Source organism: Tinamus guttatus, unplaced genomic scaffold, assembly GCF_059628265.1.
Source record: "Tinamus guttatus ecotype Peru unplaced genomic scaffold, ASM5962826v1 Tinamus_guttatus_pri_ptg000915l, whole genome shotgun sequence".
Classification (NCBI taxonomy): Eukaryota; Metazoa; Chordata; class Aves; order Tinamiformes; family Tinamidae; genus Tinamus; species Tinamus guttatus.
The window spans coordinates 496,094-557,041 of NW_028289449.1; the positions used below are offsets into that span (position 1 = coordinate 496,094).

At 43.8% G+C, this 60,948-nt stretch overlaps 1 protein-coding gene across 1 annotated transcript; it reads right to left on the reverse strand.

The window, feature by feature from the left end:
- Nucleotides 1–33,570: 33,570 nt before the first annotated feature.
- On the reverse strand, nucleotides 33,571–56,930 carry XAF1 (XIAP associated factor 1). The gene is made up of 6 exons (XM_088538012.1): nucleotides 56,864–56,930; nucleotides 55,204–55,339; nucleotides 54,529–54,585; nucleotides 53,195–53,716; nucleotides 52,655–52,724; nucleotides 33,571–33,818 (listed from the first exon to the last, which is right to left on the reverse strand). Exons 1-6 carry the CDS (start codon nucleotides 56,893–56,895, stop codon nucleotides 33,571–33,573), a joined length of 1,065 nt encoding a protein of 354 aa, XP_088394138.1. The 5' UTR covers nucleotides 56,896–56,930.
- Between the last annotated feature and the right edge of the window lie 4,018 nt (nucleotides 56,931–60,948).

The following is a 60,948-nucleotide window of genomic DNA, read 5'->3' on the forward strand; positions in this document are numbered from 1 at the left end:
CTGAGAAAAACTGTGTTAATTTCCCAGATCAGATCCTCAATCACAATAAACTTCCTTAAGCTACTGGAAGCTGAAGTACAAGTTGCTTTGCTGTGTTACTAACTATCTATTTCACTAACTACCAAAAAAGCTTCACACGACAGGCTAAATTCTGAAATTCTCAAATTCTCAAATAGGATCACATGTCTATTTGTCTTCATACAGCCATCCTACAGTGTCCTCTGTCATACTACCCACAGATGGATAAGCTAAACTGGGGATTGCTCATACTGAACATTACACAAGATACTTTATTTACCTTGCTTGCTTACCTTTAACAATGAAAGAGTTTTAGATGTTTCTGATGCACACTGCAGAGCAGAAATAGTGCGCTTGGTCCATGTGCTGAGCATACATAACTGCAGTGGAAACCTCAGCGATATCCCAGCGATATTCCATCCAAGTCTCCATCTGTTGCAGGTTCACTCTGAGATTTTTCTGGGCCAAAAACCCTTCTTGCAACACTCCTTTTCAAGACATAACTACAATAATGAAATAACTGCCCTGGTGCTCAAAGACGCTTTATCAAAAGCGCAAAACACGCTGAGACATCTTACAGAGTCATTGCTGAGCGTTTGACTCATCAGATCCGTGTACACACGCCCTTCTACAGGTGTCGGAAGGGAACCACAGCTCGGAGGTCAGGAAGCCGCAGGCAGCCGAGTGTCGGCTGCGTCGCGCAGAGGGCACATCCTGCCCCGAGCCCCGCGCTCCAGCTCCGGGCGGCCGGACGACCCCGCCTGCCCTAGCAGCGGCCAGGCAAGGCACAAGCGACACCTCCCCGCGGCGGCCAGGAGGCCACGATCCAGCACCGTGGTTCCTCTCGTCTCCTGCACAGAGCCAGCCGCTGCTCACTGGCCATGGAAGAGATTAGGTTTGTTTGCCCTGATTTGCTCCTCACAAATTGTCATCGGCTGTTACTTGGCACAGCTATTTTCTAGGTCTGTACACTGACTTGTTTGATGTCTTGTCCTCGTATTTCTCCAGGAACTGAGTTACAGGCATCTATTTCACAGGCACGGAGCATGCCCCGGACAGATCTCACTTAGATCTGAGAGCTTTCTGCTCCATCCTAATTTACTGGCAAAAAGACTCCCATCAATATCATTGTTACTGGCAGGATAAACTGATAGTATGTCAGAGTTGAGACAACATGACATTTCTGTTGAATGTGTCCCGAGCGCACAAGGACTTGCTGAAGCTATTACTGCTGAAATAGGTAAAAGAGGAGATGCACTGCTGTTGCAATTACAGAAGGCTTTGACAATGCCCCAAGTCAAGATTAATGTGAAATGAGGCTATAAGGCAGCATCACCAAATAAGCACAGCATCTGTCTACTGAGCAAATACAGGGAGGGAAGCGCTGGATCACATATACACACCACAGCCACCCATTAGTTGCTATTTTCACATGTCTAGATTACGATTTGCAGTGAAGCAATAACTGACATCCACAGCTGCTATAAATCAGAGTCAAGAGTGCTCCAGTGATCCACAGCACCCCAGACAGTCACTGCACAGCACCCAGCCCCTCACACACCGAGGGTGTCTGAACACTCCTCAGCCATTTCAGCACCACAAAACACAATCAGCCGCTAAGGCAGAAAAACAGCCATGCAAATTATGAAAACTCCTAGGTAATAACCCCAAGGGAAGAATTCAGATTTGTGATCATACTGTGCCTAGGATCTGCAGTATGCAGAAGGCTAAGGAATATGCAGGTAGTTTTAACTAGTTACAGACACGAGAAGTCACTGGCAATTACCCGTTCTGTTGCTTTAGGTCTAGATATTTTTCTCTCCAGCAAGGGGTCCCGCAGGACGGAGCTGCTCCTGCAAGGTGCTAAGCAACCAGCTCTGTCGGGAGACATTTTTACCATCAAGGTCCTATACCCAGCATTGCTTAGTAGCTTGCACCCATTGGAATGAGTCTCTGGAGCCTCGGGTTTTCTTGCCAATTGACCAAGAACTTTCAAGGGAACAGGTGCTGCAGAGAAAACCTCCATATTACCTATGTGAGCAGGAAGCACGATCACGGTCCCGTATGCAGCCTGCAGACGGGCCGCCCGCCCGAGCTCTGTTTCGGTGAGGGGCTTCCACCCGTACCCACAGCCCTGGAGGGCAGCCCCAACTGCACACGAGCCCCAGAGGGGTCACAGCCTTCCCACCAGAGCCATGGGCCCCACGCAGCCAGGACTGCCTCCTCCGCTGCCGAAACCATCGCATCTCCCTTCCCTGCAGCAGCAATCGCCTCCTCGCGCTGGGCAGTCCAGTGTCCAGCACTAGCCACAGAAGCAACTCCAAAGAGAGAAAAGACCAAGCTAGGTTGCTGCCTAAAACTGCTGGAAAACATTTTTACAGGAAAGATGCAGTTTTCTATGCGTGAGGAAGTTGACAGGTAGAAGATGTTTGCTGGCTTGCTCTCCTCATGATAGCTGCTGACAGTTCTCAAGACAAAGCACAACCCGCACACTTTTACACAATGCTAAAGTGTTTTGAGGCTGCCTGAAATACCCTACATCTGCACAGTTTAATTCCCAAGATGATCCCATGTTTATCAGATCTCCTTTAATTAGCATTTCTCCCTCCCTTCTCCTGGCTTACATGGACAATATTTTTCCATTCCTTGTTTCTGTCATTTCTATGCAAATTCATCTCTGTGCCGGCTCTGGCACAGTACAAGCACTGAAATGAGACTGCTTCCAACTGCTGCCTTGGGAGCCAGGAGGCTTCCAGGCCAGGGAAGGGGATTCTCCGCAAGCTCCGCTCTTCTGAGAAGAGGTCTCCCGGGGTCACTGAAAAATTGTTGCAGTTCCTTCGTGCTAAGCCAGCTGGGTATTCAGTATTAATTATAAGGAAAACTAAGGCTTGTGTAGGAAGAGGGCTTTAGCCCTCCCACCACAGAAGCTGTTCTCTCTCACCAGGAGCCTCCTGAAGGCATCATCTAGGCTCCTGGATGTTCCCCTCCATATGAACAAGCTTTCAGGCTGCAACGGCTCTTCCTGAAACAGAGTGATTAGAAACTACAACATCCACACACACTCAGAGCACTAGCTCCAAGACATGTGCACTAGCTTTCCCTAAATATAGACAAGAATCTCGCTACCAGTTATTCCTCCCTTTAGTAGACGCTTTAGCTCACTTCAGAGAAAAAAAGAAAAAAGTTTCATAAAGAATGAGAATGATGGTAATTTTAACAATTAGGTTAATTCCTCTCAACAGAGAATATATCTGCTTGCTTCCGAGCTTTTAAAAAGCCTTGCAAGGCTGCAAAGCGACTTTATTTCCACTATAGTAAGATAATGACTGACTGATTTCACTCATGCTGAATTTTGTTTTCTCCTTCAAGGTCTTCACAGTGAGGTAAGTAATGCAAATCAACAGCAGTAAGCTATATTACAGAATCCCAGAAGGGTTGAGGTTGGAAGGGACCTCTAGAGATCATCCAGTCCAACCCCCTGCTCCAGCAGGGACACCCAGAGCACAGGAGGCACCCGGTCACATCCAGGCAGGTTTGAAGATCTCCAGAGAAGGAGCCTCCACAGCCTCTCTGGGCAGCCTGTGCCAGGGCTCGGGCACCCTCACATAACTTCACTAAAAGGAAAACATACAATCCTGTCAAGCTTTTCCCTATTTTTTTTTTAAAAAAAAACATAAGTAAAGCTATAATTCACAAGTGGTATCATCCAGCCACCCACTTACATCTCCCAGAATGATCTTCCTTTTGCAGAAATCATTCTGCCTCTGAAGCACAACCAAAGCACAGCATCTCCATCCTCAGTATTTTTTTTTTCCCCCCTCTCTCTTCTGGGGGCATCAGGGCAGTCAGCTAAGAACACAGTAGATAATGCAACTGGTTAAGTCAGACCCAAAACAAAGTCCAAACGTTCAGCACTGCCCTGTACTGGTTTGATGTTTCAATCACCTCCGGGTGAAGTAGCCGCTAGATACCCACTATCTGCAGCATATATCCATTATCCAGCTCAGCTGAAGCCAGCCGTGCAGAAGAGAACTGAAACGGTCTGTTTCAATGCAATCCCCCCAAGCCATTCCCTGTCCCCTCAGCTCACAGTCAGAAGGCAGCACACAGAGGCACAGCTGTTTCATTCAAGCTCAGGTAGGTCAGTGGAGAGGCACAACTGGTGCAGAAGGAGGTGCCTTGAAGGGCAGACACCAGACTTTGGCGTCCGAGTCCACTCCAGCCCTCCCCGAAGCTACACCGACGACTGTGAACAAGCCACCACTTGTGTCACTCACCAGCTGCAGGACAGGGACAGCAACACCGGCCCTTATTCCATAAGCTGCACTGTTCAGCACAAGGCACTTAACAGACCACCAGAATTATCCATAATAACTGTACAGTATCCTCCATTGTACAGGCGAGGCACAGACAGGGAGCTGACTATCCTGGAGCAGGCTTTGGACACTGTAACTGAAGAAAATTTATAGTAGACTCCAAAAATAAATGCTCTATCAGCTTTCCTTTCTGTCAAAAGGAAGAGCATTTATTCAAACTTCCACATCTCAGGGCTTTTAACTTTTTAGTTAGAAAGCCTCAGTACTGCAGTAAAACACACTTAATCCATTAACAAAACAGCCTCTGGCAATGTTTTCACTCAGTTTAAACTAGTAAATAAAGCACATCAGCAAGTAGGAAACTAAGCAGCGCATCTGTATGCATGTTCTGGGTGCGCTTTACTCCAAGAAGTTGATTCCACATCTCACTTCAGAGATGCTTTCATTAGATTGTACCTTGCGAAATTTTGTTAATGTATCTCATACTGAAAACTCTTTATTAAAGATTAACAATAAATGTTTTTTCTTATGCAAATTCAGAATTTTGTTGTTGCTGTTCTTTGATTTTTCTGAAGGGATACATATTTTACTGTTACATTAAGCATCAACAGAAGAAACAACTGATATTCTTTGATTGTATTTCATGACTACAGAGAATGTTATCCAGAACGGTCATGACAAGACACCGTCAATAGCATTCTGAAGAAAACTGTACAAAATGGAAATTTGAAAAAGGCAGAAAAGGATATTGTGATAGTGTATTATTTGTAATTGAATTCCACTCTCAAATCCAGAGGGAAAGGGCGAAAGCCATCTTTCTCTCAGGCCAGGGGCTGAGTTTAACACAGTACCTTTTTGTAGCTAGGAGGCAAACATAGCAATGCCTTGATTTGTCTGCACGTGCCGGGCGCAGCCTCCAGCGCTGCAGTTCCGCGAAGCTGCACCAGCGTCCTGCAGCTGGGAATCCAGATCTCTCGGGATCACCCGCGACGCGCACACAGTGCGGAGGAGCTGCACAGAGAGCAGAGGAGCTGCAAGCTGGGGCTCGGTCCCCTGGGCCGAGCTTCGAGACGCCCTCCCTGCAGGGCGGAGCAGCGCGGGCACCGCAGCCCTCGCCCTGCCCTGCAGCCCCTTCACGCGGGGGGCACCCGCGCTCAGTGCGAGGGCTCCCACTGCGCCACAAGCATCAGCGGTGGCACGAGGCTCGCTGCGGTGCAAGCCTCGCTGGGCCCAGCCACGGGGCTCCATCTGAACCTGCTACAGGCTCCGCGGTCAGGCTGCCCCACAGCCAAGATGCACAGAAAACATTAAAATCTAGCTGCCTTTTCCCTTGACTCTTTTCAGGCGGGGGGAAATCACCTTCTAAGGCAATTAAAGCACAGTAAAGAAAGGTTATTGCAGGCCTGTGCTACTATTTTGCTATTTAATAGTCACAAGCTATTGCATAGTTTGGTCAAGTGGAAAAACAAATGACTTAATTTATAAAGAGGCAGAAGGCTCTGATGCAGCAAATAGAAGGTTTGCTCTTATTAATAATTGATATTATTGTTGCAGCTAAGTATTGTTTTCCATTTTGCTTATGCAGATAGTTTAACAGTTTGAATTAAAAACTTGACATTAAAAATTCAGCGGAACACGCATGCTGCATAACAACTGAAGACTCCTGCCCAGCCGCCCTAACACTGATACGGGGAGACACCGGCCTCCCCCTCCTGGGCCAGCAAAGCCCTCGCGTGGGACGGGGACGCCGCTCTCCTGCACCGCCCTTCCTGCGCAGGGCGGCAGCGCAGCCGGTGCAGGAGCCCTCCGGAGCCCGTGAGCACTGGGAAGCGGCTCCGGGGGCTCTGAGCTCCCTCCTGAGTCACAACACCTGCAGCCACGTGTGGTTCTAGTGAAGAACAGAAGGTGTAAGGGGAGGAATTTCCATGTAACAAACTATTTAGGACAGAAAAATAATCCGTGAAAGTAATTTGACTATTTTTAAACCATACCTAATTACAACATATGCTAATAACTGTCGTACCTTTACACAGAATTGAATTTAAGTCCTACTGTATTTGAACAATACTTCCTCTAATACACACAAAGTCAGTGTTACTTGCCCGTGTCAGAATTAGCCAAAAATGGAAATTCATTCAGCACTTCACTGATGAATCACGACACCACAGCTCTCCAAGAAAACAGAATTAATGCCCTATTGCTACACTCTTCACCACGTGCTCACACACAGCCACCGCACACTGCTGTGCAGGGTGACAGGGCAGTCCCTTTGGCAGTCAGTCCGGCAGGCCCAAAAACCATCCGACTGTTCCCTGTCCTGGGTGACTCAGCCTGGACATGACCCTGTGCAACAGGCTCAAAGTGACCCTGCTTGTGCAGGTGGTTGGACTTGATGCTTTCCAAAAGGTCCCTTCCCACCTCGGTGATTCTGTAAAAAGAAATCAGAATTTTCCATGAGGAATTGAGCAAAGCTATTTCCTCTACAGAACACTCTTTACACGTTATTTAGGATTAAATTTGTTTTAATCAAGAATTTGTAGGTCAATAACTTTGAAAACCTTTAGGCTATAATTAACTGTCTGAAATTCACATGAGAATAGCAGAAATTAAAACCAATTACCTTGCAAAATAACACTGTGCCCTTCCGCAGCATCAAAAGTCTCAAAGTACTTTGAAAGCATTAAATAATACTTTGAAAGCATTAAATAATTCTCATTATCCAAGGTCTAAAAGTAAATACGGTTCAGAAAGTATCCTGCCTTTAAAACTTGCAATGAACTATTCAAACTGAAGTATGGGCCACTACATATTCAAGCATAATGTAAACAACTTCCAAAAATTAAATAATCTAGAAGAAATTCTTATTTTCATAGATTCTATATAATGTAAAATAGAATTTTTTATGTCAATTCAGTAAGTTTACTTGGAGCAATTGCTGTTCTGCTCATAAAGCTCACCTGATAATACATAAAGACTGAAAGGAAAACATTCATGAGTTCCCCCCCAAGGAGACTGAGTTTGTATCTTGTCTATACCAATGTCAGGGATTTTACTCTTATACTGACAACTCATGTTTTTGTTTTCTAATAAATTCAAGATCACTCTAAATACATCCTACATACAACACATTTAAATCTTACTTTGAAAGACTTGTACTACATTTGTCCATGAATTTAGCAATTACAGATTTGGTAAGTTTAAGACATTTAAAATTACCTGCAGGCCAGCCACTTCTGTTGCCATAAATCTATAGCTGCGCTATAGATTTCATGACTTCCATAGAAGTCATGAAAATTGTGTTGATTGTCACCACCTTTCTTTGGAGATGGAAATCCAGCAAAGTATTCTAGCCATATGTTTAAATCCAAATACCTGGTTACTCCTACTGAATTCAATAGACTATGAAAATAGGTGCACACTTGGCAGAATTTGGGAAAACATTCATACAAGGCATCTTGTTATTCCTATTAATATTTTCTATCTGCAGATGACAAGAGAAGGTTACCTGCAGTGAATCATATTCATTTTTTATTATTTTTAAGGCAAGTTTATCAGCAAACAAAAAATATATTACCAAATTTCTAATGTACTAATGTATAACCACATAAAGTTTTTATTTTAACTTTATACATTTTACCTTGGCCCTAAACTAGAAGCAGAAGGTGAAATATTCTGCTAGTAAAAACAAATACAAGTCTGAGCACACTGGAATTCAAGGAGAAAATTGTACATATACAAAAGTTACAATAAAACCTTTCCCAAATTACAGAGATGAACTACAAGCCTTGGAGAACGCTGAAAGTCATTTTCCTGTTTCAAGTTTATGAAATGGCTTTCTCAAGTCATTTACACGTTTTGTGGCTCATGCTATCCCTTCCGAGTAGCCTGTTTCCCTGTTACAGCCCAGGTGATGCTCCTGACCCTCAGCCACAAGTCTGCAGAGGCCCTTTCCAGGCTCTGTACAAAGCTGCAGCTTATCACAAGAGGACACTTTTAAGGAGGTACAGTGAGATGTGAAACCTTTTATGCAGTGTAAGGCAAAAGACCTTTGGTCTTTTTTTATGTCAAGAGTCCTTGCATTTTATTTTCTAGAGCTTCTATCATGTACCTTTCAGTTCTCCCAAGGTACTACACAATAACTAACACCTCTTCTAATGCATCTTTTTTGTTCTTAAGAGTCTTGTATTGAGAAGCAAGGCCTGATCAAGAGGACAAATGCTTATTTTACACTGGTTGCGGCCAGCCAAATAAAGTTTTTATAGCTTTAAGATACCTTCACTTATTTTTTGACATACATTCTCTCAAAAACTCCAAACACCTGTTCAAAAGCAACTCTGCATTTCCTGCTGTCCCAGGGCAGCAGATTAACTCTGCTCTAGCTTCACGCTTTTCTTATTTCCCTTGTTATGCTCTGTCGATCACATGTTAAAGCAACAGCTACCCCTGATCTGAGCATTCTTCATTTAAACTGCTACTACTTCCTAGCAAGTCCAGTCCACAATACCTAGATTTAGCAGAACAGAAAGAAGAACCACCTTGTCAAAGGAAAAAAGAAAAAACAAAAGCATTTGTCTCTCTAACCTGGCACTTTGAGTTTTCAGATATTCTTTATTCTTCGGCTCTCCTGCTAAAAAGGTCTTGTTGTGAGAGATGTCTCAGGCATCTAAGACCTTTCCTTACACGACTTTTTGAGCAATACACAAAAAACACATGACTTAACAGAATTATTTTCTTCCTTCTTAGATCCATATTTCTCAAGGACTGTAGCCAGGTGCCTGTATTTTGACAGGTAAAATATCCTGAGCTTCATTTGAAGTTGCTTGTATTAATTGCAAATAACTCTTAGATAACTTTTTAAAAAACTCATGTAAATGTAACTACTGAACAGCTGTAGTAGATTTTAGTTTGAAAAACACCACATAAATATTAATACCTTACTCTCCATAACACTTCTATGGAGCTCAGTGTCATCACTACAAAGCACAGATGTGGATGTATACAGTTTAAAATATAGGTTCATGTAGCTGCTAGAGCTTCTGCATCTGTAAACTCCTGTGCATGGACAAACATTTTAACAAGATGGGGGTTTCTGAGTTAAAGGTAGGACTCAGAATGGGAAAAATCAAAATTGCTTTATTGATACCAAAATATCTTGGGGACAACAACAAGAAATCAGTCCTACTGATAAAATGAAACATTTCAATACTTCATTCCACGTCATGAGCTGAATTCAGACCAAGTTAACATTAGGGTTTTAAAAAAGACAAGCCTTAAAAAAATATACTGACCAGTAATCAGGCAAGGCTTTACAACTAGAGGGAAACATCACAAATCCTAAAAAAAAAAAAAATTGTGCTTTCCCCCCCCCCCACTGATAATGTAAATCAAAAAAGTGTTACCACTTAGAGTCCTGTATCATTTAATTTTGAGCTGTTTTCAGAATGAAGACCAACTCATTATAGCATTGAAGTGATGTATTTTTCAGCCAGGGAAGGCTTCACTTCTACTTAGCATGCGAATTAGTACCTTCATACATCTGCTGCGCAGAATTGAACCTTCAACATTTAGAGGAAAAGTGTCACTTAGCCACTTAAGTCCTGGGAACACTCTAGCTGGTGATACAAGCAGTTAGCCACTTGTGAGTACGCTCAAGGTGTATTTGCTGGTCCCATGTCCCCTGACAAGGCACCTGAAGCACAGCTGAAGAAGTGCCAAGTGGACAGGCAAAATACCAAGACTGAGAGCCAAGATTCACAGCATACACATGTGCACTCTTACCAGTCAGACCCCTTTAGGCACAAGCATTGGAGAACGCTCACACTCCAACAAGAGCATGGGGCCTTTATACCTACTGTTTATTTCCTTATTTCTATCATGGATAAAATCTACTGAAAGTAACATCAAACCAGGCATTGGTATACAGGTGTAATGCATCTTTTCAACGGCCAACAGATTTGGAACATAGCCAAGAGGAAAGGTTTTCTTTTCTGCAAAATATTACAGAATAGAGACATCATTTTTGGGGAGCAGGACAAGTACATTTTAAACAAGAGCTCCTCCATTTTTTCAAGCAGAAAGGAATTTTTAATACTCATGCTACCATATCAACCCATTTCATTTCAGCAGGTAGCAGTAATTTTATTTCTAACTGACAATACAGGCTTGCCTTTGTCTCCGGTCTTTAAGTCAGATAGGAAAAGCAGAGATGATGCACAGGAGAATGATGTTTTTCCAGAAAAACCCTGTTTAAAAAGGTGATAAATATTTCCTCAATCTGCTGTTTGGATTTTTCTATTATGAATCACTGCAGTTTAGGTGAATGAGGTCACCAAGTTTGAAATGCCAAGCTTCATTATCTTTCCACACTCAAGCAATTTGACTAGCTCCCATGTCAGTAATTGCTCATCTGACATTAATAACAAGACCCCTGTCTACAGAAAAAAAAAAAAAATCTATGCATACAATGCTAATGGGAGAGAAAAGGGAAATGAAGAACCATGAGAGTAAACTATGGGGTTATGCTGTTGCCCATGAAGTGCTGAAAGACCATCTGCCATGAGTTCAGAAGACAATTCAAGAAGCTGCCTCAGATATACAAAGGAATTTAAGAACTGAGCAGCTGCAATTAGTTGGTGGTTAAACAAAAATTCTGAATTCTCACACGAATATTTTAGAAAAGCTGCCTATTTCAGGATAGCAAACAAAGATTGTTTTTGAGACAAAGAGGGCAATGCTCGAGTACTGTGCAATAATATGCCCCGATTACAAGGAATATACTCAGAGCACTGCTTTTGATATGCAAAATACAAAACAAAGAACTTTTGCAGCTATCAGTTTAGATAGCAGGAAGTTGGAAGAATTTTTCCAAATACAGCAGCTTTATTTCCCTGCCCTTGACATTGCTGGTTTTTTTTTTTGGTTTTTTTTTGTTTTTTTTTTTTTTAATATAGCCTTCTGGCAAAGAAATTAAAACCGGTCAGTTTTCTATTTTTCTTCTCTAGGAAAGAGCAGAAACTTCACAGAAGGAGTTGCTATCTCAGTGGGATTTTTATCATCTCACTGAAGATGTGGGTTTCTCCTTTTGCATGCATTAATGCTTCAATTTTCTATCCAGAAACTGACCTAGGCTTCTCTCCCCATACACACACACACCTATTTCTAAGGAGAATTACAGCCACACACCACTAGAGCACTAGTGAGCAGATGGTGATGAGGACAGGGACATGCTTATGACAGCCCTGGTGCTAAAAGGAATTTATTATATCCTAAGGCCCCTCAGTGAGCTCAAAGTCAACTGTGCAGATCCTGCCATTTTCAATGAACAGCAGTCATCTACATGACTAAAGCAAGACTGGTGATGACTACAAAAGCTCTGGGGCAGAGCCTGCTTTAGTATATATGTGTACACAGTGCTTACAGTAATGAAGTTTGATTGGTGCTCCTGCTACAGTGAGTATACAAATAATAGTGAATTAATAGTAGTACATTCGCAAATAGTCTCAGGTGCATATTGTCACAGCTAATACCACCACTACAGATATTTCAAAAGATAGAGAACATATAACAGCATGGGAAGATTCTGCCCTTTCCCCATTCCAGCTGCCTAAAGCAACCAGCCTGGCAGTGCTTGCATTGTACCTCCGGCAACATGGAATATCTCTAGTCAGCACTTTGCAAGCATTTCAGCCTCAAGATTAAATACTTGGTGACAAGCTGGTGTGTTGAAACAACTGTATCAATGTAATTTCCTAAAATTTACCAAGCCTGCGGAAACATCAGCCTATCCTTCAAGGTTCACCAAAAAAAAATAAAAATAAAAATAAAAAGGATGGAAGCCAAGGTTGGTGGCTTAGCCATTCGACTTGGAAAAAAGGTCTCAGATTTTTCACTAAAAAAGAGAGAGAGAAAAAGAGGGGGAAACACGGAAAGCCTAGCAAGCTACAAAGGCTTTAACAAAGTAAACAAGAAAAGTGGTTTCTCTGTTATGACATCTAATAACACTGCACTATGAAGTGTTCCTTTATTTTTGAAACATTCTGTCTTTCCTGAACTATTTAATCTGCCTAAATACCAAACCCTCATACAAAATGATTCTCTATCAGATTTTACTCAGACCTAGTTCTCCCACATTAGTTTATCCATTTGTTGTTCAGCATTTGTAAAACTCTACTACAAGCAGTCCCCTCAGAGCTGGCAGCTCCCACAGGAGACCAACTTCCTTCTCTTAAAGACAGGGATGGAAGAGAGGTGCAAAACATGGCTCGTGGCTTCCCTTGGCACTGGGCCCACTTACTGGCCCAGATCCTTAGTCTGCTTTTCTTGTACTTCCAGGAGCCTAATCTCCTCCCCAGCCATGTGCCTCTTCCTAGCCAGCAAACAGCTAAGCAGCAGGCACTTCTCTGCAGCGCAGCCCCACTGCATATCAACACCACGACAGAATGCTTAGCCCAGCTCAGATTGCATTTCAAACCCTCAAGTCAAGCCAACCAGCAGTTCCAAGGAAAATAGTTTCCCCACTGCGCAGGCAAAAGATGCATTACTTCTGTCTTTTTTGTGCATCTCTGCATGGCTTTCCCTGATTATTGGTGCTGTCATGTTTGTAGCTAACCAGCATAATTAAAGTCCTTGACCTCTTAGCACTTTCCCATTCAGCAGGGCAAAGATACAAGACAAAAAACCCCAAACCAAAGGAAGCAGTAAGAAAAGCCAAAGCACCAACACAGTATCAAAAAATGCAAAGAGCAAGACAAGACAGGGCTGAGCGCAGCATGGGCTGCAACTCTGAGCAAAGACATTGTCTTTTGTCTGATTCCCACTGTGTTGAGAACTCCATATTCCTCATGAGCAAACAGAGCTCCATCAAAGGAGCACCTGACTCCAGCATCATCCCCCGCAACACAGGCACAGGACAGGGAGAGCAGAGCAACAGCAGGTCACACGGCTAGTGGTACTCCTGCCTCTGGCTACAGCATCACCATCAGCTCTACTGCAGGGCCTCCATTCCTGGCTCTTGGTAACAAGCCTCGCATCTCCCCTTTGTCCACAAATATGATTTATGACTGAATTATCTGAGGAATTAGATAAATTTGTGAATGAGGATGAACTGATCTATGGCTTAAGACAACAGTAGCTAGTTGCAGTGAAAACACAAGTCATCTTTGTTATGAGGCACTTAATGGCCCTGCACAAAGGCCTGACAGCATTTAGGTAGCTCTGTCTAAACAGAGTACAGCTGCCTGTTCTATAAGCTGTTTGCGTAACAAAGGAAAGGATGTGAAGAGCAGGTCACAGCGGGAAGCCCCCCTGAGCCTGAGCCTCGGCAGCAACGGGACTGTGCAGCATGCTTGTACCCCAGAAGGGCCAGTGTGACACCACCATCGTGGGACACCAGCCTCACAAAGGACACCAGGGACCGTTCAAGACTATTACTATCAGCTCCATACTGCTCTTGCTTCTCTGTCAGTAAACGATCTCTACTGCTCACATGCTGAGCATGATGTTTTCTCCTCAAATCCTCCAGGCAGAACATCAATGTCTGGTCCTTTTGAGCCTGCATCTAAAATGTCACTGTCAATTTCATCTAGTATCTGTCTACAATTACTTTAAAAAAATCATTCCTGGTTTTGAATGAAGGATTTTTCCAGCTGCATTTAAAAAGTCATCTGAAACAATCCTGCTTTACACTCTCTGTGCTCAGGTATTAGAGACAGAGAGCAAAAAAAGAACCAAGCTCCGGATCTTCATTTCATTAATTCCTAGCTAGAGCTGCTGATTTAGAACTGTGCGCCAAATAACTATGAACTCAAGCAAGACACAACAGACAAGCTACCGAAATTAAATTATTCTAAGAGTAAGCTCTTCTGTTAGAGCTTTAAATTGGGGGGGGGGGGGGGGGGGGGGAATGGTCATTGAAATCATGTAGTAATGCTTTCTCAGCTAAAAACTGGACCATTCCATATTTTCTGATCTTGCAGTAAAGTCAGGAGGGGCTCTGCTCTCAACACCAGCTCCCCCAGAGCACTGCTCTTCAGGACACACCGGGAGGGCTGGGAAATCAGTCAAGGCTGTTCAGATTCCACACCCTAAAGTTCCACACTGCAAGCAGAACAAAGTACTTTCCTGTTTACCATAATCTGAGAGAAGAAACCTACTTTAGATATGAATATGATGTCAACCATTCAGAAACACACACTGTAGCATTGATGCACTATCTACTGATCACATCATTCAAAACTCGTCTTTTCAAACTACCGGTTGCTGCTATTGAAGTGATGTTGCTGCTGAAGTTAATGAAAGCCCTAAGGCATCCTTAGTTCAAGCAACCTCTTTACTGTTTCAAGTCATCTACAGTGATTCATGGAAAGAAACAAAGCTCCAAAGCAATACTGAATATAGATATAGCCCTGTACATAGCCCTGGTGCTTTATGAGTCAGTGTAAGCCATGGTTTTATCTTTCTGCATGTCCATCTACTACCCAGTATTTCAAATACTGCATCTTGGGAGTCTTTAGTTTTTCCAAACAATATTTACCCTTCAGTGGAATATTTGCTGCATTGGTAAAAATATTTCAGCTATACAGAACATTGCATAACTGCTCCCTTATATTCATGATCACAACATTAATACAAGAGCTATTTGAATTTACACAAAATGCAAATAGTAAGGTGCTTGACTTCTGATTTGGAGCTGTGTATTGTATAATCAGACTTCCTTGGCTCATCAGAATTTCCGACCAGGCCCTCTCTGACTTTTCTATTACAGTTACTATTCGGAGACTTTCTAGCCATGCCAGTAGTCCCAGTACCAAACCTCAGTGCTCCAGTCTTGCTAATACACTGCAAATGCAACTGGCTGAAAAGCAGGATTGTTGTAATCACTAGTCAGGTACCTCTCTACCCGGTTTGACTAGGGAACTGCTTGAACTAGAGTGAAATGGCAAGTTGGGTTTTTTTGGTTTTTTTTTTGTTTTGTTTTGTTTTTTGTTTTTGTTTTAGAGAGGAAAGCCCTAGTTTGTTATAAAAGCATTGTTTGTATTATGCCCTGGAGATAAGAACAGGTCATTGGTTCAGTTGTGTGAGAGGGTTAAGTGACCAGAGCCAGACCAGGCTGACACACCTGGAGGTGACGAGGGAAGCTCTGCTTAGAGCAGCATGAAAGTTCCTCCAGAAACAGCTTCTCTCACAAAAACAAATATCCACACCACGCCAACACGCAAACCAGAAAAGCTAGAACTGCAGCAAATGACTACAGAAGAAACAATTATTAAATTCACAGAACTCAAAGAATCTCCTTCAGTTTCGACAGCATTGGTTCTCACTCTCCATTTATGTTAGAAATAAGGACAGAAGTTAAAGCATCACTAGAAGTAGCTGCTCATGCACCATCCCTGTTTGAGCTTTCACATGTTTTGTTGGGAGCCATTGTTGATATCAGCACGAAGCACCATTATGAACCTCTCTGGCATCTCCTGAAGTGACAAAAATCTACCCTCAAAATTAACCCTGAATGATCCTCACAAGAACTGGGGAGCACACCTTGATTCTGGGCTGCCCTATTGTGTACCCGCTGTTTGGGGAGATAATACTCAAAGGTTTCTTCTTCTTTGAATCTTCAAAAGAGGACCATATCAAACAAAAGGACAAAGCGCTAACGTCTCTTCACTCTGCTGTCGGAGTCCACTGTAGAGAAACGAGCAAGAATGACATCAAACATGGAAAGAGGAACTTTTCGCACTTTCTGGAGAAAGTGAGATGACACTCTCTAGGCACCTATTCATCTAAGGAAAATGTCGAACGCAGCAAGGAAAACTAAACAGGAACATCAGAAAAATAATTTAATAAACTCCACCATGTGCCATCCATGACAGCAAAAGAGCTTCTTAAGTGCCTTGCAATGAACTGCACTTTGTTTCCTCAGACATGTCAGTGGCTTCATCGTGAATCACTTACCACATAAGATTAGATTCAGCTTGAGTAAAGGTATAATATAGCTGTAAAGGTATTTTGGCCCATCCCTTCTCATGCTGCTCTGATTCTACATTAGCACTATTGAGCTGATGGTTTTCCACCAGTGGTGATTGTACTTCCCAATTATTCCCGTTGGTCAGCTTTTTTCAGCATCTGTGGCCCTGCTGAAGCCAGAAACTTATTTTGCTTGGTTTTTAAGCCACCACTTACAATGTCTCATCCAGCCTTTGGTGTGAATTCATGCCAAACATGCGCCTTCTTACTGCTTTTCTCTCTTTACCTATCATTCTTTCAGGCTTCCCAGCCAGGTCCATGCTTTGATAAAAGCAATTGCTCTATAGTATTCAACTTCAGAACTAACACATTAATGGATTTTCTAAAGCAACTGAATTTAACATTACAATCAAGGGTACTGATTGTCTTGGAGATAGAAAATTATAAAAGGACAATTAGAACCACTTCTGCAAACAAAATCCTTTGTTTTAATTAAGGTAAAGATTAACTGTCAGTCATGTTTACTAGCAGCAAGTGTGAGGTGTACCCGATAATGATGTAATACACATTATCTTGGCTGCTCTAACGAGATATTGAGCAGACATCTTTGGACTGACAGTGTCTAAGGATATTCTGAAGCAGGACACAACAGAAACCTGCTCTTTAGCTGACACGGAGAAAACAAGTCATCCCAATCTCGATTCCTCAGTTAACAGAGGATCTAAAAGGTACCTATAAACTATCACCTAACCCTGGGCCGTGCAAAAATGCCAACTCACAGGAAACAGGCTACCTAATACCCATGTCTGCTTTCTGGCCAAAGTCACACTGCTGTTAGAGCTGATATTATTCACAAACGATCATCAGAGAAAAGAACAGGAGAAACAGAGCAAGTCCTTGCAACCAAAAACCCTTTCCACCTGACTGTTGTATCTCACCAGCCGTTATGAATGGCCTCATATCTACTGAACACACTTCCTGGGAGCAGCCACGTGGGTAAGCAAAGAATATGCTTTCCAAATGAATCCTATTACTCACAGAAAGCAGTGTCACACTGGAAACCCTTTTGGTAAATAACCTTTTGGGTCAGACATTAGCATTGCACTCTAGTTAATTATATCAGTGGAAGAATATTAATAGTAATTCTTACTTCATAACCATTCATTTTAGACTAAGAGTTTTCACTCCAGCAATTTATCCAGCTGCCAGGATCGAACATGTTATTTATCATAGTCTGAGGGCACTAAAGACAGTTAACAACTCAAGGCCCACTCCTATCTCTTTCACAGGAATGCAGCCGTTGTTTAGTGCAAAGTCAATTAAATCTATTACTGTTGATTACACTGCCTTCAGTCTGGAGTTTGTTATGTAAGGAAGACTGAATTCAGTAACATTCGCTGCTTTGGATATTTAAGTTTCCAGAGTTCCGATATGAAAACACTACAGACAAGGAATGAAAATCCTTCCTGTTAAATCATTTTTCTAACATCTTTCTAAAACGCATGCACTTGTATAAGATATTATACTTGTATTACTTGCAATTTATTAATTTTTGACAAGATCACCCTCTCAAGGATTGATGTCTTTTTTGCTGAAATTAGCAAAGAAAAAAATTTTGGTCAGAGTTTTATCAAATATTTAAAAGACTTATGAAACAGATTGACATTCCTTGCATGTACTAGCCAAACTTAATACAACTTTATGGTTAGCTCTGACATTAAAACATAGGAAATTAAGAGCCTTTTTTTTTTTTTTTTTTTTTTTCCTCCTTTGGAATAGTCTCATAGATTATGAGTATTTGACTTAAGGTTACATAAAACCAGCAGGAATGGTACGGCAAAGGCTCGTGAGCTGGGTCCTTTTCTGCTAGCATTTCTATAACACACGGAGGTCTAAGCTAAGAGAGGTCCCATACTCCTAACCATACTAGATCTAGTCCATGCCCTGCACACAGGCACAACAAAAATAAAATACTATCCTGCCTCTCACTCCATACCTAGCAAGTGCAAGAACCAAGTCAAGAAGCTCAGAGGAACAAAGTGTCTTGCTCAAGGTGATGTGCAGCACCAAAAACCCAGACTTTCCACGACGTACCTGTCTGCCTGGCCACTGCGCCCGCCCTGCCTCTCACTTCCTCTCCAGCAAGCACAAGAACTGAACATGGCATTGATTTCTAAACCTTGCAGAAGGAACCTGCATATTAGGCTTCAGCTTCAAGTCCCAGCAAAGCATGAATTATTATCCCATGGTGGCCATCTAAATCTCATAATGGTGCACACACTAGGCATTATGTAATGATAATTCCTACATTGCAGAGCCCTCTTCCAATAATAAAGAGGACATAATGGTCAAATTAGTAAGTGTAAGCCTGTTATTCTCTCAGATCGGTAGGAATTTTAATTTGCCAAACAAAATGAGTATGGACATCCCTGCTCTAACTGGCTTCTCAGAGTGCAGAATTTATTGCTCTACCTGATGTTTCTAATTCATCCTATGTTTGGAAGAGGCCTTTGTTGCTTGGAATAGACACCAACTTGCCTCTGAGCTTTTTGGAAAACAGGATGCAGTTGCAGGAACCATTCATTACTCAGATTCACCTCATGATTTCACAGTTGTGAAGATGATTTCAACACTAGAAAAAGAACAGGAGGAAGGTGCTTTAATGGATGCCAGGGACAAAAAGCTTACATGGCTACCAGCGGAAAGTGTGGCACTAATTCCTGTGGGCAGGACTCAACAGCACCACAGAATGCGTTCTGCGACAAAAGCAATCCAACAAAAGTACACTCTCCCCACCCCAAGCCTCTCAGAAGATGCCATACTTTGTGATATAATAGTTCAAAAGTGAATATAGATTTCAGATCATCTGCAGCCTATGTTGACTTGATTCAGAGATAAAGATAGCCCATGCAAGCGAGGATTAGACCTAAGGATAAGCCAAGTGGCCATGGGGGATACAGAACTGGCAGTGACCTTTTGTCCTCAAAACATGAAGAGTCTGAATCAAAGTCCAATGAGATCAAAGAAAATCCAAGGATCTCACAGGGCTTTGCTTAGATAATGCAATTCCATGCAATACTTCATACAACTTCTGAGTTAGTTTCTATACACACCATTCCCTCCCAGAGACTCTATTGTGCCAGCCTTGAAACAGAGGTGAACATACACGCAGCTAGAACACAGAGAAGACAAAATGAAATTCAAACACAGCAATTTCACAAGTTTTTTTTTTATATTTAGTGAAAATACTAGTATCTGAGTTAAATTCAGATACTTCCTGCATACATGGGCAGCAGTCTCAAAACAGCAATTAGTGCTTTGAAAAAGCAGCCCTTGGGAGGATGGAGCCATCATCCCACTGGGACTGATGCCATTTACATGGTCAAAAACACACAGGTAGGACAAGTTGAAAATGATTATCCTTGTTCTTTCTTGACAGCAAGATGATATCTGCCACAGTCAGATGCTCCATCTCTAATTCAGCAGTGGCAGCATCAGAGACTACACAATGTCTGTACTAGTGGTTGACTTCACCACAGTTGAATACAAGGTTTCGAGGCTCAGTAAAGCAGAAAGGAAGATGCCAAGATTCACAGATAATTTTTGTGATTTTGTCCCACAGGGCTTCAAAGGGTGAAAGCAAAATTGGGATTTTCAGAAACACTCAATGTCCAGCTGAGCATGAAGTTAAGCCATCAAATTTTCAAGTCAATCAGCACTGTAGGAAGGCACTGAGAACTTCTGAAAAACTGGCCCTTAATTTATGTAACTCAGTGAAAACAAAGCTCTCAAACTGGGTCTGAACTTTCAATGTACCTTCATATTCTAACCAAGTAACACTTCATGTTCAGGAAAGCGTGTTTTGTCACTGGAAAATGTGTTTTGTCTCTAGTTAAATGCTCTGTATAGACTGAACACCCTCTCTAGTCAGGGCTACCTAGAACAAGTGGTTCACTCAATCTCCCAAATTACCATTATCTGAAAAGTGTTCATGAAATAACTCAAAGTATATTCCTGACAAGCAGGCTCTGGTAACAGATCAGGAAGGGCGAGAAAATTATATATTAATGCATTTAGTGCTCAAAGGCTGCTCCTGACTTTAAGTCACACAGCAAAGCGGAGGACAACATGGGGACAGAGCCCAGGAGTCTCGAGCACCACCAGGAGTAAACAGCTATTGCACCCATGGTCATCAGGAACATCTGCTAAAGGGTTCCTCCCATCAGTGCTGCCAGAAGAAGAGTGCTTCATAACACAGTCTGAATGCAGTTTTTGAGTGAACAGACTTAGAGACAAAAGTAGTTACTCATAATGCTGTCTGACCACAACTCATTGGTCCAGAGCTCTTGATTTGTAAAATTAAATTCATGACTGATGTATTCAGTTTTGGAACTAAAGACACTGAAATATCAGCTCAGCAATTTCACTCACTAAAGTCTAAGGATGTGTTTTAACTCCTGCTAGTGACATCCCCCAAAATTGAATTTGTTTTAGGGAAATCCTTTTTACTAAAGTGTATTCACGTACTCAAGCTTTGCAGCACTGTTTCTTCCACAAACACACTGCTTTACTTCCAATAATACCACTAACAAACTAATAAGCCTGCCTGCAAACAGACTCTTTTCCTCCAGCTCTGATAAAATGCTAACTTCCAGGGCAGTGCAAAGCTCAATCCGGCAAACAAACACAAAGAAACAAACCAAGAGCAACGACCACCAAAAAGTCCTGATCATTTAAGACCCTGGCAGGAATAGAAGCAGCTTATGACAGGATATTTCTGTGCATTAGCACATCTATTTCTACCTTTCTCTGGAGCAGAGCTGCTGCGAGGCATTCAAATGACTGATACGGAGCAGAGCCTGCTGCTGGGGGTCCTGCTGTGCCAGCTGTTCTATTCCAACATACCCTGGCTGTAAAATCAGCTCACTTGCGCACCCAACCGCACTTCCAGAATGCGCCTGTTACTGCGCATGCACCACGCATAAGGAGTCCTATGCCCAACGCAACAACACTACAAGAAAGGAATCATCTCCCACCACGTGTAACTTGCCAAACAGTTTTTTGAACCACATTGCTCCATTTAAGCTATACTAATCATGATAACACTTTGGAATAACATTTTCTTGAGCTGCCTTTCGTACAAGAGGTAACAAGCTCCCTGGGGCAGACTGACTTCTGCACAAACTGTGTATGCTGACTAGCCAGATCCTTCTCTGGATGCCCCCCAGGTTCTCCTGTATAAATAATTCACAGTAATTGTAATAACTAAAGGTTTTACCAGAAGACACACAACAAGGCTAGGCTTTTCAAAGGAAAGCAGCAGAGGGTCTAAACTCTGACATAAACTTTGAAAGTCAAAGGAGAACAGGCTCCCTAAACTGGATTTCTACTATATGTGCCCAAGGAATTTTTCAAATCTGACATTAAACAGATTACATATCTGCTTCTAACTGATTTTTCTGGAAAAACTGGTACCTAACTTATTAGGAGGCTTAGAAATGCCCACTAGTCACCAGTCTGCACACTCAGGTATGCAGAGAGCTTTGAAGATTTGGCCCCATGCCCTTTAAGTCTCTTGGAAAATTCCAGTCTGAAAGTTCTTTATAATTTTACTCATTTGGCAATAAAGTTAGCAGATGAATCAATACTGAACCGACACTGGGAGCCATCTTAAACCTGAACTATGGATTTATTACAACAAGTTCATGATAAATAGAGCACAACTTAAGCAGAAAGTCATCTCTGGCCTATATCCATCTGTGCTAAAAGCCAGTAAAATTTTAGTTACTGACAGTTCTTAATTACTCTGTACACATTTTACAGAAAAAATTGGACCCACAACCCACCCAAATGCTGCTGAATTCTTATTCAACACCACAAGAGCAACAGCACAGTCCTACTCCCCCTAAAACCACAAAGCTGGGCAGAGAGGGCACAGTGAAACTTCATGCAGGCTGAGGTCAAAGTTGCCTGAGGATGGCATTTGTACATGCTTATTTTAAAGGTAACTTAAGCCAAACTCCTAACAGCAACCAGCAAGATAAGAAAGCATCCTCTTCCACTGAAATACTTTTGTTCCCGAGGTAGATCCCCTTCTTCAGACTTCACTGAAGTGAAGGCTACCGCAGCCTGCTCTGTGTAGAACCATTCTCCTGCAGCCTTGACAAAGGACAAGTAAAATAGGTGCAAGTTGCGCTAGTCAGGGGAGATTTAAGTACGCCTAGCTAAACAGAGCAGCAATCTAAGTACCTCATACTCCATGCACGAATACACTGTGCTGGCCTTTGCAACACTGGCTAACTTGTCAGGGGGCACCTACATGTCAAAAATCCAGAAAGGTGTATGAGACAAGCTAGAGTTTTAGACTTTCATGTTGTATGGGCTAAATAAAAGTATCAGCTTTAGTAACAGAACAGCTGACGGAGGGGAATATATCTACAAACTGATCATATAAGATGTTATTTGATTAGTTACTTGACTGTAGGACCAAGAGACATCAGAAAAGTTTCTGCTGCACCTTTGTAGAACATACCATGAAAAGCTGGAAGTTAAAAGTATATCTACATTTCTGCATCAAAGTGTAAACTGCTTGGATTCAGGAGCAATAACCTGAAAACCCCACAGCCTCAAGTACCCTATGGAGCTGGGGAAGGAGGAGGAGGAGATCTAGAAGACAGCAACAACTCAAAAGGCTGCCAGACCCTCTGCAGAGGGGCTAGGGAAGGAGCTGGAGCATCCGAAGGCCCCGTGGACGTGACGGGGCTTCCCTCAATGCACGCGGTGCAGCACCACGTCACTGCTCCCAAGGGCCGCTCGAGATGCCCCCAGAAAGGGCTACCCAACCAGCACCCTTTAACCAGCAACCACAGGAATTAAACGAGACCTAAACAAAATAGCTTAGTTCATCCTCTGAAAAACTACCAAACAAGATGCAGTGAAAAAGATCTTGAGAAAGAAGGAACACACACACTCAGAAGTATTGCTCTCTCTTTTCCTCCCCTCCCTCCCAACATCTTTTCTGCTAACATAAAACTACAAAATCTACATTTTTTTGTCCAAACAGTTTCTCGATACTGGATACAAATACCTAAGTCAGGATAAAGTCACATATGAAAGTCAAGTCTCTATCAAGACCAAACCAACCCCTCCTGACTTGAAAACTAAACATGAAACTAATTCCAAGCAAATTCAGTGCTCACAAGTGCTATTCAGAGGATTCCAAGATGTGTGTTGGTCAAAATAAGCGATTCAATTATCTCAGTGTGCTGCTTATTTTTTCACACAATTTGATGTATGGTCCTGTTCAATTCTTGGAGGTGTATTTAAGGGAAATACTTCCAAACCTCTCACATTTAATAGGCAAATAAACCATAATGCAGCATGTTAAATGTTTTAATGAGAATTTGCATACTTCCTTGCAGCTACTCCTAAACAGTAAACATTCAAGCAATGTTTGTGTGTGAATTTAAAGAGCTGTTGAATTATACTCCAGAGAACGTAGTTCAGTGCTCAAAACAATATATACATGGAAGTATTAAGGACCAATACAGAAAACCAACAGTATGTTGAGTACATCAATGAAAAACACTAGAAAAATATCTAGTATTGTCTAAAGTCCACTGTAAAACACAGCAGCTGCTCCATTACACATAATGCTGCTTAAAATCTTGACAGTGGCAGTGATGCCAGCACAAAGGTCCTTCAGGTTACACAGTAGCCCTTTATCACTTGTGCAGGTTAAGGTTGACTTGGCAATCAGCTCAGTTCAACCCTATCCAGATGAAGCAATCCATCCACCAAGTGAGCTGCAGAAAATCTAGCTTGTATTTCTAACACTGGTGCTAATTTGCTGACCAACCTGGGGACTCCTCTCACCTCTTATATTAGTCTTCTCAGTTTTAATCCATTTTATCTCTTCACCAGAAGGTTCTTTCCAGCCAACAAGCCTTGGAGTAATGGTATGCAGCCACATTAGCCAGGGCACAGCTGGACACCAGGTTGGCAGGGCCCAGCCCCTCCCTGCAATCACTGCAGGCTGCCCGTGCTCAGCTCCCCCACTGTCTTCCTCTTCCCCACCTCTTCCTCCCACGTCCTGCCGGCAGCCTCTCCCACACCCCACCACTGCAGCCACTGAACAGCAAAGGCTTTGCTGTTTAAGGTTTCACTGGTCAACTGCCATCTCAGAACTGCTTTTATTCCTTATGCTACTTACCAGGCAATTCATTAACAAAGCAATTGAGAAAGACCTCCTGTTGAACAATTTTAGTATGTCACATAATATTCTTTTTCTATGGAAGACAAAATAATAATTGGCTGTCGTTTTTGTCAACCTTTCTGCAGCACCACTCTGCACAGCGGCAGCCTGTGATCAGACTCATGTTAACACTGCACGCAGCAGCATGCGCTGAGAAGGCGTATGTAAGCTGTGGCGAAGCCAATTTCAACAGAGAGAGAGAGACAAGTGGCTACTGTCAAACCTGTATGACAAGGCAACCCCTAAATCTGCCGATTTGGGGGCTGTCCAATGCTACTAAAGAGATACCATTGCAGGCTGTCAGCCATGAGCTTTAGATCAGAGGCGTGACACTATTATATGGATGCCTAGATGCTAATCACATTCCCCAGTGCTACAGAATTTATTGCCCAAATTTTAAAAACAGCTACAGGTTTTAAATGTCTCTTTGGTCCCACACATTCAGCACATGGCCAAGCTATTATCCGAGAGGTGTCAGGGTTTCAAAGTAAACCTTCAGGCGAACAGGAGCCAAACACTGGAGTCTTGCCTCTCAGGTGCAGGAACGACACAGTCATCTTTCCATAATTAAGTTCTGAAAGCATCTAGGAGGAAAGCTCAGGCTCACAATGCTTTTAAGAGGTCTGACTCCAAAGCTGGAGCCAAAGTTAGTCCCATCTCTCATTCAGCATCATTTATACTTTATTCTCAGACAAATTAAATATCTTCCAAAAAATATGTTCCTAATCTTGGATTATCACCATTTCTACTTTGACAATACTGGGGAACTGCAATATAAACCAGAGTCTTCCCTAACAACCTTAAGTGAATGCTGTCTACATGCCAGCATATGTTTCTAGCTACCTCCCACTCCCCCAAATCCTATATATTCCTCCCCAGGAATAGAATTGTTTCTATAACTCCTGACCCCCAAAATGCCCCTTTTCCTAACCAACTCTGTGCAAACACCAATATTTGCCATTGGCCTCATCACACCTGAGCACAAAAGCAGACTGGCAGCAGTCTTGCCTCTTCTCTTCCCTGGCTTCCCCCTGGAGCAGGGCCAGGCCCAGCCTGCAGCCACCTCCCACCTTCCTGCCCTAGGCTTCTTCCAGCACCTGCAGCAGCACAGATGCAAGCAACATCATGAAGAGGCAAATTGTTAGACGCAGGCCACCTTCCAGGACAAAGACCTGCATCCCCGGCAGCTGCCGTCCTAAGATCCTCTCTTAGCCTTTCATATGACTAGACCAGCTTGTTTCCCAGATACAATTGTTCCCTCTCATTTGCTTTTAATTTATAGCTTATTTTCCATGCAAATCCTTGTAAAGTCTCCTGTTGAGAACGCGTTTAATTGCATGCTCTCTCTCTCTCTTTGTCCTCTCATCTCTGGGAAAGTAAGTGGCAGCACTCTCCCTAAGCTCAGCCAACACCCCCCACTCCACAGCAAGGGCAACATGAACCATTTCAGGACAAAAAACACTAGGAGGCAAAGATCCAAGCAGCATCCAAAAGCTACTAAGTGCCAAAAAAGTGATTTCCCTCCCCCACCCCGGATCTAACTTTTTAGTCATGGGGTTTTCACATACTGTTTGTTCGAAAGTCTGAGCTTTTCTTAGACGTATTACCTCAGTGGATTCTTTGTTTTTGAGAAAGCAGAAAACAGGCAGTTCAGCTGAAGGCACTTCTCTACATTCACACAGTAACTGCAACACAGCATCAATCACTTTTGGATAAAACCTAAACTAACAAGCTCAGAAGCTAGTAATAAGCTATTCTGCACAGCAGAGCTCAGCAGAAGTATCTAGGAGTTCATGTAAGTTTTGCAGGAGATGAGCTCTTCTGTCTCCGGGGAGCAGGGAGGGCTGTATATACAGCACACAGCAGCACAGCTGTATGCAACCAGACTGCCCGGACTGGCAGCAGAGTTCTAAGCTGCAGGTGTACACTAGTGTGCCTGCACTAAGGTGTGTGGGCACCAGAAGTTGTCTTGAGACTACCAGCTTATGATTTCTCACGGGCTCTGTGGTAGCTGAGGTCCGTGCACCAGGCAGGACCTGCGTAAGGCAGAGCTGACCACGTTCTGCAACAAGACAGTCTATGCAGATACAAATCCACCTCTCATCCCCCTTGTTCTCTGCAGTGCCTCTGCCATCTACTGGTGCAGAAACAAGGAGCAAATCTTAGTCATTACAGCCAGAACTTAAACCTATCACAAGTGCACAGTCTAGGAAACCATAAAAAGTTGAAGAAAAGTAGAATTTTGCAAGCAGAAATGGATGGATTTATAGACACACTAATAAGCGCATTAAATACACCTGTAAGCAGGTTCTTGAGTCAGGGGCCTTGTTCTTGCAGGACAAGATTATTTTCCCCGATATGGGGTGGCAGCGGTGTGTTCAGCTTTACCTCCACCCACCCTCCTGCGAGCATTAGCATTTGCAGCAGATCACTGCAGTCCACCATGGTAGCCTCTTCAGCTTTGATTGAAAAGCAACTGAAGCAGCTGAAGACAGTTGCTTCAACAGGCTTTGAATCATATTGATAGTCCCAAAAGTCCTGAAAATAGCATATATTCTTTTGAAGAAAGCATTTTAAGAAACTCACAAGTCTTCTGGAATATAGGAAGAGACTTGCAAAGATAAATTAAGTCGGCTTAGAAAACCACCTAAAAAGCAGAAAGACTGACATTAAGATGGGTTACTGAAATTAAGAGTCATGCTGATTCAGGTTTTCAAAGCAACTGCCTTAAGTTTTTTACCACATCTTCCAGACTTTCATTTCCCCTCCCTGCTGTACTAATAACAAAGTATCATCTGCCCATCCATTAGCAGTTTATTTACTTAGTTAACACAGGCTTTATCGAGCTGAAGATCAGAAACACAAGACTCCATGCTTCTAGAAAGAACTTGCTTGGACTTGCTTCCAAGAACATAACATTTTTTCTTCTTCAAGCTGTCCTCTGGGCTCTGCAGGTGTGCATGCTGAGTTTTTAAGCTTCACTTCTATTCCTTAACATAACACCAAAGCAAATTCTTCAGTAAGCTTTTGGCACATCTGTGAAAAATTTCATCTGGCTGGCACACAATTTTATCAGTGTATGCTTTCAGCTGTAACAGCAAGGTATGCATAAGACAAATATTAGGAAAAGAAGATGACAGACAGAAATATTCTTTCCCCAATGGTTATTTTTCACTTCTGTTGCTGCTTTGTAAGGCTTACTCAATCACTAAATATACTCAGTTTCTTCCCTTCTCTCTTCTCGTTCCCTCATGTTCAACAACAAAAAAAAAGGAAGCATCAATATTTTTTGAGATCTTGGGGGAGTATTTGGAACTGTATTCCACAGATACAGGCATAATACTGAAGAATCGAGGAAACAATTCCAAAAACATCACGTGAAAATTAATGGAAGCATTTGGCTAAAACAAGAACTAAAAATAACCAAAAAGTGGCTTCCAGAGTTCCCTCCAGAGGCCTCAGGGCCACACACAGGAAGCACAGCCATGGCAGGCTGAGCCACAGCAACCTCATTCCCTAAGGAAGCCTGGTGGCAATAGGCTCTCATTAGTCATCAAGACAGTTGTAAACACAGTGTGGACCAGCCAACGCTTATGGTTGATGATTTACCCAACAGCAACTCACAGATTAAGCAGGCTGGGACACATAAGGACAAAAATTTAAGTGGTGCTACCATATCTTGCATTCCTGCCCTCTGTGCAGGACCTCTCTAATGCCTACCTGAGCACAGGCCACACTAAGCTCCAGCCTGGCTGGATCTTGGTGAGCCAGCGGGTACCAGTCTCAGGCCACAGCATCCCAGCCATACCTATGATCTCAGGCACCCCCACACACACACACCACATCCCCAGAATCCAGAGATGCTCAGACAGGTTTTTCCAAGCACTAACTGGAGCAATGCAACTAATCTCCAACTGACATGCAATATAAGGCAGTTAGAGACTTAATGGATGCTTTCGCCTCATCTGTGCTTTAGCCAACTTCTTCCCTAACCAGCTCTATTCTGCTACTGATCTCCCAGGCAGGCAAGCTGTTCTGACTGTGGATGTTTATTCATTTCAGCCCATTATTTTCAGTGTCATCATGACAGTTCAAGATGTTCTGCCAAGGCAGAGGATGAGTTTGTTGTAGAAGTGCTTTTACTGTCACTAATAAGGTCTACACTGTATTAGTCAGAGGGAGAAGTGCTTCAAAATGCAAACCAAGAGCCTCCCGACACCTTGCAGAGCACGGCTGAGGCAGCTGCCCGAGCAGACTTCAATCTCAGCTGAATCCCCGCTACCAGGAAAGCCCAGACACAACAGCTGGGGAACAAACAAACAAAACAAAAACAAATAAACAAAAAACCACACACACAGTAATGAAATACTAGCAAGTTTTGTGAGGCTCATCGGTTGAGATAAGCTACACGAGGCTTAGTTAATTGTGTCTATTGCAGTTGTCTTCAATAGACACGCAGGTAGCTGCACTCTTTGGGCTATATATCCTCTAACTCAGGCACAGGTGAGCATTCACTAAGTACTTCTTTACTCAGTAAAATACATCTTACAGTTGTAGTAACTTAAGCTAAAAATAATACTGAGTAAAGTGATAGCATACTTGAATTCTCTCCCTCAGTTTATAAATATTTGTATTATAGCTTATAAATAACAAGCACAACTTGTGCTTGCTACCTAAATGCCTGAATACTGTAGAATTTCTGTTTTAGAGCTCTTCTAAATGGTACAGGAGCCGAATTTTAGCGGAAGTAGCAGCTCAGCATGATGTGACTATATGATGTTCATTTAATTGAGTGTAAATGCTTAATTACATTAGGGATAGCCATAAGAACTCCTTAGGCCTATGAAGGCAGCCAAAAGCAATTTAGCACCTGCTTTATAATAAGGTATGAAATGGAACCTGACATTTGTGCATAATAGGCAAAAATAACGGTGTTCAATAACCAGTTCACTTTTATTGATTATTGACTAAGGCCTAAGCAATAGATTAAAATGAAGCATCTTTCTTATGATGAGAACCCTCAGATATATGCCTTTCAGGAATTCTGCATTTGGTCACTTTTTCACTAATTTTAATCTACACATTCAAACTTTATGCAGTCAATAACATTAACACATTACCAGAGGTCCTATAATTTATCCAAATTAAGAATTCCAATTGACTATTACAGAACAAATGCTGACTGCAACTTATAGTTGGTAATCAAAATCGAAAATGGAAAACAGTCATCCTGGAGGAAAAGGCAGACAAGATGCATCTGTAATTCAGTTATACAAGACACTGCAGCTCTCAGCTGTAACAGGGAACACTGCCTTTGGTATTCTGCCAGCTGCAGTAGGGCAGGACCAAACCACACTCTAGTGCAACATATCATAAGATCAGCTTAAACTACTTCTGCCCATGCACTCAGAAATTCCCCATGCCCTTAGTGGTGGAAAGGAAAAGCAGGCCACAGCTCCCATCATATAGCAGCAGGCATTGCCATAGGGCACAGCTGTGCTAAGCTCTGTTACAAGACATCACCCTGCGACGCCTCAGTGTAAGAGCTCTGCATTAATCCACACAGAAGTGCTTCTGATGGAGCTATCATTTCAAAGTGATACACTTTCAAAGGAACCTTATAAATAGGAAATATAAAAAAAAATGCTTAAGTGTCAGCCCCAGAATGGCTCATTAAGCAGGTGTGAAGCTCAAGAGGGAAGAGAATGATTCTCAAATATTATCCTGTTGCTAGGTTACTCTGGGCTGGTCAGAGACCTTGCTGGTTTCCTCCTAACTTCATTTCAGAAAGCACAGAAAACATGAGTTAAGAACAATTACACGAACCTGCCCTAGGCCTACCAAAGCCAAACCATAGGCTAAAAGAATCCTGTTTATTAGGGTAACTGGCCTATTCACTGAAGCCAGTTACCTCAGACATTATTAGTTGTGTATAACATGCTGCATATCCCAATTGCCACTGGGATGCGGCTGCCTACATGAACTGTAACACTGCTCTGGAAACTTCGAATGCAACTGGACAAGAAAAAGGCCATCTAGATCTCTCACACCTCTAATACAAATCACCACTCTTCCTACGGCAGCAGGGAGATCCCTTGGCAACATAGCAACATGAGAGCACATTAAAAACACACATTCAACGCTGCCATACATTTTAGACAGATAAATATGACCTGGTCCCACTCTTCAAACGGCAAAAATAAAAATCCATCACCACGTTCCATTCCTAAGCCCAGAGCAGCTGTCAACTGTAGATATTATACTGCCTTCCCAGGAGTATGAAATAGCATTCCACAAAGAGACCAGAAAGAGAATCATTTACTGCAAGAGAAAAAGATAACAAGTTTTTAATGCTGCCACTGTATATCATTATCTGAGACAAGTGTGCAAGACTTCAGTCTCCAAAAGAGGGAAAACAGCATAGGAAGCACATCAGTGTAACCCTAGTTTAGCTGATGAAATCCCAGAGCCATCAGCAATTATTCCTGGGACCTCGGGGAGACCAGTTAGGTAACTGAATACTGCGAATAGTGTCTATCCTTGAAAAGGAAGAGTGAGCCCATCATCCTGACTTCAACTTATGAAAAAAATATTAGAACAAATAATAAAACTGCCTTAAGTAACAGATGTAAACAGATGGACAACTTCAAATTCTCAGCAATAATTTCCTCCTCTGTCAAGTTAATAGAGCTTGTGGGTGGGGAGACGCAGAAGTCACTTCTCATTGTTACTAAGACTTCTGACACTGTTTCATAGAACATTCCCAAAAATCAAGCTAGAGAAACATGGCTTAGAGAAAGAAAGCAGAGGCCAAACTGTTCAGAAAACTTAAGCTGATCAGCTTACCTATAGGTGATTTTCAAAATATATAGAGGTCCCAGGCCTCACGCTACCATGCTTTTTTTAATGGCCTGGATGACGGAATAGACTGGATGTTTCAGTATGCAGACAACACTGAGTTGGGAGGTACAGCTAGGATGTTGGATGGCAGACTTAGAATTTAAATAATCTTTGGAAATTGAAAATGCAGTGTAGAAAGAAAAAACAGGATGTTATTCAGTAGGGCAAGTATAAGATACTACACATTGGTAGGAATAACCAGCTGTATAAGCATAGGATGACAAACAACTGGCTAGAGAGCAGTTCTGTAGGCAGGCAATTAGAAATCATCGTAGATAAGTGAAGTGCAAGTCAGCAATATTACACTGCTGCGAAACAGCAAGATTTTATGGTATGTTTATGCATACCAGGATGCATAAGCAGAGTCAACCACACCCATTCAAACCTGGAACCTCCTCTTTACCAAGAAAGATCCTGCCCATAGGTACTTAAAAGCCAACTACTGAAAAAGAAAGTTCATTCCATGGCCTTCAGTATGCTGAAAATACCAACACTAGTATGGAGAGGCTCTTAAACTTTTGTTCTGATTATGCTCTAAATTAAGGAATGAATCAAAAGGTCCTGGATCAAATATACCTTAGCAGAATACAAGATACAAGAATATAAGCAGATAAAGGTTTCTGCATCTTTATTTGTGTTGATACCTTTTGAAGCTGCCCAACCACCACCATAAACAGGCTTTTCAAAGAGAGCTTTTCCTCTAACAATACCTGTTTATATTTGATGCACTAACTTATCCCAGAAGCAGAGAGCTTCAGCTGAGGCTCTGTATTGCAGATCATTCAAGCTTCCCTGCCTCTACAGCTCAGTGTGGTTCTTTTGGGTCTGTAATTAATTGTTTTGATTAAATACAAAGAAAGCAAGCTCTCAACACTTCATGACATTTTGTTCCCGTACACAGCGATTCCTCTAGTTTACCAGTGTCATGTTTGCAGGGCAGGCACACGGCTCTCCACGCAGGCAGCCGCTGCTGAGCGGCACAGCAGCAGGGCCGCACAGCTGGGAAGCAAGCAACTCTCATCTAGTTGACTTACCTGCAAGGCTCAGGCTGCTGCAATTTCAGGATAAACGCAAGCAAAGAGTTTAACAACACAGACTTGTTTTTGAGAGGCAGGTACCACATGCTCTTATCTGTCATTAGAAGACTGATAGTGCTGTTAAATTACAATGGAAACGCTTTTGTAGCAAGGATTGAAAGAACAAGTCACACAAACGCAAAATCTAGGATTAAGAACATCTCCTGCAGCATTAGTTGCAATTCTTACTCACGGCTCCCTACCTCTCGGTGCTCCTCCTCAGCAGTGCCAGTCCCAGACGCGTTGCAGCGTAAGCGGCCAGTGCAGCTCACAGCTACCGTCTCCCCAGCCTGGCAGCCCGGCCCTCGCAGGAGCTTTGCCCGCAGCAGCGCGGCAGGGCCCGGCCCATGGCCAGCGCTGTGCAACTGCCCATGCGCCGCAGGCACAGGGCACCCAAACCCGCCACCCACCCCGCGCCCAGCGCGCGGCCCTGCAGCAGCCAGGCCGGGGCCCCTCCGCTGCCCTGCTCCAGGGCTGCCCCATGCGGAGGGGCCCAGTGCTCTCCCCAGCCACCCCTCCACCATCCCCACACTCTGCCACCACCTGACACAGCGGAAGCAGCTTTAGCTCTACTAAGAAGCGACACAGAGTCCGAGGTATTATTTTTTTTATTCAACACTCTGATGGCCAGGACAGCCGCATGGCTGCGCCACCTCCACGACGCTGCTTGCATGGCGACTTGCAGCCACCTCCCCAACACTGTTGGGGCTCATCTCCAGAGCAAATGGGGCCATGGGCGCTGACACACCGCTCGAGGCCACGAGCAGACCAGGGCGAGGGTGGCCCAAGGGTCGAGGTGAGGGGGACGAGGTAAGGAAGCCCAGGGAGATAGCCCCGGGGGCCCACGGCTGTGGCCAGGGCCGCACAGAGCAGGGTGCCTGGCCAGCTCTGCGGCACCAAGGAGGGAGAGCAGGAGCTGGGGCCACAGAGGCGCCCAGGGAGGAACGAGGAACCCAACAGCGAGCACGCCAGGAGGGCGGCGGCTGGGAGGGGCCCCGCGCGAGCAGCGCCGCCCGACGGGCCAGGGAGCCGGAGCCGAGGGGACTTACCGGGCCGCGAACACCGCACTGCAGGCCGCCTCGTCGGGAACACGCGCGTCCTCATCCTCCCCGCCGGAGCCGCCTCGTCCGGAGCCTTCGCGTCCCCACATCATCGGGACCGCCGCCACACGCAGTCCCGCGCCCAAGCCGCCTGCCCCGCGCCTCAGCGAGGGCGCCGCCCCGGTCGCGCGCAGCCGCCTGACGAGGTCACGTGGCCGCTCCCGCCTCATGCGCAGCCGCCGCCCGCAGGCGCCTCGGGGGAGGGAGGGAGTCGGCCCGGGGGGCATCAGGAGGCTGCGCGGCCCCAGCTGAGGCCGCCGGGCCTCGAGTAACGGCGGCCACCTGCCTCCCGGCGCCGCGCCACGCCCCCCGCGCCGCGCCACGCCCCCGCGCCGCGCCACGCCCCCTGCGCTGCGCCACGCCCCCTGCGCTGCGCCACGCCTCCCCGCGCCGCGCCACGCCCCCTGCGCTGCGCCACGCCCCCTGCGCTGCGCCACGCCTCCCCGCGCCGCGCCACGCCCCCTGCGCTGCGCCACGCCCCCTGCGCTGCGCCACGCCCCGCGCCACGCCCCCCGCGCCACGCCACGCCCCCCGCGCCGCGCCACGCCCCCCGCGCCACGCCACGCCCCCGCGCCGTGCTTCACGAAAAACACGGACTATGTATCTGAGACTCGAGCGCTACATTTCAGTTATTGCCTTCTATTCCCCACAGAAGGCTCATACTGCAATGCTAACTGACAGCATAAAGCCCCTAGATAGACCCATAATCATCTATTAATTATCTCTAATGAGGCCAGAAGCCCTTGGAATACATATCCTATGATGAAACTACGCAGTTTCAATCATTAGGATAGTTTCCTTGGACTGGTCTGAAAATTTATTGAAAGAACTACCTAAGATTAAGACACATTTCCACCACCACCCACCACCCCCTTCCTATTCTAATTTTTTCAATGTTTTATGTTTCTTTTCCTTTCCTGATATGGTAGCAATGCTGATTGCTAATAAGACATATGGATTTAACTCTGCTCAGTCATTTCCAGGCTAATTATTTGAGGTCCTGAATATCCGTGTTTTGTGTAGATTTGGTAAATCCCTCATAAATTGGTGATTTCAGCCCAGATCTTCTGCCATGACAGAGAGAATAATTCAGCTCCTGCCCATCCCTGCTTATGATGTCAATGCAGAGATTATTTTAATTAAATGTACACCCTTAATTAAAGGGTAGCCAAGCATATGTTTACAGTTTTCATGACGATGAAGGACAATAAGTCACTGGAGGCAAAAATTAGCTCCAAATATAATAAATGTCACCATCAATTTTGCATTTGAGAGGACCCTTTAAAAGGAAAAGGAAAAGCTGATTTATTTTTGCAAATAAATGTCATGTAAACATGGCTATATTCCAAAAGCTATTCCACTGTGAGGTTATCCAACCACTTTTGGGGGGCAACTTTTTCACAGTTCTTGGTTTAGTTGGTTCATTTCTCAGGAGGGAGGAGGAGAACAGAAAAGGGAGGAGGGAGAAGGAAGGGAAATGGAAATGAAACAAAAGACTTTCTGTTTTACTGAGCATAGAATGTATTTAGTACAAAAAGAACAAGAATTCTTTTAAAAAAATCAAGCTTATTTTTATGCCAAAGTTATAGCATAAAATAATAGTTTAAGAACCTACTATATTCCTAACCTCAATTTCAGTACAAATGCTGCAGTCATTAAAAAGAAATATAGGATGGCAGGGCTGGATTTATCACTGGAATTTGTGCACGGCCATTAAGAGTGTTCTGTATTAATGACAACAGCTGTTGGTTTAATAACCTTAGAAAAGATCATTAAATTCCTTCACATTTCCCAGAAACAGATGGAAGAAAAGCAAAAGTGTTAAAACATATGGGGGAACATACTGAAATCCAGCAGCCTCTTGGAGCAGCTTGGAATTCTAATACTATAATGTCCCATTTTACACTGGTCTGGTCTGAGATGCCGAAGGTGTGTGTGTTGTGAAGATTACATAAATACTGAAAAGAGGATAGAGAAAGGCTGATGTGTTGTGGGTGGCATCTGCTTTGACAGTTTATCAGCACTTACACTGTGTTTGCAGGCATAGATTTCTGTTTCCCTATAAACGTCTTTGCACCGCTAACTTTTATATGTAAAGATCTCTGCATACAGAGGAATTTTTTCAAGAAAGAGCTGCTGCCATTCTTGTGAATGTAGCTCACTAATTACACTTCCTAGAATGAGAAAAGAATCATTTTAAGAATTGGGAATTTCCGACCACCTTCAAGAAGTCATGACAGGACCAAATGCAATTTTTTCCATGATCGGGGCGTACATCTATTGGCATATCTTCTCAGCCTGTCTGTGTCAGACACCCCTGACAGTGAAGCCACCATGGGACAACATTCAGTTGCTCAGCTGAGCTAGTGCCACCCAGTTGGCATCCGTGCATGAGCAGCATCGTTCCCACCAGGACCTCAGCTGGTGCTCAGGTTTTGTCTGGCACAAAGAAGATATCAAGACTTAGGGGACATTGCAGAGTAGAGCTCATTAAATAACATATGCACAAAAATTCATCCTGGCAAAATAAAATTGAAAAATCAGGAAATCCGGATGCCTGGTGACTGAAGTTTGGACAGTCCAAGACCTGCATCCAAAGCCTAGGCTAATGACACTGCCCACACATTTTGCTAAGCCTGTCTGTTCTCTCCTCTTTCTTCGAAGTAGTGACTAATCCAGGTGCAAGCTCCATATAAAGCACTCAAGGATGAAAAAGACAGTCTAAAGAAAAGTGTTGCTGTGACCAATATTGTATCTTTCATTTCCTTCCTGCTATTTACTCGGTCTACTGCTAGTCAAAACAATTTACTGCTGCTATTAACCTTTGAGAGGTAGGGGGAAAAAAAAAGTAAGGAAGCAGTAGCAATTTCCTTTATTTAAAGCTTATCCATGCAGGAAGTGGAGCTCAATGGCCTTGATTCAGCAAAGTGCACAAGTGCCTCCCTCAGTGTTGACTTCCTTAGGACTGGGCCTAAAGAGCCACATCATGTCTATCTGTAGCCTCGACTGCAGCCCGTTGCAACCCGACGAGGAGCTCGCTAGAACCAAACCGTTAGGTGTGCCACCAGTATGGATATGGCATGCGAACCAGGACAAGGGCTGCTACAGAGGGGACACAAGGAACATCTCGGGGTGTTCTGGCCATGTTGGAAGAGTTTCAGAGGAGAAAGGAGATTTTCAGCGCAAATGGAGGTGTTGAATGGCAAACTGCAAATGAAATGCTTGGAAAACAGGTTAAGGTGAAAACCAAAGTAAATGCTTCATTACTAGGGCTTTGCTGTTACCAAATTACTCTGTGCGCAAAGAGCTAGTGATGACTAAATAATGCCAATGGCCCCGACGTGTGCCGTGAGCGCTCCACTGACTTCCAGCTTCCTAACGCAATTAGCCAGTCAGAGGTAACTTGATTATGGACGCGCAGCACTGTCCTATTTTCCTGCTGTTACTCCCCTTTCTTCTGATTTAAGTTGTTCTAACAGCATCCTAATGCTTTCTAATGTTCTAGCAAAATGTGTTTTCCTGGGTTCTTTGATCTAATCATTTGCTATCACTTTTCCAAGTTGTAGTAAGCAGCCTACCTGGCAGTACTCACATCAGGTGCTGTACACATGAATATCCTAGCTGAATGATAAGAATGACTGTCTATAATTTTCCCCTTTCTGCTTGCTACAAATCCTGTAAAAATGTTGTGCATTCATAGTAGAGACATGCTGCTTTTCTTTCCCCACAGCTGTTGCATGGAGAGAGGCCCCCCACCCGCTGGCCCTTTCCAACCCCTTCCCACTTGGAGAAGCTTCCGGGACCTTCCAGCACCTGGCAGTTACATAAAAGAGCAAATGCTTAACTTTCAAAATAGAACAAAAGAAAAAAAAAAAAAAAGAACAGTAAATAGGTGGTGAAGTAGCTGCATGGGCTATCAGTAAAGCTGTGATACTGATAGGGCTCTCTGTTGACATCTCCATTAGCTCTGTCAATCAATTAAGATTATTTCCACTGATCTGAAGTATTTTTCTATGGCCTTGCTGCCTTTAGTACAGACCCCTCTCTGTTTTTTCTCCACTGCTTTAGAAGACGCAACCAATGCTGCCAGCAGACCCCCATCAATATGGCAGTTTCTTTTGAGGGCAAGATCAGGGGCATTCTGAGCGGCTCTGATTTACTCTACACAGCTGGTGCAAAACTGCTGCTTTCATTTTTCTCCAAAATATCATTTAAATTAAAAAAAAATCCTTTAGGGATATTTGTGCTGGGCCAACTTCCCCAGAGGCCAAGCTGATTAAATCAAACATACAGTGGGAATCAGCGCTGCCCTTTACATTTGCAGCTTTGCTTCTGGACTCGAGTGGATTTTAATTAAGCTCTTCGGCAAAAAAACAAACAATGGTCACTTGTATTTTGTGGACTATATGCAAATTATCTCCCCTGTTTCTTCTCACACTGTCATGTGTTTTTATCTCGTCTACAATTATCTGCTTTATGAAACGCCATGCGAAAAAAACTAGAAGGAAAACTAGGATTTTCAATGTTTTTATTTATTTATTTTTTAAATCTTCTTGCATTTTCTGGATAAAGAAGAGGAGGAACGCTTAAGTACTCGGGACCTCATCTAGGGCTAGTGAATGAACTCTCTGAAGTCAGTTTGCACCAGCAGGATGGATGGACAGACATTTCCAACATGTAGTTGCGGCTCCCTGCCCTTTTTTGTTTCTTGTGCTTTCTTCCCACTTCCAAACAGTCGCTTCGGGGCTGCATCCCGTAACACCCTGCCACCACTGCCCAGCCTCCGTCCCAAGGCCATTTGCAAGGCTGGTTTGTCACATCCCAGCAGTGTTCATGACCAGTCCAACCCATGGGATGCACACGAGAAGGGTTGTGCTGTAAAACTCATCCCAAGATGGCTTGTCTGTAGCCCATGAGGATGGGATTTCCTGCCTGAAATCCTCCGAGCTGCTAGAGGTTAAGGACCTATTGCAGCCCTTCAGAAGTAACCTGGCTCGAGTCTTGACAAGATGCACATTTCCTGCACGCTGCAGCACCTTCTGCTGTGTAAAGACTCCCAGGTCCCACTCCCACCACCAATGATGTCTTGATGGAGTCAAACGACGACAAGGCTCTACAGCCCCTGGAGGGCTTGCTTATACAAAGAAGGGTCATTCATTTGCAAAAATTAATTAATAAAGAAATGGACGCAAAGTTAAGAAATGACGAGCATAAACCCACTCAGTTTTCTCCTAGCATAATGTAAGATCTTTTAAAGCTTTTTTTTTTTTTTAAACACACAAAACAAAAGGAATGTATAGAGCAAAGGCTTAATTGGATTTACAGCTTTTTCCTTGTATTGGGAGTAGACAAAAATTCCAGGGGGAGAGAAGGACACAAGGCTGTTCAACACCAGAAAGAGAGAGAATGATTGAAAAAAAAATTCTCAGTTCAACAACTTCCTGTAACATTCTGAATATTTTTTTTTACCTACTGGAATACAGTGGCAGACACAGAGACGTATTTCTTTAGGAGCGCAAGGCAGACTTTGGACTTCAGATGACAGAAACCTGATTTACAGAAAACAGATCCTGAAAATATTTCAATTTTAATAACATTTTTTTTGTATTGGGGCACTTGTTTTCCAGCTAATTTGAAGATTACAGTTTGCCACTCAGCAGGGAGCCAGTTGGCAGCAGAAAATGAAGTGCGCACTGAAAAACAGCCAGACGGTTTCTGTGGTTTTGCTTTCAAATGCAGTCTTCAATGAGTATGTGGGCCAGCAGTTTTAGAGCAGATAGGATTTTTCCTTCCCTCTCTGCTCATATGGGCTCTGCCCATGGTACCCAAAACAGGGAGCAATTTCCCCTTGCTTCAGTTTCCCTGCGGAAGACAGCAGTGTAACAGAGAAGGAAGAGCTGATTTCTTCAGATTTACCATGAGGTTTGATCAGTGAAACAACTGTTAATTGAAGCAGGTGGAACAGTGTTCTCCTTGATTCTGATAAAACAAACTTCCCCCTGCAGCAGTCTATGTCTAAGGGCTCAAACCAGGCCCTGGAGTGCAACTCATGTTTGTGAAATAACCACTTCCTCTGTTGAAGGCAAGTTGGAACTCAGGGAAATCTGTGAAACATCTGTAAGAACATTTAGTAGTTCTGTTTTCCTTATTGTGTGATGTGGTAGAACTGTGTTTCTCACATTGCGCTGTTGCTTTATACTGCTTTGCAGTTATACATCCCTAAGCACCAACAGAGTCTCAGTATCTCCGTTTGGCAGCTGCGAAAGCAGGGGATGAGCAGGAAGACGCTTTCCTCAAAGCTGCCCAGCAGACCAGTGGAGGGAATGCATTAGAAATCCATTCACGAACACACTACAGACTTTGCACAGGCGGAGAGGGGGATTCCTCATGTTTTCCATGGTGTTGAGCAGACCCTTCCCCTTGAAATCACATATTGGGTCCAGCCAGGGGCAGGTTGTCCTGCCCTGAGGCGGGCAGCCAAACACCACGTTTCATGTCACCCCTACATGCGGCCTGTGGAAAACACCAGTCTTCAGGGAAATGCACAACACAGCAGCCTATTAATTTTAAGGAGTAAGAAAGTATCATAGCGCATAAACCAGACCATCTTTTGGGGGGAAAAAAAGCTATCAAAAAGATAGAGAATTTACAAAGGCATTTTCCTCCCTCTGTGTTCCCCGGCAGGTCTAATACTAGTACACTTTGATCTTCCCAAATAATTCATTTAACCTTCACAGTTTAATCCTAACAATAATGTTTGTCCTTTCCTCACAGCACCTGCAGATTGCCGTATTCATTATGCTGGAGCTGTACATCCTCTGGAAGGAAGCACTCAGGTGCTAGTCAACCAAAAGGCATATATTTTCTCCCTAGGTGTTAGTCAAGTATTTGGAAATAACCTTTATAATATACAATAACCACCAGACTGTAATGGCTTTTGTTCAGCCTCTAAGAAATACTGAAGTTTTGCAAGGATTTGTTCTGAGCAGCTTCCCCTGTCCCCAGTTATAAAGGACATTTTTCAAAGTCCTTTCTGCTGATTCCTCATTCCTTTATAATCCTCCCTCTCTCACCACCAGGTATTTGGGAATTGGGTCTCCATTTCATTGGGGCTGTGATTCAGCTGGACAGATCGAGCACCTAAGCCAAGGATAGGGTCGATCTCCCATCCTTTGGCTGTACTGAGACCTGTGCTGATGAGCATTAGATGCAGCCTGGAGAGGCAAACTTGCCGTCAAGCAAGTCCCACCTGAGAAGACATGAAGACGTCCTAGTCACAGATTACAGCCTATTTGCTGGATTCTGCCTTTCTCGAGCTCCCCAGCAGGCTGTAATTGCACAGAAATCCATGAAGAAGGATTTAAAGCCTTATGGCAGGACAGGACGTAGTGGACACTGACTCCTCCTGGCATGTTGCAAAGGGAGATGTCAGTGTCCGCTCAGGAGGACAAGCTGTACGTGATACCTGCTGAGTTTAGAGAAAGATGGTCTGACAAAATGCGGGCAACCCACGTGCAGCCGCAGGGACCCCCGGCACCCTCTCTGCTAACGCAGCCCCACGCGGCTCTGCACGTCACGAGCAGGGCCTCGCTGCGCTGCCTGATGGCGCCTCTCAGCACCACCTGCCACGTGCAGCGCAGCCAGCCGGGCTCTGTCCCGGCGCACGGCGGCACCATCTCCAGAGCCCGCGGGTTGGAGCCCCGGGGGCAGCAGCAAGGCTCTGGGGACAGGCGCCTCAACCACCGAACACACGGCAGGCTGAACAGGTCAGCCTTCAAAATCCCAAATCTCCATCACCTCCCTGCAAGGGCTGGTACAGTGCACCATGGCAGATCTGCAAATCATCTACTTCCTGCCCTGCAGGAGAGGAGTTTCGCTATGGGATCTTCAGTGTAAAGTGATTTCAGAGAAGGCCTTTTTAAAATCCTTTTCATTTTCTCTTGAACATATTCAAACAGCACCATCTGTTTATCTAACCCATGCTTTTGAATCCATGCTCCACTAAAGTGATAGATGTAATGGATTCAGCAGGTCATTACTCATTGATGAATCGCCTTAAAGTTAATATTAATCTTTCTTTGGGAAATCTATTTTCCTCTTTTGATAGCAGATTAGTAATGTGCCTAGATATTAATGGCCCAAATAACATATGTTTTGCTTAAATGAAAAAATAATCCACTAGATTCAAAAAGACAGTCTGATAAAATGCTTTCATTATATGATGTATATGCAATGATTTAAGCATTCAGTTAAATAGTTCCCAGTCAGCCACAGAGATATCTTCGTTCTGCGTGTGGACGCCAAGCAGCATTACTTCTCTGGTGCCTGAGGAGGGGACCAACACCAGTTCTTGGGAGGCCAGCTCCCAGCCAGTGCTGCGTGTCCCCTCCGGCCATGACCCTGTCCCCATTGCCATCCTCATTACCATCATCAATCCCATCTCCATCCACATGCAGAGAATCCCCACACAGTTTCTCTGTCCTCAGCATGGTGCTGCATGGCTGAGCTCCAGCTGATTTTTGTTAATCTGCATTTTCTCCAGAAAATTTTGCTTTGAATGCAATTTCCACATAAATAAATATTCCTGGACTGGCAGGCAGTTAACAAGCACTTTACAATATGCTGCATCTCCTTTGTGTATACAAATAATTATAAGTTCACCGTATCAAAGGCTTCTGCTTTTTCTTTAGCAAAATCTAATTACAATATTAAGCCATAAATCTAGAAGCCTTGTCTCATTGTTTATATGTGCTAATTTTCATAAACAAATGGCTTTTGTCTTCTCTGAATTGATAGCATACAGTAAGCAAATTTATCAAAGTCATCCTAAGCTATGTATAAAAGAATCATGTTTTTGTAAATCTAGCTTAGATATTTAATTATCACAAATAATATTTCCTACATTATTCACCTGAGCAGAGTGGCATTCCAGTGAAATCTTGGCTAATACTTTATTAGTTTGAAAAATGATCATTTCAGTTCACAAGGATCCATAGAAATTTATATATTTTATTTATGCATTTTATCCTTTAGTTTATTTGCTTTGTGGTGACAATAGCTAAAATCCAGATCCATCAGGAGGAAGAGCCTGGCACAGCAGAGACCATGGAGGTTCTTTTCAAATCCACAACAAGAAGCTGCAGTTCCCAGCCCTGCCAACTCATCACGCCTACTGGTTTCTTGGCGCTCCGTCCTCAGACCAGCCTTAGGAACGCAGGCGCTGCAGCTGGAACCACGCTGTGGGCAACCAGAATCACGTACGTTCCTTCTCCTGGCGCTTGCTGAGCAGCGGAGGCGTCGTGTCTGCTCGCAGGCGTTACGTGCGCACTGCTCCTCCGCGTGCGCAGGGCCCAGCGGGACCAGGGAACCAAAGCGCCCACTCTGCCTGTTGTTGCACAGAAAGGTTGCAGGTGTTCACTTCTGTGAGGCTTTTGGCTCTTCTTGGCTTTTATTTTGCTTTGTTTCTGCTAACACAGTAAGCTGCTGAGATTTTTATCATTACTAACATAGCTCTGACTTGAACATGTATATCAGCAGCTCTTAGCATCAGCTGAAAATCTGTTTTTCATCTGTCATCCCAGAGGATGAAAGCCTTGCACTCCTGTGTGCTACCCCAGCATGACAGGGGACGTATGTTAGTGAGGGAGAATTTTTTGGTTAATTCTTCATTCTGTGGAAATGGTCTTTTATTCCAGGGCTCTGATAAATACAGCTCTGCTGTGTACTCTACTACCATTATAAACATCCCAATCCAGCGCTCTTTGGAGTCCGTGCGACCCGACAATAGCAGCCTGGTGGTTGAAGACCTCTGCGATGCAGAGAACTTCTGCACAAGGGCAAAGATTGCAAACCTCTTATAAGGTCTCAGCTGCATTTATTCATCCCTGGATGGAGCAACCACCATCAGAAGATGAAAAGAGCAAATATTTCTTGTTTTTCTGTTGACAGTGACATAATGCAGTGCCTTTGCATGATGGATTTTATATCACAGAAGTCTGCTCATTATCAGAAAACTCTGAGACCGATGTGAGACACTATTAATCTTGCTTGATGTCACACTAGTAACAGAAAAACAATGTCAGTTTCACTGCAGCTGTATTAAGTTGTGTTGATTATTAGGAGATACCTTTCCAAATCCGATCGGGTTGTACAAGCCATGAGTTTGGGTGATCATCTCCCAGAGCCAACCACCACCTCAGACCACTTGGAGGAAGGAAACAGCCCCCAAGATCTACACAAAAAAAATGCATGGAGTGGAGAAGTGCAGGCAGAAATAGCAATTACCAACTTCAAGAAGCAGCCAATGCACAGGCCGCTCGCCCTCACTGTCCACCCCTGGCCTCCTGCAGCCCTGTAAGCTCCGCAGCCCCGTTTCTCCCTGCACTGATGACTTCAGCCTGGAAAGTCAGTTTACCATTAAAGTAAAATCGTTCTGCATCTTCACAGAGCGCCGTCTCAGTACAGTGGTGACATGGAAAGCCGTCAGCAGCTTCAGGAGGGAAAGATGCCCTTAACTGTGGGAAGTAGGATAGATTTGCATATTGCAATGAGGAAGCACAACATTTTCTTACTGGCATCTAATAGCGTAACAGATGATTTCCCCAGTCATATATCTGATCTGCAGTTATTAATGCCAATCTGTTATGGTGCATAATGTAGTTATTAATACAGGCCAAGCTCTGTGCGTACTCAGAGCGATTGCTTTCAAATTCATGATGAGCTTTTGTGTTTGAAGCATCACTCTGAAGCTACAATCACCAAATGTTAATCAGGGCAGCCTCTTCCAGCTCTGTATCCCTTCTCCTCAAAAGCTGCTTTTTGCAAATGGTTAGGCTCATAAACAGCTTTAAGTAATAGCACTTTGGAGCCAATGAACAATAAATTAAAACCTTTGTGTATCACTAACACTTTGAAAATAAGATAGCTCTTTATTTATTTGTTTGTTTAGCCTAGCCAGTGTTTGGAAGGTCAGAGCCACCTTCCTCAAGCTACTGATTGTTTTGCAGTTCAGCAAAAGCAAAACTAGTCTACGAACACCATAATGTTATCAGTCAAATCCCCTTCCCCTCCCCATTCAATATACACAAGTGACTTTCCACCAAAAGGGACACAGGTTGGAGAATTCAACGTTTTTTGAAACCTGTCTAGAGAATCCAGGTTCTTTGAAATCAGGTGGAAAAGCTGTGTAGGCAATCCCAGGGAAATGTCCTCAGTGCCCATTTTTAGCAACCTGTAGCTCGAGCATTTTGACAGGTCTCCTGGTGTCCCGGGACGTCCCCATGCAGGTGGTTTGCAGGGTCAGGGCAGTTTCAGAAGTCGTGCAGCTCCTGCACAGCAGCACCGCACTGCCCGGCACACACGGCCCCCCTCAGCTCTCCAGAGCGGCAGCCTGTCTCAAGCCCTATTTCTGTAGGTATTTACAGGGAAACTAGTCCCAAATGGGGCATGGAGTTGGGGGCTGTGCTGAGCCCTCCCAACAGTTCTCCTGCAGCAGTGGAGCAAATCCATGTGTGCCTCTGCAAGTTGTGATGGAGACAGACCCGGGGCTCTAATCCCCGCTTCCTGCAAGACTAGGTGGAAAAAATAACAGAAACAGTCCTTTCTCAAGAGAATCAGCCCATAAGGAACACGGAGGCATGCTGAAGTTTTACTGGTGATGCTTCAGCCTTTGTTGCAAAGATTATCAATTATTGAAGAGCATCTATTTAAATTATTCAGCAGCCTTCCTTTATTTAAACATGCATTCAGCAGCAGGGACACCAGGACAACCGTTTCAATCCATAGCTCTGTAAGCTAAATAGGTAGACTGTTTTATAAGATTTCTTTCTAGAGCAGAAATGGAAGTCTCATTTTGCAGTTAAGTTGCATTTCCCAGCCTCATTTCATCTCCTAAATATGTTGCTACTCCATCAAGGGATGGTGTGCAAGAGCTCAAAATCTACACCGAGGGTGTCACAGAACTGCCAAGTTTTTGCACTAAGGGCTGGCTGTCACACACATGAAAATGCCTGTGGGTTTAGGGCAGGCTGTGTCCTGAGAGCAGAGGAGCTACAAGAGCTCCAGAAATGACCACTCTTTTTGTTAGAGAAAGACCTGTCTGCGCTGGGACATAGCTGGAAGCAATTATCCTGGAAGAGCAATTCCTGCGCACAGAATTGCATGTGCAGCTGCTCTGCTCTGCTTGCAGCACAGACAGCCCCACTGCAGCAGCTTTGATCCTGCAAGTGCTCATTCATCTGCTTTGAATACTGGCTCCATTTCACTCACAAACTGAAATTTAGAAACGGAGCTTAAGCCTGGACTGGGCTGTGTCCATGGGCGTGCTGTGCCTGCAGCCAGTGCCTAACAGACACACTGCACCGAGGAGCTTTAACACAATCCCCAGGAAGGGGCTCCGTGCATGTCGCTTGTACAGCTCCTCGTGCTGCCGCCTCAATCAGGCATTTTCCCATCTAGGTCCCTAGCACAGGCTGGCATCTTCCCTGAGCAAGCCCCCACAGTGACTCTGCATGAGGTGCTGAGGTCCAAATTAGCCCAACACTTTTGATTACCTCAATACTACTGTTCATGCATAGCAGTAAAGCAGACCTGCTGACACTGAGTCATTAATCACTGGAGCTAAGTCAATAAATAATTATATATGCTCATAAGCAGAACCTTCCAGACTTGAACATCCCAGAAACAGACAATAAGCACACATACATGCGCAAAGAAAGGAGGCAAAACAGCTATTGCTCAGAAAAACAGCATTTTTTCCCCTAGTGCTTGGTAGTCCTGCAGCTGCTGGTTCCCACAGTGGGACCACGTGGCCTCATGAGCTGCAGGCACCTGGGAGCTGCTACAGAGCAGATCGAAATGCACAAGCTGGGAGGAAGTCAGCCTGCATTCGGGTGGTTGTCATCCATAGTCAAAGGCTAAAGGCTTGTGTTTCTGAGATTTTTTGCCATCTGTAAAGACTTGAGACAACATTTAATAAAGAATTATGAAAGTCTGATATAGCTCCGGGAGCTGGGGTTTTAGGAACACCAAGTATTGCAGGGTGCTCATCAAGAATCACAAGAGGTGGCAGTGCTGCTTCTTGGGTGTCTGGCTGTCACCGGGCTGAGCCCGCAGAGCTTCCTCCAGGACAGGACAGGCATCGCTTCCCGCCTCAGCAATCACTTCTGCATGTTCCCGTCCCTTTGGAGGCAGCAGTCTTCCCACGGAGATGAATCCTGCTCTGCTTTGTAAGTCTTGTACGGGATTAAAAATCTATATATATAAATAATGTTTCTATAATGAAAACCTACATAAAATAACACAACTTCAACAGCGCATGAAAATAACAAATTAACAATGAATCTTTCCCCTTTCTGATGCTTCTGTGCAAACAATATTTCCTTGAATTAATACCATATATTGAATTGAAAAATTTAATATAATTGCATCAATAGACCAGCCATATTGTTCCAAATAACTACTCTGAAGATGAGATTTTAAAGAATGGCTCATAAATATAGGAATGGAGAACAAAATAGCTTTTTTTGATAATTAAACAGTTACCAGCTAAATTGCATTGTAATTGATTGGAAAATTGCTTTTTTAATGAGATTTAGTCACTAGGAAATGGCTCTTTCTTCAATACGCCCAGTGTGCATTGGGTCATTTAAACAGCAAATTGCCTTACTGGCCTCCTATTTAAACCTCGTGGATTCAACATTTTGCAAGGAGACGCATGATGCAGCAGCTGAGTCTCGGTGCAGCTCTCCCCTCCGGGGCCCGCAGCAGCCCAAGCTCCAGCAACGACGACAGCAGAGCCCCTGTCGGGCAGCAGAGCAGGGGACAGCGTGTCCTGCGCTCCGAGGGTGGCGGCTTTTGGCTGTTCCTTCTACAGGATCAGCCTAGCTGCTACCCGAGCGCAGCCGGCTCCTGTGCCTGCCCCTGGCTGCCCGTCGCTCACGTGCAAAGCCGGACACTGAGAGTGCAGATATTGATACTGCAGCCAGTAGGAGTTCCTTTGGACGACCCCTGCCTATAATAAAGTCAGTCCTTGCTCAGAAAGCCTATATAATCCAAACAGACAAGAAAAGCAGTGTGGGAGAAAGTTCTGAAATCTTTTTTAAAAGACACATTACTTAGACCTAACATGCTACTATGACTAGTGCAATGTCAAAAATAGAAAAAAAAAAAGTAGATATTTCAACAATAAAAGGCTGTTAAAGTGATTTCTTTCAAGGATCTACTCAAGAAACCATGCAAAAGAAAAACATATTGTCCAGCCTCATGAAGAGCACTGGGTAAGTATGTATGCAAAATAAACAATCATTTGACAACTCCTTAGTTTAAAAAAATTTCCAAGTGCTTTAGGAACAAAAGATTTTGATGAATCCTGATTTTTGTGAGCAACCTATTATGTGCAAAAGCAAATGCACTGTATGGTTAAGGCATATTTTTATTGTTTAGTTTCCAGGATTTCTATTGATGTAACTTGATTTTCAATATAAACAGCAATGATTGCAATCCTTTGCTGCAACCATAGCAACGAACAAAATTAAAAGGGCAAACTACAAAGCGAGGTGGCATCGTGGTTGTAACTTCTAATTGTGCCACCGTAGATTATTACGTGCAGTGTGGTAGCAGTACTTGTAAACATCTGCAAACCAGGATTGCTCACAGTGATCAAGGTCATTCAGATCAGGCTCTGAAATCAAGCATCAGCATCAGCTCTTGCATTTCTGCTGGTTTTGTCACTCTTCCTCATCTTTAGCTTTTAGGGAATGGGGGTAGATTTAAAAACAGAAAATTCAAGCAAGCTTTTGGGGAATCAAGCCATTTCTCTATCCTCCAGGTTTAAAATTTTGAAATAAACTGTGACTTTTTTTACCAGTTTACTTCTTTGCTATGATGTTATTGCAGATTAGCTGGTTCATTACACCTTTGGTCTCTTACTATTTATGTTATGAATTTGACAATTAGAAGCATGGATCTGCCAGATTCTCTAGTGTCCTTGGAAAGGATGCCTGAACTTTCCATGTCTCAGCTCCAGGTGTCCAGGAGAAGGTAGAAGATCTCCTTCCTCCTGCCTGGATGAGCTCTGCAGCTTGGCTCCGTTGCTTGTGTGCTTGTACACTGCCGAGGTGATGGGGCCGTCGGCACAGCTCGGGGAAGCACAGTACTCATACAGATAGTGGGAAGAACCCCAAATTCACCATTTTAATCACAGATTTCAAGGAGTCAGTTACACCATTTTTGCACACAAAGATAAAGTAGGTAAGAAATAAAATGATGCAAGTAGTGTGCTGAGAGTCCTTTATTGCACCAAAGAGTTCCATCAGGCTTGCTCAAGGGTATCCTAGAAAACTGGGTCTTGGAGGCATAGATGAAAGTGAGGTTTTGATCCTTAGGTATGTCTTTGAGCAGGCATCAGACACATTTAATATTTTCAGTACTAGATAGAGCATAAAATGTGTATTAGCAGCACCTACAAAGGTATTTAGTGATATGTTAGTGACCTCTGTTGAATGTCGAGCTATGGAAATTCAAAGACATTCTCTGTATCATAAAGAGTAGCTATAAAGTGGAGTGTTCAACTTTCTCTATTTTAATGGAAATTTGCTTTATCAGCTTTATGCTAGGGAAGAAATGAGGGCCAAAGGCTGAGCTAGTCTGTTCTGGGGGGGCTTTTACCAAAGAGCAAAGCACTTACAACCTGCACTGCCAGAAATTTTAATCCAAGACCGTAATTAATTCTGTCACACTCACCCAGCTGTCAAGAACTGGCCAGCAGACCTCTGGATTTGCGACTTTATCTATTGCAACACTTGGCCTGTGAACATGGTCTATGAAGGCTAAGTAGCCAAACTCTTACCTGGAATTAGTAGATAAAGCATTACCTCAAAGATAAAGGGAAGAACCCTCAAGAGATATTTCAAAAGGAAGTTTAAAATGTCCTGGTTTACAAGCACACCAACTGGTTTGTTGCCTGTTTCAGGACAGAAAACGCCAAAACAGCATCTGTGACCCATGGCCAGTCCGATTTCACTCGTCGCACTACAGATGGGACGCTACATCCAGCTCCTATCATGGACCACAGGAGGGGAGCATGGCACAGCCCCAGTCCCAGGGACACTGTGACCCTGCAAAGACGAGATGACACAGCTAGGACAAGCATAGCATGCCAGACCCTGAAACAGCCAAAGGGCATGAAGTCACAACAGGAATAACATGATCTGAGATGAATCTGTGGAGCCTTCAACTCCAGCTTTGTTCTTTTCATCAGCCCTTTCTTATGATGACAATGGGAAGAAAATAACACTGCCTGAAGCTATTCTGGACATGAGTGACAGCAGACACCGTAATGTGCATAAGCACAATATTCATAAGTAAATTTTCATGATAATTAACAAAGACAACTTCCTTCTTTTGTTCTGATTACCTAAAGATATGTTAAAGTAGGTTTGCATAATTAATTATCAAATATGAGGTTCCTTGCAAACCAGCGGAGGTTATTTTTGGGAGCTTGTTCAAGGAAGTCATCTCCATAATAAACACCACCTGTCACTTCTCAGCTTATAAATTAATTAATGTGGTGAGACAAAAAGAAATGCAGATTGAGCAGGAAGTTGAAGATTAAGCCCTGGAGTTATTCCATTAGCAATGATAAAGGAAACTCATAGGAAGGTGGGAAGCCTCTTTGCTAATTTAGACCACTTCTGCTCACAGTTATATCTGTAGCCTTTCTAAAAAGAATTAAGAAACCAAACAATCAAGGCCCCTAAGTGCTATAATGCCATCAGTTGTTCAAAGTCTGCTGCTGCTGCTGCTTTTGACTCAGGAAAGCAGAAAATGACTGTGAAATCTGCTTGCACAATGTCCCAACTCCCAACTGTTGGAAGTCAAATGGATGGTACAGCTGAACTCTCCCCCACCAAACACACCAGCCCTTGTGGGCTGCCTTCCCGCAGCCTGTGATGGACTCATGGCCACCACGTAGGAAGAGGAAAGGAGTCATTTATCCAGCCGTCCCACAGCATCCTTGTGAGCCCTGGAAACACTGTGGCCCTTCTTCTGTAGAAATATGTATATACACACACAAATAACAAATCATAAATATATACAGAGGACTTGAAACCACCAAAGTTGCCTCTGATCGCCCCTGCAGCCATCGGTGAGCTACGGTGCTGTTCCCAAGAGCATGGCCGAGCCACCGGCGAGTGTGTCCTGGCCTCTGCTCTGCACCTCTCCAGGTGGGACACATTCACCTCTGCCCCTGCCTGGGACACGGCTGAGCCACAGCTCTGCTTGAGCAAAAGCTGCCTGCAGATCCCGACAGCCTGTTTGTAAATTATATGCAGATCATTGGTGTGTGGCTAATATTAAACCAAACGGATTATTTCACAAAGGAACAGATTGGCAAGATTCATCTAAAACAAACTAGAAATTAGTGTTTTTTTTTTAACAAACTAGCTGATTTGAAAGGGATAGCATGTTACATTACTATTACAGTTGGAAGTGGAAAAAGTTAAATACTCCATACTAACTGTGCAAGAGGATAGATAAGGTATCTTTGCATTTTAAATGATAATGGATGACTGAAAAGCAGAGGAGACGGCCTTTCCTATCTGCCTTCCTCCTGCATAAGCTCCTTGGCAAGACAGAAGAACAGATTATTTCTTATTAAGCAGAATCAAAATGTAAACTGCAAATGTAAGTAAACCAGTCAGAACTAATTGCAACGGGAACATTAAGCGCTGATGAAGCAGAGGCATCCCTCCATCTCACGTCCAGCTGGGGGAGCTCCACGCTGGAGGATGAAAGGCTGATGCTCTGCAGAGAGGACAGCTCAGCAGTAACGGGCAATAAACCCCCGGGTGAACAGCGCTGCGCAGGACAGTGAACACCCGCGTGAAGAGGCAGGGCTGCGCTCAGCGCTCCGCCGTCCTGCCCCGCATCCCCCAGCGCGGGCCCTTCCCGCCTGCACGGGCTCTTCCCCCGGCCCCATCCCGCGGCTCCGCAGGCCCCGCTGCCCGTCCTGCTGCCCGTCCTGCTGCCCATGGGTGCGGATGGACCTCCCGTGTCCGCCTGCACTGGTGAGCTGGCACCACGGCAGCCCCCTCTGAGCACCCGGACAGTGACGCCAGGATATCTTTAAAGTCGCTGTGTCCAGGCAGGAAAAACTGTTGTCAGTTGCTGTGTTTCCCCCCTCCACCTCCTCTCATCCAAGGTTTTTACCTCATCTTTAATCCCTTCTAAAATAAACCAGTTTTCTGATGAAACCTGTTAAAGGCCTCTCTTAACAAAGAATGAAAGTTGCAACCACTTTCTGTTCTTCATCCAGAGTAGTGAGTAACTTTTATTTTTTCTCGATAGAGCTAGTGTAATTGCTGTGCTTTTTGTTAAGGATGGGCTGAAGCTTCGTTCTGGAGTTGCATCTCTATTTTCAAATTTAAGCATAAGTGTCTAGAAGGAACCTTCTGTAAAACAAACAAAACCCAGTTATCAGTCTTTTTAAAGAGATATTCACAATTTTACAGTCTTCCTATCTCTACGATGACATAGAGACTGATGTATTAAGTAGAACAGTCTGAAGAAGTATAATGCAAGTCAAATAATCCATGTAATTATGATGTACTTATTTTTATTTGAATCCTCCTACAAATCCAAATTAGAAAAACTCTCCACTGCATATGGGGGTGCTTGCTGTCTTTATTTTAGCAGGAGATTAAAGCTTTACAGGCAAAAGTAAATGAGTGGATTTTTTAAATTATTGTTCTCTTGACTTGAACCAGCTCTTAAATCAACCATCAAACAGCAAGTCTAGCCTCCTTTTTACTCTTCTGTTACAAAACTTATCTACTGAGTGCCTCCAACTACCACATGGGAACCAGTGTGTTGGAATACCAAAAAGCTTTACAATATCCTGACATTCTGAATGTTAATTCTTATACATATACTTCCTCTGCAAAATATTTTTGCATTGTTCCAGTTTGCACAATACAGAATAATTATGGATGGAAATTTCTACTCTACATTTCACAATTTCTGCAATACCTTCTTTTCCATGACTTGATTTTGGCTTCATCTTAGTATTTTGTAAAGTTGTCAAGTGTAGACACTTGATCTGGAAAATAACAATTGTATTACAGAAGAGCTTAATATTATACTCAACGTGCAGTTATATTCTATAGGGAGCAACTGAACCCCTGTGGTGGGACTGAAACTCTCTAAAGCTCCATCTCTGATGCAGCTGATAGAATCATGGCATTTTTTGAAGAAACAGTATCAGCCTATAGAAAATAAGGAGAGTGCTGAAGATTTTTCAGGATTTGACCTTAAAATTGATGTTATTTTTTCCTAACTCTGAGGTAGGCTGTAGGCAATGGAGGTAGTCTGTGTGGATCTGAGCATAAATAACTAATGGAATTAGACAATTCCAGGAGTTATGGCAAGAATACAGGTACAGTCAGCATTTACATACGTAGCTCTGGAATCTGGAATAGGCCCTGGGACCTCAGGGGAGGTGTTGTGACCCTGTAAGTATGCCCTTTATATGAGCATATAAGAGACAAAGCCCAAGGTGTCACTGCTCACCTCATGTTTTCGAAGGGTCGAAAGTGGCAGGAAAGTGTTGCAGTGGGCACAGGCCACCATCATGTCATAACACAGAGTGTCTTTAAGAGCTTGAGCTGATGTGGAAAGCCCACTCTTTGTGGGAGAAAGAAAGCCAACCCTCTTTTTGTTCTTTGGAGGTTTGAGCAAGGTTTTGGAGGTCAATGGCTGGTCTCTTTCTTTCCCTTTGGGACGGACATCTTTCCATGCCTTTGCATTCTCAGAATTGGAAGAGGAAGCCAGAGAGGAAGAAGGTAGAGAGTCAGTGCTGGATTTGGAAGCTTTCTGGCCGGCAAGTGCAACAACGTCCTTGTGGTTGGACAGACTGCTTTTCTGACAAATATCTTTGTGTTTGTTCTGATCTTTGTACATGACATATGTGTTGCATTCCCAACACCGCTCCGTTCGGCTGGCACAGGCATTCAGGTGTTCCTGCAACTTGTTGAAGGGCATTTCCAACTCACAGATGCTGCATTTCATTGATCGTTCATGGCATTCCTGGGCCTGTGCACAGAGAAAATTAGTCTGAACTATCCATCAATAGTAAAAGACTAAGCTAGAGAAATTAGTAACTGCTTAAGAAAGTATCTGCTGTTTAGGAAAGTATCTGCACAATCAAATAGAGGCATGGAATTGGCCTATCTAGGCTAGCTTTAAGTTAGGAGAACGTGGGCAATATAAGGCAAAAGGGGAATCAACACCAGTGAAGATTTGTTGCGTATATATAGGTCAGCAACAGAGCACAAGCCTACAAAATCCCAATACTTAACTACCAGAAGCAGGTGAAGCTTGTTGTGGTCACTGCTTTGGCTCACCCGAAATGGTTGGAATAAAGCCAGAGGGGGCAGGCTGCTCTTGCTCCTCAGCTGCAGCCAGTTCTTTTGGGCTTCTCTTCCTCAACTGCCTTGCTGCTGGCACAGCCTTGATAGCTCCTGTGCCAGGCTCCTGTGTGAGGAAGGTCTCTCACTTTGCCCAACCTCCTCTTTGAAAAAGCAGGTAATGCAGATGTGGGGTAGGACAGAAATGTCTTTGGGAAGTTTGCAAGCAGCCTGAGGTGCTAAGGATGAGAAAGTAATAGATTTTTTTTTTTAAATAGAATATCATAGTAGGCTGCATGGAAAACCACCACAGCATATAGTTATTTGTAGGAGATTAGGCAAATGCTAGAAAAATGCCACTGTTGGGGAGTTTATCTGGTAATGGTCCAGAACGGGAGAGAGGTATTTATTTCTGTTGTTGCTCATGTTTGTGTGACTCTTGGTGGCTAGACAACGGGGTCAACCTAGAGGATGACAAAGATCATACTCTGTACTTACCTCATGATACTCCAGCAGGTACTGCTGCATACTCTGGTGACAAAGATTGCATCTGACCTGCAAGTGTAGCATATAGCGGTTCATTTGGAGCACAGCAGGGTGGTTAGTGCTTTCATACAGCAATATCAGCTCAAGCTGCTGTGATGAGCTCACGATTATTTTCATCACAGTCACTGACAAAGTTTTGGTGAATGTGTTTATCACATCTGAGTCATGTTGTTGAGATCTTGAAAAAAAAATTTTATCTGATGAGCCTGCAGGAAGCTGTCATTCTATGCAGGCATCCAGTTCTGAAAGGTCCCAGTGTGAAATATAAAACATATTCAAAATTTTGCCTGAAGTTTAACTTGAAGGTACAGGGCTGATATTCAGTCTAAATTAGTCTAAATAGGTCCTGCAACAATATAGAAGGCTTGCTAGTTTACTTGAGGTTTGCCAAGAGACCTATTCATGTGTTCTGAGTGAAATCAAAGGAATTGCTAAATCAAGGAAACTAATAGAATAAAAATGTATGCCTCTGTATTCAGACATCAAATTAATACCACATTTTCTGGCTAAAGAATTACAGGAGTTCAAATATACTTAAAGCACTAAGGAACCAGGAAAGTACTTCAGAGCTGGCAGAGTTTTTTGGTATTTGCAAGAAAAATCTGATAAAAATGGAGTGTACCTCACCTGCTTGTGTGCTTCTGTTTGATGGTCTTTCATATTCTTTTGGGCAACCGGTTCATCGCATTCTGGACAGAGAATGAGAAACCGCAGGCAGTGGGCCTCGTGGAGGGAGAAATTGGCAGTGGACACATCTCGTTTACTGCCGAGTACAGAAATAGAAAGGAGTGAATGAACTCAGATGGTTTGTCCCTAAAACTGTGAATGTATATTTGTAGTTCTCCTTCATCCTTCTGAGTCAAGTAAAAGACTGGGCTCTGTTATGGAGATTCTGCCATATTACTGGGGACGCTTCTGAGAGGGAAGGGGTAGTGATTAAAAGCTCTTGGTATAACTTTTGTTTCAGGAAGAGTTAGAGCTGTTTATCTTGTTTACCACCACAGAAAAGCAATATACCTTTCTATAAAATGAGACATTTTTGGGTGTCATATGAACCACCCCAAGATTCACAGCATTTTGTCTCGCAGTGGGGCAGTTGTAAGGTAGCCCAGCCAAGGACCTGCTCCATTTACATGAACACTGCTCTGTGCCTGAGCTGAGAGGCACAGAGATGTTGTCACCATGCTCAGTGGGTTCAGAAAGACGCCATGTGCTTAGAAACAGCCCAGCCCCAAAACAGAGCAGACACAGCAAGAAAGTCCTGGAGAGGGAGGTAAGCAATAAATGAATTTTCTCAGAGGAGGTTGCAGCAAAGAAATCTACTTTAGACACTACGAGAATCTCCTCATGGTGATGATGGATGAGCACTGCAATGGATTTCTTGTGGAGATATGTAATCTGAGTTACCAGAGCGTTTTTAAAAACTCATTAGAGAAACATCAAACTAAACAAGTAGGTAGTAGGTTCTTCCTGGGAATCTTATCAGTGTTCAGAAACTCTTTTAATTAAAAGATCCCCTATAATCTTTTAGAAATCCGCAGGCCCTCTTTGAGCAAGGTGGAGTGGTGGCTTTCTGATCAAATGAAATTCAGGTTAAGCTTTATTTATTGATTTGGTTTAATTCAGATTATTTCCTTCCTTGCTTTTTTTGACCTTGTTATGTCTGGATCTGTTTATAATTGCTGTATTTCACAGTCTTCCTTCCTACAATTAGCCCAGTGGCCTACAAGCTGCTAACTAAAACAAGGCTAGGTGACCTCTCACAGCCCATTTTAGACTTTTCTTCTAAGATGAACAATTACACTGAAATTTTTGTATTTTGGGGATAGCTTGTAGATGAAAGTTTGCTGTTAAGTTTTTGTCACTTAGCTGCAGGCACAACAACAGAAAGGAACATTAGCCATGGAAGATTGAGGCGGCTGCAAGGATTAGCACTGTCTGTCCACTGACTCCTCTGCCATGCTCTAAGAAATTATTCCCAGTGACCTTACGCAGAAAGAGAACAAGGACTTTCCCCCCGTCTAACATGGGAGAAGGCTATGGAAGGAGCAAGAACCCCTCCCCAGGAAACAACAAGAAAACAGCATCCTTCAAATGTGAAAATAACTACAACTTTTGTTGCTTAGTATTCATTAGCTAGCCTAACACATCTCCTCTGGCACATGCCCCCCTTGTCTCCTCTCCCTCTCTCTAAGGGCATCATATATAATATTAAGGATATTAATATTAAATCTTAGCAAACTCTTGACTATTACAATCCATAGGAATGGAGACAGAGATCTCATACCAATTTTTGCAGAACTTGTTCTCTTCTGTCATTTTTTTCTCTTTATCCTTCTCAGGTTTGTTTCTTTAAGAACTAAGAGGAAAAAAGGAAACTGAAAATGTCTCTGGCAATCAGCCAACTGCAAAGCCAAAAAAATTTTAAAGAGAAATATCAGCACTGACAGACAAATATTTGTTTCTACTAAGAGTCACAGCCCCATGCAGGTTCATTAGTCCCCAGGAGGCCTTTGGGGTGTCTCTTTCCTTCTTTGCTAGATAAATTTAATTACAGTAACTGATTTTTTTTTTTTTTTTTTTTTAACAGAAAGGCAGTTTTGTCCCCTGGAACTGCCCCCAGGGGAAGATGTTTCCCCTCTCCTGCTAGAGCAGGAGGCTTCTTGGTCAGACAACAGTGTCTCCCACAGCAGATGGGGCGCATCAGCCTCGAGCATGTGGGGCGCGTCCTCCCTCTGCCCACAGGCTCCGGAGGGAACATGAGCCCCACGCGCAGCCCCGCAGCTCTGGGGTATTTGCAGTGAGGGGACCCCCTCTTTCCCACAGATCCTCAGAGGCTGTGGGCAGCCTCCTGACCCCTTCCTGCCAGCACCGTGCCCTGGCAGCAGAACAGTCAGCACCAGCACCCCTCAGACCCTGGGGACGGTGGCTGGGTGCTGCTGTGAACTCACCTGTGCTAACACTTTACTCATAACCGTGGCATCGTATTCCAGCAGAGCGGAGGAGAGCGTGAGAGAAGAGGGCACACCATAAAGGACACCCAGGATTGAAGCTGCCTGTGGCGGGCGCAGTGGTGAGCGAGGCCCGCAGGCAGCAGCCGTGCTGGCGGCTCGGCCTGTGGCAGCCCCGCCGCTCACGGTGTCACCACGGCCATTGTTAGCTCAGCCGCCCACGCAAGTCCTGGCTGCAGGACCTTGGTTGTGTGGCTGGTGCCACCTCCGCTGCCACTGTCACCCTGGTGTCTGGCCTCCCAACTCTGCCATGGCATCTTGGCTTCCCTGGGGTGATGCTGGCCTGCCCTGCCGAGGGCAACACCCATGTCATGAGGAAAGCCACCTATGGTGGAGAGGGAACCAGCTCCTTACCAGTGTTCCTCCTCTGCCCTTGCCTCCCTGTGCCCCACTAAGTGGCTGCCCAGGCTTGCCCCAGGGGACACCTGGACCTCACTCTTCCCCCAGTGACCCCTATACCCCTTCAGGATGGTATGAGCAAGGTGAAACCTCCAGCCTGTGCTAGCTTTGCCCTTTCTCCCTGGACAGATCTGGCCGTGGATGGGACTGACTGCCTTGCTATCACAGGCCTTGGCTGCAGCAGGACCTGCCTGTCAGTGGTTCTCAGGCCAGATCCTTCAGCCCAGTGCAGAGTAAGATAGAGGTCCAGACTGCAAGTTCCCCTTGGACGTGGGAGAGGGATGGTGTCTGATACCGGCTTTATGGCTTAGGCATATGAGGGGCTATATTTTATTTATTTATTTTTAAAGCTTGCAAACAAATGCAAGTTAGGGACAAACAGGAACTGAATTTCAGGTCTTTGTTTCAATGCCAATATCTGTATAATCAGGATTTCAGATGGAAGGCCTAGAAATTCCCATACCTGCTACTAAAACAAATCTTTTACAGCATTGCAAAGTGATAAACTCTTATTTGAAGTAACAGATCAGGTAAGGTGGGATATAATGAGATACAGGAGATGGACTGCCCTCAGTCTGTAGAATGGGGATGATAATATTAGTTCCACTTTGCAGAGCTATTAGGAAAAATTATTCAGTAATATTTGTATCATGTATTGTAATGTCATATACTACTGATATCCCAGGCGTTACTCAGAATTTGGCTGTCGATTTAGTGTGGTTTATTCTCCAACCTTAAAAGCCTCCTCTGTACACCATTTTTCCTCTGGGAAAAATAAAAGGAGAAGACAAAAGAAGTCCAATAACCCATCTAGACCTGAAATAATTGGTGTTTTTTGGGGGGAGATACTGTAACACAAATTATGTAATGAAGCAGAAAAAAAGGCTTTTGAACAAATATGTTAATGAGATGGCAGCTAAAGGAGAGGATTACAGAGTTGCCAATTATCAATAAAATTTTTAATGTGATTTTGTTTTAGTGTTGCTGTTGTAGTCATTAGCCTGCACAGTATTTGGATGTGCTTAGGGCTTTATGCCCCCTGTAAGGGAAATATCAATTCTAGGGCAAGAAAGCCTGATCACACGCTGACTAAGAAAACCTCACTGACTCAAAATTCATAATGAGGGCTCTTATGTAGAAAGTTGCTGGGCGCAGAGATTGTACTGAAAGAACTGCTCGTTCAGAGTCTCAAAAGCTTTTCTTGGAAAAATATCAGATGCTCCACTGGGAACTGAGTGAAGGATACTCCTAAGGCAACAGTGGACAGGCAGTGGCTGTGGAGGTACTGACTGGAAGGAAAACAGAAGGTAAAGAGTGTTGTTCACTGAATGCCAGTAATAACTCTTCCTATTTGAATCCTGTGGGAACCTTCCAGTGCATAACGTTATTGTACAAGACCTCTTTTAGGCATCTTTTCAAGTCAAGCATCACACAGAGGTAAGATTTGAACTGCTTGTTTCTTAAATGTGATCTTCAAAAGCCTAGGTAGAGGATTTTTTTTTTTCTATTTCTTCTCTTTTTTTTTTTTTTTTTCTTTTTTTTTCTGGCTATATCCTAGCATGTCTGAGGATCAGTTGTTTGGGTTATGTTTCTCACTGTGAAGTATTAGAGTTCTTGCTGTCATAATTTTGTTCAAATTTTGTGTCTCTGGGTGTTGCAAAGAATCTGCCACACTATAATAATAAAAAAAAATAAAAAAAAAAAAAAGAAAGATTTTTGTCTTTACCTAGCAGTTATCTGGTCAAACTGCTTTTATGTAGTCAGATACATTTGTAATCTTGTGATTGGTAAGCATTTGAATTTGAGATGAAAAATATTTGTATCTGTAACTAAATTAATCAACTGCTACCTGCAAAGCCTTGTTGTCCCAGAACATTCCTGTCCAGAGATAACAGCAGCAGATGACAGATGTCAAAAAACACAATTTTGTGGTAATGAGCCAGGCTGTAAAGTCTTTCCAGTTTTTCCGTGTAGCCCTATGGTCCTGGAATTTCTCCTTCCCCAAAGGACTTCTGGTCCCTGTCGACTAACCCAAATGATACGTCAGCCTTTAAGTGGTCTCTGGCAGTGTCCTACTTTTGAGTGCTCATATCACTCAAAATTAACATCTACACTAGTTTCTCTTCATTCTGGTACGGGAGCGAAGATCGCAAGGCTCAGCATGCGGCTTGATAGTGCCGCTAAGCTCATCTACAAACTTGCTGCCTCTGAAAAGAATAGTTGTTAGCGTCTCAGCCATCACTGTTCTCACCCTAGGCATAACTGGCCCAGCCTTTGGTGCAGGCTCTGGTGCTCACTGGACACTTCATTGCACCTATTCAGGTCAATAACTCAACCGAAAACATCCTGCTTTCTTCACCGAGTTAGTTTTCTGCCAATTCAGTCAGTTGAGGGAGGGCTCTGGTAACCTCCAGAGCCAGCGGCTGGGAAGCGACAGGAAATCCAGGGCAGGCTGGCAGGGATGGGACCTGTCAGTGGCAGCAAGCTATTAGGTGGGCTTGGTTCTGTTGCGGCATCGTGCCCTCTCCTCCCATCTCTGCCACATTTTATGTGATATTGGGAGTATCGGAAAACCCTCAGGCTTTAGTGTAGTGATCTATGGAATGGAAACAAAGGTCAAAAGCTTTTCTCAAACTCACTGGTTGTAGCTCCTGAAATGTTTTCCACCCTAATAACCACAAAGATTTAAAAACAGCACAAACAGCAGCAAATGGGAGCAGTAGGAGCTGGTAACCCATGAAAGGCATTAGGATAAAAGAGACTTGATTGAACTCTCAGGTCTACTTGGTCTCACCACTCTGTGCCTAAGTCTCCTCGTAACAAAGATTTGTCTTCCTTTGTAAAGTGATTTGAAGCTTACCACCAAGAAGAATTCTGAGAGCAAGATCCCATCCAATGACAGGGTATCAGAATTAAGCCTAAAGGCTGCTACATTTTTCTGTTTTCAAATGGTGTTTGCAAC

Coding starts and splice junctions, on each gene's coding strand:
- XAF1 (XM_088538012.1), bottom strand. CDS start 56,895: ATGACAGAAGAGAACAAGTTCTGCAAAAATTG. Junction 53,717..54,528: donor ACCTGCTGGAGTATCATGAG/GTAAGTACAGAG, acceptor CTCTGTGCACAG/GCCCAGGAATGCCATGAACG. Junction 52,725..53,194: donor CGACCCTTCGAAAACATGAG/GTGAGCAGTGAC, acceptor GTTATTTTCCAG/ATCAAGTGTCTACACTTGAC.